Source organism: Thalassophryne amazonica, chromosome 11 (genome assembly GCF_902500255.1).
Source record: "Thalassophryne amazonica chromosome 11, fThaAma1.1, whole genome shotgun sequence".
NCBI lineage: Eukaryota > Metazoa > Chordata > Actinopteri > Batrachoidiformes > Batrachoididae > Thalassophryne > Thalassophryne amazonica.
Window position 1 is genome coordinate 98,637,214 of NC_047113.1, and position 72,089 is coordinate 98,709,302.

General features: G+C 40.3%; 1 protein-coding gene across 1 annotated transcript; it reads right to left on the reverse strand.

Annotated features, from left to right (window-relative positions):
• Nucleotides 1–8,709: 8,709 nt before the first annotated feature.
• LOC117519724 (eukaryotic translation initiation factor 4 gamma 1-like) lies at nt 8,710–10,082 on the reverse strand. Its single transcript, XM_034180975.1, has 4 exons — nt 9,888–10,082; nt 9,744–9,840; nt 9,113–9,231; nt 8,710–9,019 (listed from the first exon to the last, which is right to left on the reverse strand). Exons 1-4 carry the CDS (start codon nt 10,080–10,082, stop codon nt 8,903–8,905), a joined length of 528 nt encoding a protein of 175 aa, XP_034036866.1. The 3' UTR covers nt 8,710–8,902.
• Nucleotides 10,083–72,089: the final 62,007 nt, after the last annotated feature.

The following is a 72,089-nucleotide window of genomic DNA, read 5'->3' on the forward strand; positions in this document are numbered from 1 at the left end:
AATTGTAAGAAAATGGAAGACATACAAGACCACTGATAATCTCCCTCGATCTGGAGCTCCACTCAAGATGTCATCCCGTGGGGTCAAAATGATCATGAGAACGGTGAACAAAAATCCCAGAACTACATGGAAGGATGTGATGAATGACTACACACTACGCAGAGAGGGACTCAAATCCTGCAGTGCCAGGCGTGTCCCCCTGCTTAAGCCAGTACGTGTCCAGGCCCGTCTGAAGTTTGCCAGGGAGCATATGGATGATCCAGAAGAGGATTGGGAGAATATCATGTGGTCATATGAAACCATAATAGAAAACTTTGGCAAAAACTCAACTCGCCGTGTTTGAAGGAAGAAGAATACTGAGTTGCATCCCAAGAACACCATATCTACTGTGAAGCATGGGGGTGGAAACATCATGCTTTGGGGCTGTTTGTCCGCAAAGGGGACAGGACAACTGATCTATGTTAAGGGAAGAATGAACGGGGCCATGTATCGTGAGATTTTAAGCCAAAACCTCCTTCCATCAGTGAGAGTATTGAAGATGCAACATGGCTGGGTCTTCCAGCATGACAATGATCCCAAACACACCGCTCGAGCAACGAAGAAGTGGTTCCATAAAAAGCATTTCAAGGTCCTGGAGTGGCCAAGCCAGTCTCAAGACCTCAAACCCATAGAATATTTGTTGAGGGAGTTGAAAGTCCATGTTGTCCAGCGACAGCCCCAAAACATAGCGAACATAGCAAACATGGCTGTAGAGGAGATCTGCATGGAGGAATGGGCCAAAATATCAGCTACAGTGTGTGCAAACCTGGTGAAGACTTACAGGAAACGTTTGACCTCTGTCCTTGCCAACAAAGATTATGTTACAAAGTATTGAGTTGAACTTTTGTTACTGACCAAATACTTATTTTCCACCATAATTTACAAAAAAAAAAAAAAAAAAAAAAACAAATCTTAAAAAATCCTACAATGTGATTTCCTGGATTTTTTTTTTTTTCTCATTTTGTCTCTCACAGTTGAAGTGTACCTATGATGAAAAATTACAGACCTCTCTCATCTTTCTAAGTAGGAGAACTTGCACAATCAGGGACTGACTAAATACTTTTTTACCCCACTGTAGCAGACAAACACAGTGATATTTGAGAAGTGAAATGAAGTTTATAGGATTTACAGAACATGTGCAATAATTCTTTAAACAAAATTAGGCAGGTGCATAAATTTGGGCACCCCAACAGAAAAAAATACATCAGTATTTAGCTGATCCTCCTTTTGCAGAAATAACAGCCTCTAAATGCTTCCTATAGTTTCCAATGAGAGTCTGGATTCTGGGTGAAGGTATTTTGGACCATTCTTCTTTACAAAACATCTAAGGTTTGTTGGTTTCCGAGCATTGACAGCCCACTTAAAATCACACCACAGATTTTCAACAATATTCAGGTCTGGGTTACTGAGATGGCCATTCCAGAACGTTGTACTTGTTCCACTGCATGAATGCCTTAGTAGATTTTGAGCAGTGTTTAGGGTCATTGTCTTGTTGAAAGACCCAGTCCTGGTGTAACTTCAACTTTGTCACTGATTCATGAACATTGTTCTCAAGAATCTGCTGATATTGACTGGAATCCATATGACCTTCTGTTGTGTGGGCCGCTGAAGAGGAGGTACTGCTGGCCCACCACCACAAGATGGCGCCCTGCTTGAAGTGCGGGCTTCAAGCACGAGAGGGCGTCGGAGCAACCAGGAGTGACAGCTGTCACTCATCATCCGTACCAGCTGTCACTCATCCAGTACTCATCACCACCACCATAAAGGCCGGACTGCAACTCCACCTCCCTGCCGAGAAATCTGCTACCATTCAAGTAACTTCTCTGTTGACTTATACTAAGTAATAATCTGAACGTCTTTGCACCCGTTTTCCTGTGGTGTGTCCTTATCTGTGGGATTGGCGTTTGGTGTGATCAGCGACGGCTTCGCTTCACACCCCAACCAGATAAGTGATTAGACAGGAGCTGCACGAGTGTGTGATTGGAGGTGGAGGTTCTCCCTCCTAATTGTATACAGACTGTGGGATTACTGAGTGTGCGAACTCACACTCATCAGGACTGTCTCTGTTCTCTGCCAGCAGTACCGGGTCTGACTGCTGAAGACAGCGGCCACCTGGGGCGCAGGGCTTGGTGGCTCCGGTGTTCTTCAGCTCCGTTGGTGGTGGAAGCTGTGTGGGATCCGGCTCTTCTCTCGCCAGGCGTCTTCTATCGTCGAGCCTGCCCACACGTCACCTGGTGTATGATTGACAGTCACCATATTGTTATTGTCTGTACGTCGTTGTGCGATTCACAACATTAAATTGTTACTTTTGGCTTATCCATTGTCCGTTCATTAACGCCCCCTGTTGTGGGTCCGTGTCACGACACTTTCACAACACCTTCAACAAAATTCCCAGTACCTGCACTGACCACACAGCCACACAGCATGATGGAACCAAGCCCAAATTTTACTCCCCTGTACAGGGGAGCACTTGGTTCATTAATTACATGGGACTTTCTGCTGTTAGCTGGAGCTAAATCATTGTTACTGCCAGCAGTGATGAATAATACTTACTTTCTTGAAAAACCTTTGTATATCCATTCTGCAATGAATGTTCTTGCTCTGTGCGCTGGCTGCAGGAACACACGCTGCAAGCAAGGTTGCAGGGAAAACCAGGACTGGATTTTAAGAGATGTGGATGTTCTCTATATGAATAAGTGGAATGGATTGGATTACTGCGCACTTACGGGGCTCTCTATGAAGTGAAGGGAAACTGACAGATTTATGATCATATTTAAGCTAATAATGAGAGGTTATATGATTGTTTATTTACACTCCTATTCTAGCCACATTATATTGAATCAGTCAGCACTTTTTGTAAAAAAACAACAAAAAAAACAATAATAATGAAAAACACAATTATTTAGGGGGGCTTAAAAATATTTTAGGGGTGCTTCAGCCCCCCTAAAATAGGCCTAATGACGCCACTGTTTTAGTGTGTGAAAATCTCTGCAAACAAGATAGGACTCACAAAAAAGGTACATTTTTTAACAGTAAGCACTGAGCATTGCATCATTTTAATTCGCAAAATGGCGCGTATTGTGCAATTTGAGGTCATGACCACCCGATTGCACAATATTGTGTGTGTTGATGCACATAGGTGAGGTTTGGATTTCCAACACAATTTATCAAAGTTAAAAGGAAATTTTGCATGTTCTGATTGCATCTGTACACACATCTGAAAATCAACTTTAGTTACTTTAGAATATGTGTGCCAAATTTCATGTTTTTAATCACAAAAATTCACAACTATTTTGCCTATCTATTGCAATACAGTGCCTCAGTCGCAAAAGGAAGCCACTTCATCTGCATTCTCTGTCTACCCAGATGAAAATGGGCAGTGGTGGGCACTGTTCTGCTAAACTGCTAACCGCTAATTATCGAAGCTAATGTTTTCATTCATTATTGGATTGGCTTGTCAAATAACTTTGAAAACCATCAGCGGAATAATTATCTTTCGATAAATTTTGGTCCAATAAATTTTAGACTGCTTACATATTTTTGCAAGTGTGGTGAACAAAGCTTAACAGTTATAAACACTGATGAAGTCTAAACTAAGTTGAGTACCTACCTGTTAAATGTTTTGTAGGAGATGTGTAGATCTGTTCTCTACAAACACATGAGAGATGGTTCCAGAAAAACCCACTCTATCCTCTTCAGGTAAAAGAAAACTGATCACAGAAAAGAGAAAAGCTTATTTCTTTTGACCCCATTCTGATAGGCTGGCAATATCACCCAAGTCATCTAGAGGCATACAGTTTTAACTTATGGTCAAAATTTTAACCAAACTAATTTTGGACAAGTTATTTCAATTAACATCACGTCTGAAGTTTTATAAAGTGAAAATATCAGATATATGTTTTAGTTTTATAAAGTGAAAATATCAGATATATGTTTTAGTTTTAAAGTAATGCACTAGTTTTAAATGTTTTAGTGTGGACATGCTGTGTCCAGGTGCATTATGGGTAATCTCAGTACATTCACGACAGAAGAAATACATTTGAGACGCTCTGATCAGGCTCCACACGGACAACAGCATTAAACTCTTTGTATATTGTGCCTAAAACTCTCGTGAATATTTTTTCTAGGTTTATAAAGGTTGATATTGCATGTTTTATGTGCAAATGCCAGAAGCCCATTTTGCTTCTCCATTATTTTCAGTTGGAATCATTGCAATCGATTCCTGTTTGCTCTGCTTATCCTGCTTATGTCAAACACTGTCTGTCATCTTTGTTACAGAGATATATATATGTCTGAAATTCACTTTGCGTTTATTAAATTCCACGTGTCTTAAAAGTAGCAGACACGGATTATCTGGAATTTTGTTTGGCAAGTTTTCACGGTCTCTACTGCCATCTACTGGCCAGTCATGTTCATGGCAGTATCAGCGTTTAGATGCCAGTAGATGGCAGTGTTCTATTTATTTTGACCCTGGTTATATCAGACGGTTGTCGAACTTGACTTTTTGCAAATGGCTTTATTTTATTTTTTAACAAATAAAAAAAAGGCATATTTTACAAACGCACATTTATATGTAAACAGCAACACACACACCTCACATTAACGTGTTGGTTTTTACATAGAATGAATGAGTCAACCAATCAGTTAGCGGAGGCTCATTTACCCATAATCCCTTTGGCACCTGTCTGTTTGTTACAAAACTTCAGAATTAGTGCATTATTTAAAATTAAAAGATAGGTGTTATATTTTAACTTTGTACAAATGACAGAATTGACATTAATGGAGTTATTCTATCCAAAATAATTTGATGATTTTTAAATCAAAACCATAACTCAAAACTGCTTTATTTTCCAAGGCCTCTGCATCACTGGCAGAGCTGTATTCAGTTAAGGAATAATGGTTTGTTTTATGTGTGTGTAGAGTTTAGCTCCTCTCAATTGCCACACAGCTGCAAGTTATGTAATAAACAGGAGCTTCCAGCAGTGGGCAGGGTGCACAAAGACAATTGCTGACTCATTGTTTGGGTGCGTGGTTGCTTTTGCTGTTACTGGAAGCAATTGTGGTGTTAAAACTCAAGATCAGCTTGATTGAAGTTACAAATGTATTGGAAGCAATACTGAAAATTATTGGTTAGCTGTAGTTTCTGATAAATTTTTGGGTGGTTTATCGGTATAGTTTTATAAAAGATAACTTTTCAGTTAGCTGGTTCTCTGTTATCAAAGCTAACTTTTTGGTTAGCTGTGCCCACCACTGGAAATGGGTTCTGTGCCAGATCTGGTGTGGTGACCCTGAAGGGGCCAAAAACTAAACAAACCAAAAAAAATTATACAGGTATTATTGAATTCCCTTATAAACACACAGACTTTCTGTATGACCCTGACAGTTCATAGAAATGTCCTACATGAACTCACATCACCCAAAACCCAGTGGACGTGTGTGGAGACAGAAACAGGTGAAGTCTTACATTTCAACCATTTTAATAATAACAATCAATACATCATTTGCATGCAAATAAAACAGCAACAAAGGTGCAGTTGGGTATTTCCTCTGAAAATGTCATGAGCTGCCTGCAGCGTTCATATTTTGCCACAAGGGGCAGCATCATTAAAATCAGCTTCGATTTCACAGGTCTGGTTCCAGCCGCCTGCTGATCATCCAAGTTCAACTGAAAAACATTTTTAAAAATTAGGAATAAGACTCAACTCAAAAAAAGAACCAACAACAGAAAAGAGCTTCAACAGTTTGTCACATACATCAGTGTGGAGATGACGCATCCTCTACTGCCGTGAACTCCACTTTCTGAAAAAGTCAAAGAACAAAACTGCAATTAATCTTCACCAAACTGAGTTTTGCTTTGAAATTTAAAAACACATTTTCTTTCAAACATTGTCAGGATGATGAGCAATTTGACCGAAAGAGGATTTTTCTGCTCCTACAGACCTGTTCAGTCACAAACGTGGAGATGTTTTGATCTTCAGGCAGGAATTCTCTCCAGTTCAGGTCGGCCTCCTTCCACATCGCTCCAACTTTTTGTGGGGTCTTTAAAAACATGAATAAAAATTTTTAAATTATGTGGTCGTACAAACTTACCAAGAAACATGGGTTATGTGAGGCCATGAGTGTGAGAAGATAAGATTTGTGTTCCACATACCATTCCTGTGCAGAGCAGCTTGAGGATCTCAGCCAGCAGCACACCAGCCTTTTCCATGGGCACAAGAGGCTTAGAGATTGCCCTAAACACACAATTCCACAATGAAGTTATTTCAGTGTGTCCACGTCAGAGTGCATCCGAGTTTTCCGGAATAGCGTCTCAGTACAACTTGCGTAGACCTCGGAGGGAACTCAGCGTAGGACTTGGCATACATTGCATCCGGAAAGTGTCACAGTGCTTCACTTTTTCCACATCTTATGTTACAGCCTTATTCCAAAATGGATGAAATTATTTTTTTCCTCCTCAAAATTCTACACACAACACCCCATAATGACAATGTGATTTTTTTTTTTCATTACGGGGTGTTGTGAGTAGAATTTTGTTGGAAAAATTAATTTACTCTCTTTTGTAACAAGACTGTAACATAAGAAAATGTGGAAAAATGAATCGCTGTACATACTTTCCAGATGCACTGTAGATCAGCACAAGTTGGGAAAGGTCAGTTAAACTTGTACTGGTTTTCGGGAATTCAGTCAAATCCAAATGAACCTGGTTTAACTTGTACTCAGCTCGGGTAGCTCAGAGTCAGCTCGGTGAAACCTGATACTTAATTTTTTACGTGGAATTCACCCAGAAGATATGCCCAGTCTTATCCTGGATTAACTAACTTTCCCAGAAAACTGCATGGAATCCCTTAATGCCTTTAACTAGTTATTTTAGAGGGTAAAAATTAACAAGTTATGTTGTATAAACACATATTTATAATCTTCATTTTATGAACAGTTCATCATTTGACAAGATGAAGGTCCGGCACTTTATCTCACCTGAACAGTTCTCCCATTAGGACACCTCCCTGGCGGAGCACGGGACAATAATTTGTGCCAGGTAGAGCCAGATGTATGGAATGTCTACTGCCATGTCTTCTGCTATTTCCAGGATCTCTTCTAGCCTAAAAACACAATGAATGTGTTTGTCTGTCTATATGTGGCCCTGTGACAGACTGGTGTCCTGTCCAGGGTGTATCCCCCCCCCACCCCGTGACCCTTAATTGGAGTAAGGTGTTGAATATGAGTGAGTGAGTGAGTGAGTAAATTGTGTCTTAAAATTAAATAAATGGTCCACAACTGTGGGGGAAGCATTTCTTTTTCAGGTTCTCACCCTTTGTAGTACTGCTCCTTAGACAGAGTTCCTGCATTGATAAGTTGGCTGAGCAACAGGCCCATCTGCTCCCGGGCAGTGGCTTTACGATCCAGGGTTGACTCCACGCCACTTCGTACAAATATGTGGAGCAGGGAGGCGCTGTTGAGCTCTTCCACACACAGTAATGCCTCCTATAACGGCAGAGGAAGAAAAAGAGAGAAGCAGGTCATCTGAGTGGTGTCATATTCCAACATTTCTAACACCTGTGTTCCATGTGAGTGTGCACGGTGCCACGTTTGTACCTTCATGTCACCCAGATGGAGGTATTCTTCAGTAATGGCAACTGATTTCTTCTCCACCTCCTCTTTTGTCATGGCAGGTTTAGGAGGAGGAGTTGGGATGCTGTCACGTTTTTCTGCAGGAAGAGATAAATCCAAATAAACTCTTTGCTCTTAATCTTGACCTCATTGATGTTGAAGGTTCTCACACCATCAGCCTGTCCTCGGAACATCTCACTCCTCTACTTTAGCCACTATAAATATTCAGTTTAATGGTGTGGATTCTGTACCTGTGAGCTCCCTGTTTGGACCATTGTCCCTGCATCCTCGGTCCATGTGGTCGATTTTCCTGGACTCTGTGAATGCTGGGACAGGTTGTCTTCTTCTAGCTGGCTCCGCTTGTTCTTTCCTGCTTTCTTGCCAGCTGTTCTTGTTACGCCATCCATCCTGGTAGCAAGATCTTCCAAAGCTGTATCTGTCATCATAATGACTTCTGTCTCTGTACTGACCGAACTCACTCCTATTGTTCTGGAAATCATTTCTCCTCCAGCTATCTCCCTGGACACTTCCTGAAGAGTTTAGGTCTTGACACCACATGCTCTTTTCCCATCTGCTTCGCCCATCTTCTTCTTTCTTTGGCAGGAGCTCTGGGCTCTGGAGCTGCTCCTGTTGCTCCGCCATCTCTGCCTCTTTGTGGATTTGACTGAGTTTCATTGGACCCTTTTCTTTTCTGCGCGGCACCCACTTATTCTGTGGAGTCAAGATTGAGAGGGTCATTTAACATTTCTGTTCTAGTTTGTCATGTGATCAGTGCACACAGTGGAGCACCATTCTGATTGTGCGTGCACACGTTCTCAGCATTAGTTTCCACAGTTGACTGCACTTAACACTAATTCATAAAAATTGTGATCCACTTTGTCACACATTCTGCAAAAGTAAAAGGCACTCCTACCTTTCTTAGGTCTACAACATCTTGAAGGAGGCATTGTATCCTTGTGGAGGTCTGCTTCTTCTGGATAATTCCACTAATGTGGCAGAAATATTTATCCATTTGCACCTGTGAGAGAAATAGTTTTTGTTTGTTTTTTGTAGACAGATAAATGTTGAACTCAGTTAAGTTTGAATAAATAAATGATTGCATCAACAATGACTTTGTCCATGTTCATGCTGCAATACCTTGTTTTTCTCATCATCCAGGACCTTCCCAGCTGTGGAGAACAAGCTGCAGAGTCTTTCCAGGGAATCTTCATCTCCCCTACTTAGTAGTGTTCCTAAGCAGCTGTGGACGATGGTCTCAGAGCATCTGCAGCTTGAACAGCTCTCCAATAAATCTGACATTTCCAAGAGACTGACGACGAAACTTCGCCTTGGCCTCCTCCAGCTCCAGAGCAAAGATCTCCCGCTCCTCATCCTGAGGGCCAAAACAAGCATTTATACATCAAGTTTGATGTAATTGAATTACTTTATGAAAGAAAAGTGAAAAATAAAATGAAGCATTTCCTACATTTTTGGCAGTCTTCAGCTGCTCTTGCTTCTTGAGAAGAGCCTCGTCCGTATTCTGGTCCTTTTCAAATTCTGTCTTGCAGAGTGCAAGGAGCTGCTTGCGGAAGTTGACAGAACCACCTGAGGAAATGAAACAAATGACTTGTTTTATTTGAACATCACAATTTAACATTTAACACAGAAATATTCACAAGGAAAATAACTGGTCGAACAAAAATGGTTCCTTCATTTCCTCAGACTGAACAAACATTCAGTGGCTCATGGATGCATCATTCACATCAGTTCTGGGAGCGTGTCACCACATCAACTATCTACGTGGATTTTTCTGCCTTGGTCCTCAATTCTGAGGCACCTGCATATTGACTCATGGCCAGATAAGGATGTAAGATAGTCAAATGTCACAGCTGACACCTCTCCTGGAGATCACCTGCCCACAATGTTTGGTCACATGTTGTGTCCAAGTGTAACAAATATACAGTGGGACAGGAAGCAACACGACCACAAAAGCATGGACCTTCATTTCAACAAGAATAGGCAGAGCCTTCAGCATCTCCTTGGTTTTTGCTATGGATCACCACAGTATATGTGCCTGTTGATCTGGTACAAGTTTTATGCAGAACCCCCTTCCTGACACAAGTCCACACGACATGGACAATGGGCAGGGGTGGCTTTGAACCGGGAACCTTCCTCAGTGGAAACAAATGTACTGAACCACTTGTCCTTCACCACCTGTCATTTCAACAGCAACAAACAACCATAACATAATCATATCTTACCTCCATTAGGCGGTGGCACAAAGTGGCATAACACTCAGAGAAGTGAGGCTCTGAGATGGCCCTCTCGAAGATCAATTTCACGGCAGGCTCTAGCCTCTCCTCTGTGTCAATCTTGAGGTCTTTCACCTGGTTCAACAACCTCTCAAATTTTTCTGGCGTCAGTTTATTCAGGAGGCTGCGCAGGTTCCTCAACATCTGTTGAGTATTCTTCTTTTCAACATTGTCTTCTCTTTGGAGATAAGCAGGCAATCAGACATCCATAGTCTTATTTTGTTGGACGTCATTGTGACGGGATGAGATGTTGATTTGCTGGACGTCAATGCGACGGCATGAGATGATGATTTGTCGGACATCATTGTAACGGGATGGGATTGTTTTTCTTTCCCTCCAGTTCTCCTCCTGGAAGAACAAGATTCAACATTTAAATAAATCATTTAATTTAATAAATAATTCAACATTTTTAAAAGGAAGCCATATAACTGAAGAACTTTTCAGAAGATACTTGCCGTGCGCCATGGTTTGTCCACTGGCCGTCTTGCCACATTTGACACATATGGGCTAGAATCCTGCCCAAAACGCCGCTGAGCCGTGTTGGGAGGCCAGCGTTTAGGATTTTCCTCCTGAGATACAGTAAGAGGCAGAATGACTTCTTTGCACTCACACAAACACCAAAAGAGAAAATGTCCAAGAGCAACTTTTCATATTTAATCCAATAGGATCAAAATAGGTTCCATTCATTGAAGTTGAATCTCATATAATGTGAACAATATTGTCAAGGCAAAAGTTTTGAACACTTAATTTGTATTTCTCATGGGTCAGTTTCCAGCTGTGGATGATTAGCTATGAAATGTCACTGAAGACCCATCATCAACCAATCACAAAGCAGAACACCTCTTACCATGGATACAATCTCCTCAAATCGTCCTTCAGGTGTAATCAAACTATCACTGACAAACTGGAGGCGGAGCAGCGACCTCCTATCATATTTCAGCTTCTTGGTGGTGCACATGGCCATCTGTTGTCTAGACATCATCTGATCCAAACCGGACTTGCAGACTGGTGAATCACAACCTGTCTGGATGCTCGCAGCACTGATTGTTATTGTTGATCTGCAAGACAGATTAAGCACACAAGGAAAGAACAATGATGATCGTAACACTGTACAAACAATGATCTTGGAGTGTCTAGTTTGGTTGTTTTACATCAAGAAAGGTGAAGCAATTTGATCAGAGCCACTGCTCTCCCCCTGTCTGCATATATAGTAATGGTAAATGCCACACTGGCATAACCATTTCTGAACATTAATACCCATAAATGCAATTTTTTCTTGCAAGACAGAAGGTATGTAGTGCGTGAGTGAATGTGGTGTGTGTGTGACCCCCATCCGCCCTTCCCAATCAGCCTACATCATCCTACTCAAAGCCAACCGACAACTTCTATCAGGAAGGGCTGACCACCAAAACAACACAAAGACTGACAAGAACGAAAGACAAGTGATGAAGACAATAACTGACGTGAGACACAGAGGAGACGGGGCCCCAACCATACGACATACCATGACAAACAGCCACACATGAACAAACAGTGACAGAACAGTCTGTTGTCTAAGTAGTGAGCATCCATACCCTAATCTAGAACACCGTAGTGTTAATCCCCTTAAGAGCACCCAAAAACCGAATTGTGATGACGGCCACAAACAAGCAACCATCCACACACACACACTCAGAAATAAAGGTACAGAAAAGTAAAAAAAAAAGGTACAAATGCTCGTCGCTGGGGCAGTACCCCGAAGGAGAACAACCTTGTACCATATTAATGGGTACAAGTACCCCTACAGTTTGTGCCTTTTAGGTACAAATATGTTCCCTTCAAGGTACAAATCGCTCGTCGCTGGGATGGTACAGCAATGGTACCCTTAGGGTACAGCAATGGTACCCTTACCATAGGTACAGAGTTGTACCCTTTTATGAAACAATTTTGTACCTTAGCAATACATTTGTACCTTAATCTGCTGGTACAAAAAGGTACCCCATTAGATGGTACAAATTTGTGCTTGTTAGGGGTACCACCCCAGCGACGATGCCATTGTACCTATAAAGTGGCAAAAATGTCCTTGTTAAATAGAAATGAATGAGAGCAAACGAAAGCAATGTTTTGTTTTCCCACAATCAAATATTTAAAAGAAGTACAAATTTAAATACTGGGAAGTAATTAACTTCCAAACACCATAATTTTCATTTACAATAAACTTTTATTAATGAATAAAGGTTTTTTTGCATTTAAATCCCAAGGGAAAATTTAAAATGCTTAGTCTTATGATCTGTTAAGTAGAAAGAGACAACATCAAAAGATTAGCCAATACACAAGTGCTAAAATATTTGTACAATCTGAATGTCATTTTTAACTTCTTACACACAGTATTTCATTGCCACAAAGACATCACCATCAACTGCATATATATCAAGAGCATTAAAATCTAGCTCTGCCCCAGGCTGTATCACAGTCCATTCTTGTTCAAATCTGACTGAATAAGCATAAAAGTGCTGGCTAAAATACTTTGGAAATATCAGTTTTCCACAAAGAATCCATGTAGTGTCCACATTAAAAATGTATTTCCCTTGGAAAAAAAGAGGAATTCTCTCACCATGCAACACATCCACTACAAAAACATCTTGTGTGGCATACTTGACATTGTTAACAGTTACTTCTGAAACACGTTGAATAACACTAAAAGAAACATCAGTAAAATACTGCTCTAGAACACACTGGAGTGTAAATGGTAAGGAACAAAATGGAGTGCTAGTATTGCTTCTTGGTACCTTCTCAAAATCATCTATGAAATTATTTGAAGAAAACTCCCAACATTGTTTTAACTGGTGCCGGTTGCTCAGAGTGGAAGCTATATTAATAAAATTACGACAATTACTTGCAACATTCTTAAAATACTGGTGTTTGGCTTCAAACCTCATGCACCATAGAGAACGAAGAGGGCCAAACATTGACATCAATCTAGAATAATGAATTAAATAATGGCACTTCGGTGTAATAACATCTCCAAATACAGCGTTCAACTCAGTCAAAAATTCCTGCACAAGTACATCTAAAAGAGGAAGGTTCTCTCTTCTCACCATGGGAGCTAGAACGATATCTACAATTTCTCGACACAACAGGTATACACGCCAATACTGACACTCGAGGAATACGATGTGCGATCAAAAAAGGAATAAGTCGAAAAAGGCACCATTTCTGAGATGCCGAGCCCACAATGCCTCCTTTTTGTAATAGTCTTTCAGACAACTGTACTGGCTTATTTGCTCTATCATTTTGACCTATTGTCATTCTCTGTAGTTCTTCGTTTACTTCTTGTATGCTAATATGTTTCTGTTTATGAGCTTGGCACAGGACATGCTTCAAAACTAAAGGTATGACACCCTCTAACAGATCATGCATTACATCTGGAGGTAAGGACTTAGTAACATCGAAATAGGGAAGCACATTAAACGGACAACTACACTGTACCCCATATGTTGCTCTACTGTCAGGATTTTTCTGGATACATTCCAGGTGATACTGGTGAACATCAGATGTTCTTAAGACATAACTATCTTCCTGAAATGTATCTTTTATATCTGTATATGTTCCCATACAGTGTCTACAAACCCTTCCTGAGTTAAATGACATATCGAATCCACCAATCATGTGAGCTGAAATGTTATCCCCTGAAAAGGTAACTAGGGCTGCACGAACGTTCTGCTCAACCCCTCCAACAGTGAGGGTGAATCCATCTGTTGAGAGCATTTTAAGATCATCTAGCAGTGTTTTAGGATAACTTCTAAGCCACACTCCTTTAAATGGAAATAGCGCACCAGTAGTGCTAAATGAATATGGTTCACTTGAGACCTGTACCTTCCATGTACATTACCTACTGTATAGTAGAAGGCGCACAGTTTGTGTTTTGTTTTCTTTGAACCCAAAGGGTTCACTACCTCAAATTCATCCTCATAGAAATGTAGTCGTAAGGCATTTGGATATTCTTTAAAGAAAGGATGCTCCTTATAGTACAATCCATCACAAAAGTCAGTCAAGACCTGTTCATCTTCAGTATTTACAGAGACTATGTCATCCCACACATCCTCATGGGAACAATATTTTTTCAAAACATCAGAAATGGGAACATAGGAGAAGCTACCTATTTTATGTCCTGTAGACCCTCTTAAAGTGTATTGAACTGGTTCGGTCAAATCTAACCTCGACTTGCAATATTCTTTCAGTTTGAACTGAGAAGAGAACTCTTTTGATGCTTCCTCAAAAAAATCATTAGACTGTAAAACCTGCTGAAGTTCAAGACATCCTTCAACATCAAAACCATTTTCTTTAAGATGATAAGATATAAATTCATCGTAATTCTGTTTAAAAAAGAAAATAGAAAGTTTACATCACTAAGTATTTCTTGCTGAACAGATTGTGGTAAATTGTTTTTTTCCCTGCATTTTAGGATGAAGCTACAAAGATTATTTTTAAAGTTATATAAAAGTGTATCCATACAAGGAGGGGGTTGGACATCTGCATCATCACACATAACCCGCTCATGTTTGTCTTCAGAAGCAGGATTTTCACTAGCAAGCTCCTCACTAGCAGGATCATCAGTAGATAAAATGCAAGATCTATGTTTTCTATAAACGTGACATCTGAAAGATGGGTATTTGGAAAAAGTGGATTGGCAGTCATTGAGTCCACATGTGATTGAGAAGCCTGCCTCATGGGCATGAGTAAGTCCCACATGTTGAACCAACTTCATGACAGTAAAAGTTTTTCTTTGGCACTTGGGGCATTGGTGTACACGAGGCATTTAGAAGAAGAAAAAAAATTAGTAGATGAGGTTTATCACTCTGGTTACAGTCGTTGGCAGAGGCCGGTCTCCCTTCACATTAATTTTTGCAATACATCGCTGGAGGAAGGTCAGAGTGTTCTTATTTTTGGGTTGGTATTCAAGATTGAAAACAAAATATGAATAAAATGATGAGATCACTGCTTCCTCTACCTTCATGCCTTCACACACCTTGACCTGGTCTACCTTCAGGGAACAGAAGCTTTGTCCCTCAAACGTGGACTTCCAGTCTTCTTGGGTCACCTGGACAGTTGGGTATGGTGTTTTGGGTTCACCCTAAAGAATACAACAAAACAGACAGGGATGCAAGTTTGGATTGGTCAAAAAAAAAAAGGACTCAATCCTCCCACGCCACCCCCCCAAAATACACAAAGAAATAAATAATCAAAACACCTAAGGCCTATCTACAGTACCACTCGTTGCCTTGTGACATTAACAACAACAAAATACAACTATGAATGAAAATGAAAACTGTTTATTTCGAACATTTGATACAACAACAATTACAAGATAGATCAGTAAAGACAACAACAAAAAAGTTCCTACTGTGTACCCAACATGTCCGAAAAAGGGTAGGGTGAAGCATCAGCTTATTTATCCCTACCCCTTCTTCCCCACAACCAGTAATACCCTTTGCCACATATACACATAAATTCCTACACACCTAAACCGATATCAATATATATATATATATATACATATATATACACACACATACATATACACATCAACATACACATATATACACATATACATATATACACAAACATAAATATACACCTACACATACCTACTTACATACAAAATACTATATATTTACAAGCCGAAGCAAACAACAAAAACACCCTAACCCTCATTACCCTTCCTCCTCCCTATACCCAGAAAAAACCATATTTTTGTACCGCTGTTTGAACTGGTTCATGCTTGGACATTGCTTGAGCCCCACTCCCAATCTGTTCCACATCCTCACCCCACAGACAGAAATACAGAAACCTTTTAATGTTGTTCGTGCCCACTGATGCTTTAAATTAAATTTCCCCCTCAGACTGTAATCCCCTGATCTGTTAAAAAACATATTTTTAATATTTGCTGGAAGTAATTGTTTATTGCTTTATACACAATTTGTACTGTTTGAAAATGAACCAAGTCTGTGAATTTTAAGAATTTGGATTGTAAAATAGTGGATTTGTATGATCTCTATAGCCAGTATTATGAATAATTCTTATAGCTCTTTTCTGCATTACTGACAGTGATTGTGTTGTACCTTTATAAGTATTACCCCATACCTCTGCACAGTACTGTAAATATGGTAAAACCAGTGAGCAGTAAAGAATGCGGAGTGAGTTGTGGTCCAGAATATGTTTCGCTTTGTTTAGAACTGAAATGCTTCTTGACAGTTTACTTTGAATATGTTTTATATGAGTCTTCCAGTTTATCTTATCATCTATTATCACCCCCAGAAACTTATTTTCATGTACCCTTTCAATATCTACCCCCTCGACTTGTAACTGAACCTGTATATCTGTATTACAATAGCCAAATACATGTTATTTTGTTTTACTTAAGTTTAATGATAATTTATTTCTGTCAAACCATATTTTCAATTTTCCCATTTCTATACTGATCCTCCTCAGTAACTCCTGCAAATCCCCCCCTGAACAAAAAATGCTTGTGTCATCTGCAAATAATACTAATTTTAATATTTTGGAAACATTGACAATATCATTTATATAAATTAGAAACAGTTTTGGACCCAATACTGACCCCTGTGGGACGCCACAAGCATTGTCCAAGCATGATGATGTATATTCCCCAACTTCACAAACTGTTTTCTGTTACTTAAGTAGCTTCTCACCCAGTGCAACACCAACCCCCTAATCCCATACTGTTCAAGTTTATTGATTAATATGTCATGATTAATTGTATCAAAAGCCTTTTTAAGATCTATAAATATTCCAACTGAATGTAATTTGTGGTCTATGGCGTTTGTAATCTCAACTGATTCTATTAATGCAAGTGATGTTGAACTATGTGCTCTGAATCCATATTGACTATCAGTAAGTAATTTATGTTTATTTATGAATTTGTCTAATCTATTATTGAATAACTTTTCTAATAATTTGGAAAATTGTGGAAGCAAAGAAACAGGTCTATAATTTGTGAAGTGGTGTCTATCCCCAGTCTTATACAGCGGCACAACCTTAGCTATTTTCATTTGATTGGGAAATTTACCGGTTTGAAATGATAAGTTACAGATGTATGTTAATGGTTCTACAATCCATTCAATGACCTGTTTTACCACCACCATATCAATTTCATTTAAATCGGTAGATGTTTTATATTTACAATTATTCACAATGTCTATAATTTCATTTCCATCCACTGCTGTGAGGAACATTGAACAGGGATTTCTTTCTATGAGATTATTATCCCAATCCTCAGGTTGGGAATCGGGAATTTTTTCTGCCAAGCTTGGTCCAATATTTACAAAAAAATTATTAAAACCGTTGACTACCTCATCCTTATTTTCCTTCTTGACATTATCAATGAAATACTGAGGGTAACTCTGTTTTTTATTACCATTTTTGATAATGCTATTTAATATATCCCATATTCCTTTAATATTGTTTTGTTATTATATAATATGTTACTATAATATTCCTTCCTACATACCCGTATAATATTAGTTAATCTATTTTGTATTTCTTATATCTATTTTCTGCCTCTTTAGTCTTTAGTTTTATGAATTCTCTATACAGTGTATTTTTCTTATTACATGCATTTCGTAACCCTTTCGTCATCCATGGTCGAGCTTGGATTTTTTGTTTTCTGTAGTCTTGTTTAATTGGACAATTTTTATCATATAATGATGTAAATATTTGTAAAAAAGTTTCATATGCACTATCAACATCACTTTCACTGTATACCTTTTCCCAGTTTTGCTCCTGTAAATCCTTCTTTAGTGTGTTCATGTTTTCCTCTGTCCGCACTCGCCTGTATTTTATTTTCTCCTCTGGCTGATTCCGCCGATGGTTTCTATTATAAACGATGAAAACTGGTAGATGATCACTAATGTCATTGATTAATAATCCACTCACAGTGTTATTCTCAATATCATTGCTGAATATATTATCAATTAAGGTAGCACTATGGGATGTAATTCTGCTTGGCCTGGTGATTTTTGGATATAAACTCATACTGTACATTATACTGATAAATTCATCTGTTATTTTATGCTTATTTGGATTGAGCAGATCAATATTTAAGTCACCACAAATGAACACAGTTTTTTGATTAGTTTTTGAGAACATTTTTCCCATACAGTCAGTGAATGTTTCAATACTAGATCCTGGTGCTCTATATATACAGCTGACTAATACATTTTTGCTTTTTTCTTCACATATTTCAATAGTTATACATTCTAATAAGTTATCAATCACAGTTGTCATATTGTCTACTATTTTATAATCCATGTTCTTATCCACATACACAGCCACTCCTCCTCCACTCTTATTCTTTCTGTTTACACAATTAAATTCATATCCATCCAGTTCAAAATCCATTCCTTTATCTTCATTGATCCATGTTTCTGATATAGCAATTATGTTAAATATTTTTTTAAACTGACTTAAATATTCTTTAATGTTGTTAAAGTTTGCATATAGACTTCTGCTGTTGAAATGGATTATTGATAATTTGTTATCCGTTTTAATGATCCGATTAAACTGTTCATCTGTATAATAGCAACAACTGTCATTGATATTTGAGAAGAAATTATTGTCCGGGTCTATATCGTGCTCCAAGTCCAGTACATTGTGGTCTGTGTATTTAAATGTTCTCAGTTCTACTTTTCCATGATCAGCAATCCTTTGAGTTATATCCTTCTTGTCTCCAGATGTAGATGAATAGGTAGTAGATGAATAGGTTCCTCTGGTCTGTGTCATGGTGTTGTGATGTGTTTGTGTCCTCATACCTTATTGGTCATATTTGTCCAGCTCCTCGATGTTCCTATTGTTCATATTTGTCCAGCTCCTCGATGTTCCTTATTGCCATGACTTTTGCTTGTTCTGGTGATCCGTTCAGTTTGATGAATATTTTACAGTTTGAAGTCCATGTGTGCTGGATTTTTCCCTGTTTCTTCAAGAAGCGTGCTTTCCTGGCGATGTCGGCATTCCGTTTGGTGAGATGTTCATTGATGAATACGTTTGTCCCTTTCAGTTTTCTTCCTTGTTTTAACAGTGCTGTTTTGTGTTTCCTGTTGATGAATCTCATGATGACGGTTCGTTTATCACCGTCATTTCTCCGGGGCAGAGGGTGGCACGCTTCAATGTTATTTAAATCCATTTCTATACCTTTAGATAGGAGGAAATCAGCAACCTGTTTTTCCACAGAGCTGACCTCCTGTTCACTGGGCTCCCCTCCGCTCTCATCTGTTACCGCCCGTGCGTAGGACCGTGGTTTGATATGAAGACCTGTGATGATGACGTCGTTGATTCTGGTGTACTGCTCCAATTCAGCCACTCTATTTTCCAGCTGCACCAGATGCCGGTCTTTCTCGGCATTCTGGAGCCGTAATGCCTTCACCTCCTCCACCAGATCCATGATTGATTTCTGTTGCTGCTTCACAACAGAAATCTCCTCTGATAAAAAGTCCAGAGATTTTTTAATATCGTCACCTTCCTCCGCTGTCAGAACCTTCTTAGGCCCCATGGTCGGTTTATGAGCAGCTTGTCGATCGCCGATGTTAACAGCCTGTGTTGTTTATCACCGGGATGGATCTGCACTGCGCTGGTGCCGCGCGGCCTCGGTGTTTCCGCGCTGATGGATCCGCGGTGGCTGCACGAGGCCTCGGGGAAGCGGCACTCGTGACGCGCGGCTCTAATGACGCAGCGCGCGGCCTCAGTGAATTCACCACGTTGAGCGGGCCTCGGACGTTGTTGCTGTCCAGTCGCGGGGCTAAGTTGCCGGTTGAGGTGGTATTCCCACTGTCCGGGTTGGCAAACACCGGCGTGGCAGATGGCAACTACAAACACCACCTCTGAAAACTCAGGTACAAACTTTTTGCAGCTCACTCTGACGACACGCAGCTCTGACTGACTGTGACTGACGCAGCTCTCCCCCTATACCACTAATTAGGGTAGAATGCGGCCAGTAGTACAGGTCCGCAGCCAGGTGCTAGAAATGCATACCTCTCCCATCATGATGTGATGATTCACACTCTCTTTAAAGATTAATGGCAGGAGGATGAGCGCTGCTCTGAAGTCCATTCCTAGAAGCGAATCAAGACAGAGAAATAGACAGCTACTTAATTAATTCTATACACACACAGTCAAAATCTGATTAGCATCTCAGAATGCACTTTGAATTGTCTACAGATTTTTCCATGCACACACTTATCAAAGTTTGAGTACACTCTTATAAGCTTTTTGCAAGTACGTGGTAGATCCTCGGCGAGGGCTTCTTCTCTGGCCTCCAAGTACTGTTTGGCTAGTGGAGACTTTCCTTGTGCCAGGGCAAGTATTTTGGGAACAATTTGGTTAAAGGTGTCAGTGTAGCTATTGCTCGCTATTGAGTGGATACAACCCACCTCCTCCAACAGCTGCAGAAAGACAATAATGCCATTGACCATAAGTGGAAGGAGATTACAGAATATTTTAACACACAATGGGTAGGTGTTGCACAATGCGAAGCTGAGTATAGTTATAGACTATACTAGCGCTGTTTAAAAAAAAAAGTTTACCAAATCTTCCAAACTCTGCAGCAGTACCAAGGTTCAGGAGGTGAGTCTACGGAAACTACAAACAGTTGAAGGGGGCGGGGCTGGACTCACTTACTGAACCTATTGGTAATGCTGCCAAGATTAAGAAGCAAAGATTTTGTAAACATGATTTGTTTAAATGGTGTTAGTATAGTCTAGAAAGAAAGACTTATTTCCATGCGTTGTTCAGCCCAATGTTGTTCTAGGGCACATCTATCTTTTTAATTTTTAACTCTTACCCCTGAGGGTGTCTTTAAGAAGGGATATTTCTTCACAGTATCCTCAACACTCATTCCTTCAGCAATCTCCTTTTGCCTCCATGCAAAGGTTCGCTGCATTAGGTAGCGTACAATCGCAGTGTCTGGCTGTGCCTTGCTGTATTGTGTTTGTAGAATCTTGACGTGACCAGCAATTGATGATGCATCTTCTCCAAGAACATCAAGTTCCTATTGACAAAAATAGTAACATGCATGTTGAGGTGAGACAAAATTTAGGTAAGGGTTACGACCCTACAGTTCGAGCCTGAGTGTGCGCATGTGACTAATCAACGCCTCCCACCCCTTAAAATTGAGATTTGACAATCGAACAATATAAATTGTTTAAGCCCAACTCACTGATCGTGGCTTGGTTCTCAGACAGGTATTTGGACTCTCAGCGTCAGGTTTCTTGGGCTTCTTTCCATGGGCAAACTTCTCTTTGATCAGTTTCACTTCATCATTTTGGACAAGCGGAGCACGTTCAGTATTGAATTTGCGCTTCAATGACATGTGCCAGGTATGCTAATTTCAGCAAAAATAATTGGAACAAAAAATATACACCATTAGTCATCAAAAAAAAAAAAAAAAACAACTCTTTGGATGAATAAGCCTAGTCCCATGCTTCGTATTAGGTCTCAGGAGTGACAATGGAAGCGCCCTTATGCCAATCGACTGATTCCGTTGCAATATGACCGCTCACATGCAGTAGGTCACAGAAAGAAAGCAAAAATGAGTGTCTATATACAGTAGATGGTTAAGACCAAAAGTGCTTACTAGTGCAGCCAGCCGGTTTTCGCAACTTGTAGACATGGTCACCCTAACCTCCATTTTAGTGAGAATAAAACAAAGTCGCTTAAACTTAACAGAGTAATAACTGTAGCAGTACATGACAATTTTCGTAAAAACGGCTCTCTGAATGCTGTAAAAATAGTTTATTTGTGCTGTGTATTGAGAAAATCCAGCAGCCCTGTTGGACCCGGAAAGAGATTTATTATCCCATTATTGCATCATCACTTAACTGAATAGGCTATATTCACCACCTCCACTGCTTCCTGAAAGTAAAACTGCATCTACCATTTCCTGTCGATTACTATTGGATTAAGTGACCAGCACAGATCTTGATTAATCAATGGTACAATTGACTGAATATTAACACATTCCACCCCATCAGTAGCGGTCTGGAGGAAGCTTTGAGGAACACATTTGTGCTTTCATTCAGTGACCTGCCACAGGTGAGTGGTCAGACTGGTGCTATAAACTGTGAAATGGCCGATTGACACAGACGCTCCCATGGTCACTATTGAAACTTAATACACACCTAACAAAGCACTGGATCATGGAGTAGATTACGCAAAGCTACTTACATAGCCATTTCCTGTAACATCCTTCAGGAATGGGTATTTCCGGATTAATGCCTGGGCTACCTTCACATATTCTGCGTGAGTGGGATACCTAACACAGAACAGTAAAAAGTTCAAGTAAATGCAGAATCGACACTGAACTTGTCACCAAAATGGAATGAGCAACACGAGCAAGAGACAAAAGACAAGACACACAACACACACAAGGGACAAAGAATTCAGACACTAGTACTTACATAGTATACATGGCAACAGTCTCACGCAATACTCGTATTATTTTGTGCCTGTATTGTGGAACTCTCTGCACCTCCTCTTTGGCATCCAGCTTTGCTTGAAGCTCTTTTGGAAAAGTTGGGAGGACAAAAACATCAGGGAGTCTCCCAACAGCCTGAGAACTAGTTCCACAAGATAAAAGAATTTACACATCTGTCACTTTGTTCTAATAAGTAGGATAATATGGTGGTCAAGAGGGGTCAAAACACATGCAAACACCACAACACCTGCATATTCAGAAACTCGTCCAAATACAGAAAACATCATCGTTAACACAATTCACACGTGACCCCTCTTGGCCACCTTACTTGGATTTCTTTAAACAGGTAAGTACACTCAACAAAAATATAAACGCAACACTTTTGGTTTTGCTCCCATTTTGTATGAGATGAACTCAAAGATCTCAAACTTTTTCCACATACACAATATCACCATTTCCCTCAAATATTGTTCACAAACCAGTCTAAATCTGTGATAGTGAGCACTTCTCCTTTGCTGAGATAATCCATCCCACCTAACAGGTGTGCCATATCAAGATGCTGATTAGACACCATGATTAGTGCACAGGTGTGCCTTAGACTGTCCACAATAAAAGGCCACTCTGAAAGGTGCAGTTTTATCACACAGCACAATGCCACAGATGTTGCAAGATTTGAGGGAGCGTGCAATTGGCATGCTGACAGCAGGAATGTCAACCAGAGCTGTTGCTCGTGTATTGAATGTTCATTTCTCTACCATAAGCCGTCTCCAAAGGCGTTTCAGAGAATTTGGCAGTACATCCAACCAGCCTCACAACCGCAGACCACGTGTAACCACACCAGCCCAGGACCTCCACATCCAGCATGTTCACCTCCAAAATCGTCTGAGACCAGCCACTTGGACAGTTGCTGAAACAATCGGTTTGCATAACCAAAGAATTTCTGCACAAACTGTCAGAAACCGTCTCAGAGAAGCTCATCTGCATGCTCGTCGTCCTCGTCATACAAAATGGGAGCAAAACCAAAAGTGTTGCATTTATATTTTTGTTGAGTGTATGAGAACTTAATAAATAGAAGTTGTTGTTGCAGTATTACAGTGGATTGAAACTCAAAACTTACCTTGTAGCAGCATCAACATCTAGCACTTGAAATGTAATTGTGTGCATCTCCTGTGTATCCATCTCATCTGCAAGAATAAATAATGATATTGCATTCAAAAATCACCTTTCCATCAATAATAATGAAGTGCTGGGGGGGGGGCACACTAAAGGTCAAAAGATACCATCTAGTGACATGGTGACAGAGAGGGTAAAAAGGTAGAAGGAAGTAGAGCCCGACCAATATTGGCCAGCCGATATTATCGGCCAATATAAGCCCTTTTCAAAGTACTCACTATCGGCCGAAATTTTGCCGACAGTAACACAAGTTACTGAAATAATGTTTGTCGGCAATGTAAAATGTCCTTGCACCGTTTGTCCAGTGGATGGAGCTCTGACTCCATTCAACTCAGAGCTGCTTACACCCTGCTTAAATGTATTCATCACTGGCCCCTGTAGTTCGCTGTCACACTGCACTGATCAGCTGACAAACGCATACAAGTAAGTCTATAAGGATGTTTGTAATAACTTTGCGATTACATTCACCCCACATATCTCGTTTCAGTTCAACTCAGTTTGATTAACTCAGTTTATGTAGTAATGTGTCAAATTGCTTCATTGCGTCGGTCATGCTTTTTATTTAGCCCACGTTGTGTAGACCTTATTTCTAGCATGAAAAACTTTCGTTTACTGCTAAGAGGTTGAAACATTCAGATTCACTGGTCATCCGGAAGGGTTGTGGGAATTACTGCCGTTCGCCCTTAAGTCTCTGGGGCTGACGCCGTCATATACGATGGCTGGGACCAAGCTTTACTAAACTGCAAATAACTTTTTAATGATGAGATAGAAACTTACTTTTTTTTTTGCTTAAAAGTTCATTCCGCGGACTTTTGATCCACTGTCAGCCATCTTGATAATCCTCACAGAAGATGTGTGATGATGTGCGCAATGTAAGTGTCTAAAATCAGAATTGGTTCTCTGTCACATGGTTTTCCAAAATCCAATCGCAGGGCAGATTTACCTCACGTGATATGGCAAAGATCATTTTCAGGAGTGATATCTTACTAGTTGGCCCGTTTGAATAGCCCCCTAACTGCTCCAATTGCATTTTTTTTAACTTAAAAATTCTTCTCTGTTATAAAGTTAATCAATATGAGGATAAAGCTTCAGCTTTTAGCTCATACCTTTTTTAAGGGTCCAAAAAAAAGAACATTTTATTATTATTAATAAAAAAGAAGAAGAAGAAAAAAAAAGAATAATATCGGCAGATTTATCGGCTATCGGCAAATCAGCCGATTTATCGATTATCTGCATTTTTTTCATCCAAATATCGTTATCGGCCTCAAAAAATCCCTATCGGTCGGGCTCTAGAAGGAAGGTTGGAGAACCAGGACTACCTGTGCTATGAGTAGCCATTACGGGACAGCCTCTACCCATGTTGGGTTGTGTGTTGTTTTGAGTGGGACAGGCCTCTCCATCCTGCATCTGTCGAATTATTTGAAGGAACTTGACTTGCTTTTTGAATGACCCTTTGAAAAGATGGTCTAGCATTGAGTCAGTTAAGCCCAGGTGTACCGTCTCTCCATCCACTTCATTTTCTATGGAATAAATGGCACATTGAATTTGATCATACGCATGCATTATGGGTATATACACAGTAACTGATTATCTACATTTCAGAAATTCCCCTAGATTAAATTTGTTCCGTAAAGATCAGTGGTGGTTGCAGCTCCTGGGAACAGAGGAAGCTCTGATAAAAATGGTCAATTATTAAATTTATATTATCAAAAGGATCCCTGGCTAGTAAGACACATTGGCCTTATAAGACTGACACTGGTATCAGCTATATCTAACAGTATTTAAAGTGATATGCCACCATTTGGGGAAATATGCTCATTTTTCCACCTCCCCTCGAGTTAAACTGTTGAGTCATATCTTTCTACAGTTTATCCAGCTGTTCTCTGTGTCTGGCGGTAGGACTTGTAGCTCCAGCATAGCATAGACCACTGAATCGGATTAGACCATTGGCATCTCTCCTACAGGACTGTGAAATGAAAACTGTGAAATCCAAGGAAAATTTGCAGGGGGTTGGTATACAGCTCCCCAGGAGCCGGGGTCTAGGGCCCTGTTGGGCCCCAGAATTAAATTTTTATCTAATGATACTTTTCAGCATCTCCTGGAAGAACAAATCTCAAAATTAGTGGATATTTAAATGATCCTCTATTCAAACTTTTTATTTGACCTGTCAATGATGATGTTGAAATAACAGAATATAATGTGGAAGTAGGACCTGGAATGATTTTCCTTTTAATTGTAAACCAAATTATGCATTAACTCAGAACAATTAAACTGCATGAAATTTATGAAGACTGACAAGACTGTTACAGCATTTCAAAAACCACAGCTAAAGCTTGTAGAATATTTGGAAAATCATGGTAAAATATCAATAACATACCTTACAGTAAAAAGTCACTTATATTCTTGTGTAAATTCATGCAGCCTAAATCCATTTAAAGCCAATGTCTTTTTTACAATGAAAGAAAGTCTAGATTAGTGGAAAAAAGTAACATAATTTTGTCTAAAACCCTGTTTGAACAGAAGAATGTTTAATTTTCAGGGAGAGAAAAATTCTTACCGTGTTTTCCTGAGAGGGCACAGTTCACTTTTCCAGTTTCATTCATGTTTCAGGTGTGTTGATGAAGCCAGCGACGATTCCATGGATTCTTGTCCTTATAAGACTTTTTCAAACAGTCTTTCTCGCCATCTTCTCTCTGTGCGAAGTCACTCCGTGACACTGACATGCTGCAAAATTCCACTTTTAAAAACTTGAAAGCTCTAAAAATTTGGGATGTCCACATGCTAAGTTTAGCTGAAGTGTCGCACAGGAGCCACACAGCGTCGCCGCAGCAACCAACCAGTCCTGCTTTACGACAGCTGTCGTAACAGCTACGCTTCGAGTGGCATTTTTTCCTCCACGAAACTCCATGGATCCGAGGAAACTGATCTGCATCTGTAACACACAGATCAGCATCCGCAGACTTATAAAACTTACACAATGTTGTAAAAAAGGAGAACACTTTGAGATAAGTATTTTAAAAACTCAGTGATGTTCACGATTAAAGAGTACAACACTAACACCCCACACCTCCTCCCCATGATGAAATCCGCAGAATCCTGCGGATCTGCAGAGTCTTCACAGTCCTGCTCCTACAATCTTGTTCAAAAGTGAAAACGAATCCTGATAGTACTGCTGACTATTCTGTAGTTGTAAAGTGTACTAAGACCAACAGAAAGTTGTTTTCTAGGCTGATATAGCATGGAACTACTCTCATGGCCTTGCCTTGCAATGTGGAGCGCCTTGGGGCAACTGTTTGTTGTGATTTGGCGCTATACAAGAAAAAAGTTGATTGATTGAGTTGATTGATTCAGCGTATGGAGGGACTATTTTCATGACATATCAGCCCAGAAAATCATCACGCTTCATTTTCTGTTGGTGTTAGCACAAGTTGAAACTATAGAAGAGTCAAGTTTTAATTTGGGAAAATCTCAGAATTCTTAGTCACTTTTACAAGACTATAATAGGAGATATGCTAATGGTCTAATTTGATTTAATGATCTATGCTGAGCTAGAGCTAAAAGTCCTACTGCCATACTCGTAGAACGGCTGGATGAACTGAAGAAAGGTAAAACTCAACTGTTTAACTAGAGGAGAGGTGGAAAATAAGGGTATTTCCCCAAATGGTGGCGTATCACTTGAAAAAACACTCAAAATGCTTTCTATTTTATTATAACTTTTAGAAAATCCCTTCATTTGCAATACTTTTAAGCTGCCATTGTATTCACGCCTCTGCTTTCCGGTAAAAAAAAGTGACATCAAATGGTTGATATTGATTGTGTCTATGTACAGCAACAACCTGATTGCTGCACCTTGATTAGCCTAGATGCAACCAGACGATGACACTTTTACAATAATGGCAGCTTATGAGTGAAAAGATTTTATAAACTTTTATGTAGGTGGCGCTATGGTCAATCTTATGGGCCTTGGCTATTTCACACCTGAACTTGCCGAGGTTCTATAACATTCTATGGCGATAAACTCAACATTCTATCATTGAAAGGCATTGAATTTATCCGTTTTTCTGACTTGAAAAAAAAAAAGGGGTAATAACATTTTAAACATATCTAAATTCACTTTCTTTCAAATAATGCACATAGAAAGCCCACAAATTGGGAAGACCCGAAGAGATACAAACCACCATAGAATGTTATATCCTAGAATCTTGGAATGTTGAGGTGTGGCCAACAAGTATTACTAGTCAGGGATCCCTCTAAAACCTTATTGTGAATGAACTAGCCATGAAGTTGAACACGTCTTAGCATGTTCGGATTGAAATAGCAGGCTAATGTAATACAGCATTATTTGATGCAATTTTTTCATTATATTTTAGAAGAGGCTGAACTTCCCCTGTAGCCTTAAGGGCCTTTCACACCGCAAGCGTCAGCCCAATGCATCAACATCTCCCAATGCATCGTGACGTCAGACGCTTTGCTTTGGAAGTGGCAAGGGGGCGGAGATTGCTATGTCACACTCTGGCTGTTTCCACAACCTGAAAAAGTTCAGCGATTGCCTTCTTGAATTTGTGTCACCTGAACCACAAAAAAAGCTTTAAGAAACAGCAGAACGATTCTCCCATCACCCTGCTGGGAGCAGCTTTTTTTCCAGCTACTTTTCAGAGTGACGCCAACCGAGGGAGGACTGACGAGTCGGTGGGATATCGATCGAACCGTGAAAATGGGCGACCGGCACGGAGAAGCCGGCGTTCAGGCATCATCATCAGCAAACCCACTCAGTCCAAAATCTCCCACTTTTTGGATATATGCGAAGTCTCAGTTTATTATAAATTATAAACCATTATAAATTGAAAGAGATATACAAGAAAAATAAATAAGAAGGCGTCAGCGTGGTTTTTTGTTTTTTTTTAGTCTTTAGAAAATAAGTTCAAAGTTCACAGGGAAAATTTCATAGTTTTGAAAGTTCATAGTCTTTAGAGAAAGTTCAAAGTTTTGAGCGCCTTGTATGGCAGCACCCTGACATCGGGGTGAATGTGAGGTGTGAGGCCTAACTGTAAAGAGCTTTGAACGTCTGATGCAGATGGAAAAATGCTATATAAATGCAGTCCATTTACCATTCATGGGGAAGAGTTTGTAGACTTTAGAAATAGCTCACAGATAAGGTCATGAAGTTTTTGGTTCAAAGATCATTGCTCGACAACTGCAAAAAAATAAGAGAAGAGTTTCATGGTTGCTTCATATGTTCCAAAGATTTCATGTAGAGGTCAAAGTCATTCATGAAGTAGGAAAATGTAGGGGGACGTTTTTGACATTTGCTTTTGTGGATACAAAATTTGGCAAGACATAAAATGACAGAGTTGTTCTTTCTTATTCTTACTCGGAAAACCAAAAGTAATATTATCTCTTGTAAAATTAATTGTTGATGGAAATAATGTTTTGACCCAATTAAGTAATTCTGTGCAAAAGGATTGCACCACAACACAGTAAAAAAAACAAATGGTCCGTAGTTTCAACATTTGTAAGGCAAAATGAAGAGTTATTTTCTGGAATGTTAAAACATAACCTTAGTAATTCTTTAGATGGGTAAATATTGTTCATAATTTTGAAGTGTATTTCTTTCATTTTTGGAGGTATAGGAAAGGACAAATACATTGTTCTAAGTTTGGAAATAGTCTTTTAATCAATTTTTGATAGAATATCATTTATACATTGCAGTCCAGGATTAATTAAGACATTTTCTAATAAAACGATTGTTATTTTTTTATCTAAAATTGACACCACATATCATAGAAGGCAGGTGTGTTTGTATGATTTGATGCTAGAGAACTTTTACATATAAAAATTAATTCATTGGTGAGAGCATTACGTAATCGCATGAAGTCTAATAAAGATGGGTTAAGTTGTATTTTATGCAGAATTGTTCATAATCTAAGAGGTTTGTTTCGCCATGTGAAATTGAAATTCAACTGATTTACTGATTTGGTTAAATTAGAAGAAATGGGATTTGAATAAGAAGGATAAATGCATCTAGACAAGCTTTCCATTTCTGTTAAATATATTCAACCTAAAATCGATAAGTCTCTTTGGAGCCATGTGGTCAGTTGTGTTTTACATTCTCTTATTTTGCACTCTATATTAACTGTTTGGCATATGTTTTTGTCTTTACTAAGTTGAACACCTAGGTATTTGATCTCTGACTTAATAGGTGTATTACATATTTCTTTTAGTGAAGTATTGTGAAGAGGCAAAATTTCACATTTTTTAAGATTTAAATGTAGACCTGAAGCTTTGGAGAATTTTTCAATTTCCTGGATAGCAATTGGGATTTGTTTTTCATCTTTTAAGAATAAGGTTGTATCGTCAGCTAGTTGGCTTATTACAATTTCTGTTCCATGGATATTAAGTCTTTGGATATTGTTACAATTTTTAATATGAATGGATAACAATTCTGCGACTAAGATGAGCAAGTATGGCGAAATTGGGCACCCCTGAGGAATAAAATATAATGAAATGACACGCCACATCCGAGTCTGTATTGGCGTGCAGGATCAAGCAGACGAATAGCACAAAAATGAAGTAAAGATCCGCACAGCCTGTTAGCTCCTAAACAAATCTTTAATAACACCGAGGGTGACATTTCGTTGAATATGTCTGATGAAGGGCTATGCCCGAAATGTCACCCTCAGTGTTATTAAAGATTTGTTTAGGAGCTAACTGGCTCTGCGGATCTTTACTTCATTTCTGCACCCCTGAGGAATACCAACATTTACATTAAAACTTGGAGTGGAACCCTTAGAGAGGAGAATACAGCTATTTATGTTTTTATATAGACCACAAATTAGATTTTTAAATTTAGGACCAAAACCAAAAAGTTCAAGTGCAGCAAGAATAAATGGGTGTTCTACTGAATCAAAGGCTTTAAAAAAGTCCAGAAAGAAAATAAAACCATCCTGAATTAAGTCACGGTATTCAATTAAGTCCATGACCAGTCTTATATTGTTATATATAGACCTACCCTTCAAGAAACCAGATTGTGTGTATATTTGAAAGCCCTGACTGCAGCCGAGTGGCAAAAATGTAAGTTAAAAGTTTGCAGTCAAAGTTTCCAAGAGTGATAAGATCTACGATTCTCTAAAATTCTAGAGATCTTTGTTTGGTTTTGGAATAGAGATAATTACACCATGTCTCATTGTAATTGGGAGTGAACAGGTATCAAATATTTCTAAAAATACATTATAAAGTAATTCCTTAATATTGATCCAAAAATGTTTATAGAAATTTCCTGTAAGACCGTCTGATCCAGGAGCTTTGTTTGGGGACAAACGGCAATCATGGCATCAAGTTCATCTATTGAAAGTGGGCTATCACAAGTTTCTTTATAAATGTCAATTTTTGGAATATATTGACCAATATCTTTTAGAAAAGCCTCACAGTCTGTTTTTGAAAATTTTGAGCAATAATGGCTACTATAAAATTTGTATATTTCATTGGCGATTAGATTTCATCTGTAATTTCTTTATTACTAATTAACAATGATTTCAGGTTATTTTTCTGTCTACTTTTTTCCAACCCACAAAAATAAGATGAATTTTTCTCTCCTATCCACTTTGCATGAGATCTAATGAAAGCCCCTTGGGCTTTATGAGCGTAGATTTCATCTAGATTGGACTCTAACTTTAAAATCATTTGTTTGTCATCTTCATCAAAAGTGGGTTTGTTACAGTGAATGTTTAACTGGTTTATTATGTGTTTCCTTTTTTCAAGATCTTTTTTCAATTTTTTGCTAAAAATAATAGAAGCTTCACGTATTTTAAACTTGAGAAACTCCCATTTTCTGATTGGCGTTACAAGTTCTTCATTACATTTAATGTCATTTATAAGTGCTATTATCATTTTACAATATTCCTCATTTTTGAGCAGACTTAAATTAAATTTCCAATCTTTATTCAAAGGGTTTGTTTTTTGAGCTAATCGGTAAGAAAATTGTGCAATGATCAGTTAAAGGAGCCACCAGCGAGCGTGATCGACACCAGAGAAATCCTTGGCCAAGGTAACTCAGACCCTTTGACGGGACTGGCTCAATCCGTTGGCTGGGATCTGAAAGGTTGACGGGATCACCGAGAGGGAAAGAGACCGACGGAGTGTGAGTATAGAATTTGATTCTGATAAAATTGTTGTTGTGAATGGTGGCAGTAGGCTGCGTAAATAGAAATGTTGAAATAGTGAAATAGTGACAGAAAGTCACGGTTAAACAGGGAAATAAGTGCACAGTGAAAAGGCAGTTAAACCTCGCAGGGATGGTGGAGTCCCCTAATGCAGGACATTAGTTAAATTCCACGGGAGGGCGAGCTCCCCTGACCTAAGAATACGCGTACGGTTATTAAAAGTGTTTCTATGTATTTGTGTAAATAAAATAACTGTGTGTGAGTGTAATAAAAGTGACTGAGTGAGAGTGTGGAGTCACTTCGACTCCCCTCTATGAAAATCTCACAAGAAAGTAAGTAGTAAGTTTTGAGAAGCAGCAAAGGCAAGGTCTTCCCGTGCCCTCCGGGGTGGCGAAAGGGAACGCACTTCTCAGAATAGTTGATTACTACCCTGTGATTGTAACAACACCAGTGGATTAGGACCCTGTAGGGGCAAAACCATCACTGGTCTAAAACGTTCTGAAAACACAAAATGGGAAAATCTAACAGTAAAAATGAGAGACCTAAGTCCCGGGACGATCTAAAAACAAAAGATTGGATATACATGAATAAAATTGATCCAAATTCAACAAAACACTTAGATAAGTGGATAAAAGATCATGGATTGATGGACGCCTGCAGAAAGAGTCATTAACTAAACTAAAGAACAGTATTGAGAAAAAGTGTGGAACAAGTGAGAAAAGAAAGAAAAAGAAGGTCAAGGTGAAATTGTAGCATGGGAAAGAGAAGTTGAGAAACGAAAGAAGGGCCTTAGAGAAGCAAAGGAAAGACAGAAAGAAACAGTAAATGATAAGGAGCAGGGGAACGTGATGTTTCACAGACAAGAAGATAATGAGACAGGGCCTGCGGCTCCAAAAGTAGAAATGGTAGTAAAATTGGATACTACAAACACAGTCAGCCAGAAGCTGAAATAAAGGAGAATAAACTCTATCCAGATTTACCGCAGGGACAACCCCCATCATATGTAGACCCTACACAACACGTCATGAGAACACGATCCAAAACACTAAAAGATGAAGAAAATCAACCTGGACCATCAGCCCCACCGGCTGATCAGGAACCAGGTGGATCAGGAGTCTATCCAATGATTCATGTGGCAAATCCACATACGTCAGGACCAAGAACTATTCTTGTGTACCGAACTTGGACACAAGCAGACGTTAAGGCAGCTGTGGAAGGTGTAACTCCCCCACGAGAAGATGTAGCCCAGTACATTATTGACATAACCGCTTTGGTTAAATCCTACAATCTTAGAGGGGATGAAGTTCAACAAGTCATAATGGCAACTGTGACAAAGGATTGGGCTGATGTAAAAGGAGATTGGGATCCTGCAGAGGCAGACCACACTCCATTAGCCCATGATAGTCAGGAATTGGAAGATCGATTGGCCGCACTACTGCTGAGAATTAAGCAGAAATACCAGCAGAAGTCAAATTACACAGAAATAAATCGCACAAAACAGAAAGATGATGAACCATTCGAAGACTATCGACATCGAATGGAAAAAGTTTTTAAAGTGCACAGTGGTCTTCTACCACTGAAAATGATAGCGTGTATGAACAACAATTGAAAAATGCACTCCATGCCAACTCCAGATCAGATATCCGAGCATGGGTAGACAAACATGATAACGCTCCCAACAGCTGGGTTACAAGAGTATGTAGACCACGTCATACACGCAGAAAGAAATCTGAAAACAAAAAAGGCAGCCCCAAAAAGGAAACAGGTGACTACCTTCTATTCTGATGAGTCTGAATGGCAGGAAGGCCAAGTCTTTTTTCAAGGCAGAAAATTCGGACCACCTCGTGGGCGGGGCCGTTTTAGAGGACCACCCCGAGGACGTTTTCAATCAAACCCACAGAGGCAATGGAAGCAGGACAGGCAAGGAAATTGGCAGGGCCAAGGCCAGTCAGCTCCCCCAAAGCCCTGGGCTGGAAGGTCAAATGAGTGTTGGGTTTGCGGCAAATTAGGACATTTCGCCAAGGAACTACCCACAAAGAACACAGAATCTGCAATGACTAACCGCCCGACAAGCAACATCAACGGGACCTTTAGTCCCTGAGGCAGATCTAAACCTTCAAGATCTGCTGATGAGTGATGTACCTAAACCGGAAGTGACTTTATTGATGAATGGGAAGCATGTTGTTTTCCTATGCGATTCGGGCGCATGTAAAACAACATGTTGCTCATGGCCGGTAGGGTTACAGCCCAGTGATGAAACATTTTGGGTAAGAGCAGCCAATGGGAAGACATGTGCTGTCCCTGTGTCCCAACCCGTGTGGATTCGGGACCCAGAAGGGAAGTCATGTTGCATCTCTGTATTGATGATGCCCCAATGTCCGGTTAATCTTCTCGGACGAGATGGTCTAACTGCACTGGGACTGTCTCTAGTGTCGGACAATGGACTGTTGCGAGTAAAACAACATCAGCTGCAGGTCTTTACTTTAGGCTCAAATTACGCCCTAAACTGCTACTATTATTATTTTCTGAAACTACGAGATGCTAGCCCCACCTCTTTTGGTGCATCTGTTCTGTCGTTTGCTAAAACGTTGTCTCATCCTGAACAAACACATGAACCGGAAGATCTCCATGTCACATTGTGGTTCAAGGGTACTCCAGGACCGGACGGTAACTATGAGAGCCTCTTGGAGGAAGTAACCCCAACATCTGCAGTAGCAGACTGTATTTACCATGATGGGAAAAATAGAGCTGCAATTGCGGTCTCTCATGTTCCTCCAGAAATTCAGAGATTACATAGGACTGGGACTCCCTTCCATGTGTCCCTCTTCAAACCATACCTCGTGACTTGGCAAAGCCTAGGGTTTATGGTCAAAGAGGGCATAAATGCAACCGATTGGGTTGAATCCCATCCAGGGAGTGGAGAATTTTTCAGTCCTTCCACCGGTCTATTCCGTGTACTCCTTCTCCATAGAACGGATTTGGAAGCAGGGAGTAGTGTTGACCATTGCGATAATCCTCAACAGACAGCATGATCATATTTATTGAATCCAGAGGATGAGCAGAGGTTGGTGGAAGTTCCACCTACCCTCTGGTCCCAAGGACCCTCTGATGTAGGGCTAGTAAAAGGAGCCCTACCAGTGCAAATTAGACCAAAAACGGAATATCGCCCATGTGTCCGGCAGTACCCTTTGAGACCCGATGCAACGGAAGGGATCCGACCGGTAATACAAGATCTATTGAAGGCAGGAGTCTTGATCCCCTGCCCCGATTCACCATGTAACACACCTATCTTTCCGGTAAAAAAGGCTCCTCCCTCCGTAGGTTGGAGAATGGTGCAAGACCTACAAGCTGTCAACAATGCTGTTGTTCAAAGAGCTCCTTGTGTCCCGGATCCGTACACGTTGTTAAATTCGTTGCGACCAGATGCTAAAGTATTTACTGTCGTTGATATTAGTAATGCTTTCTTTTCTGTCCCGGTTGATCCAGACAGCCAGTTCTGGTTCGCTTTCACATACGCAGGACAAAGGTATACATACACACGATTGCCACAAGGATATGCTGAAAGCCCAGCCATTTATTCGCAAGTAATGTCAGCTAGTATGGCCAAATTTGTACCACCAGGTGGTAGCCAGATTTTCTTGTACGTAGACGACATTCTGATAGCCTCTCATGACAAAGATACCTGCATCACAGACACTTTGGCCACCTTACATCACCTAGCCAGGGAAGGACATAAGGTCAGCAAGAACAAATTACAGTTGTGGTCCCCGACAGTAAAGTATTTTGGACATGAGTTGAGTGCACAAGGACGCACTATTGTTCAAGACAGGAAGACGGCTATTCTCCAGGCACCCAAGCCATTGACAAAAAAGCAGATGATGTCCTTTTTAGGCATCACTGGCTACTGCCGTAGCTGGATTCCAGATTATGCGCAAATTACGTCTCCTCTCTTGAAATTAATGTATGACGAAAGTATATCCATGTCAACAGCATTGAAGTGGACCCCAGAGGCGGAAGCGGCATTTGTGCAAATCAAACAAAGTCTGGTGTCTAGCTCGGCTCTAGCCCTACCAATTATGACAAACCATTTGTTCAAACTGTCGATTGCAAAGGTCATTTTATGACTTCTGTATTGACGCAGCAATATGGAGAAAGGCTTCACCCAGTTGCCTACTATTCTTCCAAATTAGACAGTGTTGCTTGTGCACTTCCTCCGTGCGTACATGCAGTAATAGCAGCCTCTATGGCTATAGAGAGTTCTGCCGGAGTTGTGCTTTTCCATTCATTAATACTAAAAGTACCCATGCAGTGTCAGCATTGCTGCTACAAACAAATATGACATTTCTGTCTCCAGCACGTCATCTTTCTTGTATGGCTACGCTCCTATCTCAACCCCATTTGACTATTGAACGCTGCACAACATTAAATCCTGCCACACTCTTGCCCATCCCAGTGGATGGAGAACCACATGGACTGTGTGGAGGAAGCCCAACGAGTATCTAAATGTAGACCCGATTAAAAGATACATCTCTTTCAGAGGGCACAGTGGTATTTGTGGACGGCTCCTCAAAGAAAAATCATCTAGGAGAACGATGACTGGGTACGCGGTAGTGACACATGATAGTGTCCTACAAGCTGTCAAGCTACCTGCTAACATGTCGGCACAAGCGGCCGAACTGGTAGCTCTCACCGTAGCCTGCCAAATTTTCAGAGATCAATCTGTCACAATCTATACTGATAGCCAATACGCATTTTCCACGGTGCATGTGTTTCGCTCAACAGTGGAAAAATCGTGGAATGGTCACTTCAACAGGGAAGCATTTGGATTTATAATTTTTCAAAACAATTTTGTAAAGCATGCATGATATGTGCAAAACACAACGTGCAAGGGAATTTGAGACCTCTACGAGGAAAGTGTCCCTGAACCACAATATCCATTTCAGACCATACACATGGATTATATTCAATTGAACAAAAGTGAGGGAAAGAATTTTGTTTGGTCATTATTGATGCATTTTCAAAATGGGTCGAGATCTTCCCCACAAAACATGCAGATGCATTAACAGTGGCAAAAGCACTGTGCAAAGACATAGTACCTAGGTATGGTATACCAGAAAAAATATATAGTGACAATGGACCGCATTTGTAAACCAAGTTGTGAGAAACGATATGTGGTTACCTCAAAGGGAGTAACCTGCTACAATCATGGGAGGCAGATACTATGCGGACTAAATCCTTGTGAAGACCAGGAAACATCCTACCAATGGTGTTATGCCTGTTACACCATGCCCAGGATCTATTATGTTGTACAGATACCCTTTTTGGCCCTCAGACAAGATAGCTGGATTGGTGATCCTGGACAATGGCTGGCTTATGATTTCTACATGACTACGGGTTTTCCCCGTGCCAGTCATTGGTGGGAAATACCTTTCTGACGAATGGCTACCCGTCTGCCTGGCCACAAAATTCCTATGGGTGGACAGACGAAGCGTATAGTTGGAAAAATATCATATCAAACCTAACAGTCAGCGGCCGAACCAAAACAGTGACATTCACAACAAACTTGTTAAAATTCCCGATAAGCAGGCCAATCGAACGGATATGTCACACGTTTGCACTGTGTGCATACAAAGCGGGGTATGATCCTTGCTGGAAGATTGTGCTATGCCCAAAGACACAAATACAATGCCTCAGAGACACCACGAATCAAAACAATACTGGGTGACCTTCTCCCCGGACCGGGGTCTGTAAGAGCCAAGCAGGCCCGCTTGCATAAAGGGCCCTCTGTCAGCAGATGATGGTTTTTGGTAACTACGGGAATTAGCAGACAAAATAACCAATTGGCTCCTGATGGCGGAGCAAGCAGTAAAATCCACAAAACAGGATTGCGTAGTATGTATGGGGCCTCCGACCAATTTTAACAGCGATTCCAGCAGCGATTATCGGACGACTGCTATTGGTGGTAATGAAAAATACAACAATACACCGAAACCACAATTGTTCAGTATGGGACCACATTTACCCCGTTGCGGCTGCGGTAAAAAACAAACCAATATTCTCAGAAAAGGTAGCTTTGGGAAATTTCTCCTGTATCAAACTGCCGGAACAGGGAAACCACTGGGAAATCTGAACGAGACTAAGTGGTGTAGTCGAATATACAGATAAACGGTTCAGTTGTACCAGTCAGCCGTGACGTGTGGTGGTGGTGTGGAGATAATAGAATTTTTGACAGATTGCCTAGGAATGTGTCAGGCTACTGTGCTTTAGTGTCCCTACTCCTCCCAGTAAAAGCCATTCCCATTTTAGCCAAGGACTTGCTGACGCACCTAAAGTCTGTGGTGCCTGAAAATTGGCATAGAGTAAAAAGAGATTGTAAAAGAGTGGGAGATCCAACATATATTGACGCAATAGGAGTCCCCAGAGGAGGCCTGATGAGTACAAACTGGCTGATCAGATAGCAGCTGGATTTGAATCCTCCATCTGTGTGGTGGTGCTCAATTAATAAGAACGTAGACAGAATAACTACATCCACTACAACGTGCAGAAATGGGAAATGGACAGAGGAAGGTTTTAAGCGGTACATTCCCAACTGGCAGCCACCTCACTGATGGCCTTCCAGAACGCATAGCCCTGGACATGCTACTCACTGAGAAAGGAGGAGTCTGTGCAATGTTTGGAGAACAGTGTTGCACATCATACCGAACAACACAGCATCCGATGGAAGCCTGACCCAGGCCATTGAGGGCCTGCGGACACTGAACAAGAAGATGAAGGATCACAGCGGCGTTAATGCCAAATTCTGGGACTCGTGGCTGGACGTGTTTGGGAAGTATCGCCACTTTGGTCTCCTCTGCGCTTATATCTATAGCAGTTTTTGCTGCAATTCTGACCTTGTGTGGATGCTGTTGTATTCCTTGTCTACGTGGTCTAGTCAATAGAATGATAACCACTGCTATCTCACAGCCAGACAGGATTCAGCTCAGGCATACCCCTTCTGGGTACCATCCAGGCGATGACGATGATGAAACTGATGAAGACGACGACTACGACCACTATCTTCCAGATCTGTTCCATGATCCAGGTGATTATGGTGAACCTGACGATGACCTCAACACCAACGATAAGACCTCCCGAGTGTAAATGTATTCTTACCATTGTTTAATGACCCTGCAGCTGAAAATCTGAATAAGAAGTGGTTGCTTAGTAACAATTGTTTACTTTTAGGTGAAGATGTAATACCGTTGGAATGCATGATAAACAGGGGGGAAATGTTATTCTGTAGATACACTGTTTTATTTTATCATGCATGTTTTGTGTTCTCTGCTCTGGTAGAATGTAGTTCTCTCTGCTCTGATAAAGTGTATTGTACTGATGTGATGGGTGAAGGTTACTTAAGATATGTGACATGACGTGTTTCTGCAAGTTGTGGTTACCTCTGTGTGCACGCTAAGCTCTTTTTAGGACATGTGAAGATGACTCATGCAGGACGCAGCCGAAGCTAAGCAGTAAGATAAAGAATAGAGAATGAATGTTCCAACCACCGTGTGATTGTGATACATCAGTCCTTTTGGTCAGAAGACGTGTGATTAATCGTTAGATGTCTTAAACACATCTTAAACCGAGCCCAAGATTAAAAAGGTTTCTGAACATCCTGAATGTATTGTGCATCAGCAGTTCTGCGGCAACAGCTCACGCGCTATCACTCTTCCCCTCAGAAGCTGTACGCCCATGTATGTAGGGAAGTCCTAACTAAAAAGAGCGGGGAGCGCAGGCCAGACTTTAGTGTAGCTTTGTGTACAGCCTGACTGCACTCCTCGCGAGCTTAAATTGAGTTCTATCTCTCACTTGTTTTATTGCCTGGTTGTCTCTTCCTCTTATCAAAGGTACAGTATTCTAAACCCGACACTTCACGTATTTTAAACTTGAGAAACTCCCATTTTCTGATTGGCGTTACAAGTTCTTCATTACATTTAATGTCATTTATAAGTGCTATTATCATTTTACAATATTCCAAAGGGTTTGTTTTTGAGCTAATCGGTAAGAAAAATTGTGGCAATGATCAGTTAAAGGAGCCACAGAAATACTTGAACTATAGCATAATAAATTATTTGATACTAACCAATTGTCGATTCTAGATTTTGAATTATAGCTAGAACTAAACCATGAAAATTTAGTTATTCCAGGATTCAGGTATCTCCAGGCATCAGAGAGATATAAATCATTACTAAAGTTATTAAATATCACATTAGGATGATTTGAAAGGAATTTAGATGGATATTTATCCAGGAAATCATCATTAACCAAATTGAGTTCAATCCAACTTTCGACACTCTGGGCTGTGATGTACCTTCGCGTTGTCCAATAGGAAGGGCGCGTTGGGCCAAAAAAACGAAGACTAGTGGCAGAAACCACTGATCTGTACAAAACAACGTGGTCACAGGACTGCTCATTTATAGCAGTTTTCTGAAGAAAAATCCTTGTAAGTTTTTTTTTGTTGTTGTTACCTCAGAATTTGATTACTTTTAGTTAGAAACACTTGTAATTAAAATAGCTGAATAAAAATCAATAAATGGTTCTGTAGAAATCTTTCATCTGTAAATTAAAACCACCTGTATTTCAGATTAGATAATTTCTTGATTAACATAAGGAACCTTGACATTTATTTTTAGACAACAACATGGAAATTTGTACATTTTTTCAAGTCTGGTAGATATTTAATCTTATTCAACCAGAAAAACAGACACTGTAATAAATACAAATGTGTATTATAAATGCAGTGTGAAGTAGGATTCTGTGACATAAACCACATGATGAATTTTTTTAGTAGTCATTTCAACTTGTAATTTTGCCAAAATATGTAATTGCCTTAATGTTATCAGGACAAAGTCATTTCTAAAATATGAATTTGAGCGCCAATAAGTGGAGAGCTTCTACTTGTGCAAATGTCCTTTGACTTTGATTTGTGGACATTTTTAATGATCCGTTCATTTATTGTTAAAATATAAAATGCTTTTTAAAAAAAATAAAATAGTTGCTGTTGAAAGTGCCTTTTATTTAGAAGCAGGTGATGTTCTGCTGGATTCTCAGGACCAGATGAAGGTCTCTTCTGCAGCTTTGAACTCTGGTGGTGTTGCTAAAGACAGAAGAGCAGAGATGTTTTCTTTCGACTGGACTTCAGGTGTTCAGCTCATCAATGGAAGTTTGGTTGTCTGCACAGCAAATGTTCCTGACTGGGACAAATAAAAATATTCTTTAAATATAAAGAAACACTAAACAGTTTATATATATAAAAAAAAGATGTGAAAAAATAAGTTATTTAAAGTTGAGCTTTTGTGGTGTCTGAAAAAGCTGTAGCTTTATTTGGTAAAAATAAAAAAGATTGAACCATTTACAAATTAAAGCATTCACTCAGATCAAATGTGCTAAAAGGCTAAACTAACGTTAATGGATCATTAAACCTTCACAGCAATTCAGTAATCGGTCACGTTTTATTTTACATTATTCTCACCTCGATAAGCTGCAGAACTAAAATCCATTGAGCAAACTGGGACCTTCGCATATCCAAAAAGTGGGAGATTTTGGACTGAGTGGGTTTGCCTCATCACCCCGGCTTCCCTGCCTCGGTCGCACAGTGATGATGCCTCAAGGTTGGCTTCTCCGTGCGGGTCGGCCGCTTCCGGCTTCGATCGATATCCCACCAAGGCGTCGGTTCCTCCCTCGGTTCGGCGTCACTCCGAAAAGTAGCTGAAAACAGCTTCTCCCCGCAGGGTGATGGGATAATCGTTCTACTGCTTTTTAAAGCTTTTTTGTGGTTCAGGCGACCCCAATTCAAGATGGGCTCGCCTCAAACTTTTTCAGATTGTGGAAACAGCCAGAGTGTGACGTAACAATCTCCGCCCCCGGCTGCTTCCGAAGCGACGCGTCTGACGTCACGCGTCAGATGCGACGGACGCCTCTGACACTTCCAGTGTGAAACGCACATGCGCACAGAGAAACTCGAAACTGGTTTAGCTATCACCTCTGATAGACGGGAATTCCACACAACGACACCATCTTCTAAACGCGTTACACAGGTCCATATGCAAAAATGAAATCCAACGTCATCCAACACCTTCAACTTATAAATATGCAATACCCGTACACCAAACACTTAAATATTTTGTTATCGACATACCTGCAAGACTATTTTGGGCATTAATCTAACTTTAACTCAACTTTTAAATTGAGCATATTGGCTGTACAAAGGGCAAGAGCTAGCTAACTACAGCTATAGCCAATGTAAGCATTTGGCTACAGCAAATGTTAGCTAATGTAAACATTAGCTAACGTTAGCCAGTTAAATTGACTGTGGCAAACGCTAAGGTCAATTAACGTTGTGCTTTCTTCTTTACATATATACAACTACATTTAACGAATATTAGTGATAACTAATAAATAAGCCCCGATATATCGTTAGCTTGATCTCACTGTAGCTAGCTAGCTAACTACAATGTTAACGTTAGATGGCGTCAGTAAGTGACGCGCCAACTTTAATCAGCGAGGCTCAAGTGTCACATTCAAATTTTCGTTAATTAAGGACAGTATTACTCACCTCTGAATTTCTGCTCTTCTTCATTGGTCATAGCTAAACCTCCTTCTGACAATTTTTGAATGAGCTCGACTGATGAAAACTTTATCAAGGCCATGATTCAGCTGTCAAGTGTCCTCTGTCCTGCCAGCTCCAGCTACTGTCAATCCGAGTGAACGAAAGAGGCGTAACTCTCATTGCCCGCAGCTTCTGACTGTACCAAGGCTGCCGGACTACTTTCGAAGTTCCCTGGATGTAAACAAGAAGACGTCCAGCATGGCGCGAAGCCACACATGCATCAGTGAGAGGGTAAATGATCATGATTTAGTTGAAATTTTTGCCATTCATGTGGCTTAAAACATTGTCAAATTAATACATCGGCGACTACTTTAGGTGTAGTGATCGCTTCTTGGTGATGAGGCCAGAGCGCGGATGTGCACAGAATATGAAAAATCTTAATAGTGGTTCAGCCCATCTGAGAGAGATAAGATGAGATGCCCAGGGGTTGGTCCTGGAGGCGGGCGACCGGGGCGGCACGAGCGTGCAGGAAAAAAAAAAACTGTCCAAAAATAAATAAAAAAATAAAACCGGGGGGTTGTCCTGACGGGGGAGTTCGTGGTTACGTTACGGCAGAGCCCCCCCCCATCTCACCTCTCGTGTTAGGTGAGCAACGCTGCACAGTGCAGAGTTTGTGCAGGGGGGGGGGAATCATTCAATGTTTGGACGAGGAGGTGGTCGAAACGGAGTAAGACATAATCATGGATAGGAAACGATCAAAGCCATCAGGTGCCCAATTTCGAAAGAAAAAGAAAGAAGAGAGAGAGAAACGAGCAAAGAAAAAAGGTATGTATTGATTTACGTATTCTCGCAGCTTCACAGTGCTTTAAACAGTGTGGACGCTGAGCGACCACAGAGTTCAAAAGCGACACAAAGCATGCAGCGAAACGAGACGAGTCATTGGATAAATGCTGGGCTTTGTCCCGCCCATCCGACGCTAAGTGTGTCTGGAGTCTATGGGGCAGTGGGCGGGCCTCGGCTGGCCCGGACGCTCAGCTTCTGCATGATGATTGGATGATCTGTCTGAGGCTGAATCCCTTTTTGATTGACAGCGAAATGAGCGAATCAGCGATCTTTTGGTGTAAACATCCGTGGGAGCATTTTTAAATTTTCATTCTGTTCTGAGTTGAACCGGAGACTTTTCCAATCTTCTTAGCGGCATTTTCTTTGTTTAAAAACGACTAGCGACAAATCAAGCTTCTATTTCTGGTGTGTTTTTTTTTTATAGCTGCTTGTGTTTGGAGACTGACTTCTATCACTCTTTCTAACTTCTATTGCAGTTTCTGTCCTACCGAGCAGCGGGTGCTGAGCTCCTGCACCGTCACAAAGCACTCACAGGCGGATACACTTCACACTAGCCTCGCGCCAGTCCCAGCTAGCGAGCTAGCTAGGTAGCAAGCTGCAGATAATGGCAGACAATTTGAATGTTGTGGACCGGATTTTGGCGAAGCCATTTGATAGTCTTCCTTACGAAGAAGCCATGGCTGCTGTCATGGCTTCAGCCTTCAATGGTTTGCAGGCCAAAGTTAAAGCAACAGCCCCCAGTGCAATGTTTGTCACATTGCTCTGCACACAGACTGAATCTGGTTCTGTCTCAGGGGGCTAAATGCTTATCTGAGTGCAGAATATTTTTTGCATCACTCTCTGGGTTTGCCATATTATTTCAAAATCCACAGAGGATGTCTTTTCTTGAGTCTGCAGGCTGCTCAAGGTTGCCCAGAAATGCTCCTACATCACGGATAGTGAGCACTGTGGCAAACAATTATGATCCCTTCCTGCAAACTTTTGTATATAGACTGTTTTCCTCTTGCTTCTTTTGCACTGCTTGTTATTTATGACAAATTATTGCGGTTTGCCATTTTTGCCTTTAAAAGTGTTAACTTCTTCACTGTTGCTTCCTGTTACTTATGATACACAATAGTGTTTATTTTCTTATGTGTACAGTAATAGATATAGAATTTACCTCTGTTGTTAGTTCATTTATTTATGATACATGATTGCACTTATCATTTTTGCCACTTTAATGTATAGGGGTTTTTTTGTACATTTTTTGTCACTTCATGGTATTCTGTAATATACAGATTGTTTATCTTTTTGTATTTATATGGTGTGACTTTAATGGAGGTTTAAGTCTTGTTCATTATGGTGAATGGTACTCTATGATAATGCAAGTGCACTCTGTTGGTAAAACTGAATGACGTGCAATATTTTGACCATCGGGTGGTGCTGTAGTGCAGTTGTGCTTAAATACCTGTACTGTACATAGTTGTAATGTGAAGTCACTGAGTCTTTTGTTTTTTTATGTTCAAAAACTTTATTGAAGTAATTATTGTTTATCTTTGTGTTTGTTATTGCAGTAGTCATTAAAACCGGAAATTTGTTCTTGAAAATAGTGTTGTGAGTTAATTTGTGGGATTGTGGGTGTCTGGACGAAGTTAGTGTTTCATGGGGGTGGGGCGGAGGTGGTGGCCACGTTAGGTGCGCGGGGGGGCACGCAGGGGGGTTTCGCCCGGGGAGTAAATCACTCTAGGACCACCACTGGAGATGCCTTTTATTGTCATTGAATAAAATTCAATAAAATTTAAATTGGAGCTTCACCTTGTCTAGCATAAAACCTCATACAACAATTTAAGACAAAGGACAAAAATACACATTCAACTATAACACAGAGAATACAGTAGGCAAAGAAGGTTGTAGGGGATATCAAAAAGTGCTGTATGCATAGCTCTATAGATAAAAGTGCTGTGTGCATGACAGTTCTATAAACAAAGTGCTATGTACCAGGAGTTGCAGACCCTGTAAATAAATAAATAAAACAGGCCAGATATACTGAATGCATGATTACAGTCCCTAAAAAAGTGTGTGTGTGTGTGTGTGTGTGTGTGTGTGTGTGTGTGTGTGTGTGTGTGTGTGTGTGTGTGTGTGTGTGTGTGTGTGTGTGTGTGTGTGTGTGTTGTGTATGTGTGCATATTTGTCTATGTGTCAATAACTACAGAGTGGTGGGGTGTATATGAAAAACTAAAAGTTAGCGTCCCTTTCCACAATCTAAATCGGCTTGGAATCTGACGGGTGTAAAGGACGCCAAAACAAAATCTGACCACAATTAAATCAACTGTAGGCCCTATTTATGAACACGCTGATATTGCATTCAGACATACTGATATTAACTGACAATATTATGAATGGTGGGCATAAACATGGGTTACACCAGGTCCCTTTCAACAGGTGCATCAATCAAGCTCTGTGCAATCTGCATTCATAATCAGGGTTGTTGGTAGGGCCTACAGCTGATTGAATTGTGGTCAAATTTTGTTTTGATTCGCCTGATTTCATGTTTAATATTCTTTGAAAAGGCATAGATTATCCCAGAGGACTGTACCCTTGAAAAAGGTACTTAAAAGCACCCCAGATTATACCCTGTCACTTGACAGGTACTGCTCAGTACCCAACAGGGAGTGTGCCCTTTGACTTGAAGAAGGTACTTTTTTGTACCCTACATGATGTGTACCCGAAAGGTACTTCTCAGTACCCCTTGGGAAACAATAGGACCTTTACTGGTAGATTTGTGAATGTTGTACCTTAAAGAACTAGATTGTACCTTCACTACTACTTTATTTATGAATGTACCTTTCCAAAGGGTACCTATATGTACTTTTCAGCATGCATAATTCATTGTGTACCCTTTTCTTTGGAAAGGTATTTTTGTACTCATCTAGAGCCATGTTTGTACCTTTGATGGTAAAGTTGTAAATTTGTACCTTGAAGCACTTGATTGTACCCTCACTGTACCTTTATTTCTGAGAGTGCAGAGACCCAGATCACAGCTAAATATCCATCACTACTGTGGCTGGTGTGTTGGGCCAAGACAAGAGTACAGAACCTTACCATATGACATGGACCACTCCAGCATGTCAGAAGCCACGCGGCTGGCCACGAGCACCGACGGACGTGGGTCCAGCATGCAGGGCCCCGGGGGAACCAGGAGAAAAGGGGCAGCGGAAGGGCACAGGGGCCAGGTAAGGCAGCCCCCAGAGCCACTGGGCAGCACAGCAAACCAACAGAGGAGCGGCCCGACGGCGCCAGAACGCACCTGACACCACCCCCCCCACGGAGGCACGGGGAGCAGCCCCATACCCAAGGGAAGAGCACAGGGTGCTGGCATAGGCCCACCAACAGGGGGAACCCCAGAACCACACCACCAGGGCCACGGCCCCTGAGGGCGTGAGCGAGCGGCGGCAAGGACGGGGGCTAAGGAGCCACCACAACCAGATCCATAGCACAAGGTAGGGACCACCGAGCCATACGGGTGGGGCCCGGCCCCCAGACAAGAGGCGAGGCCCAACCCGGGGCCAGGAGGGCACAAGGCCCCCGACAGCCAGGCCCCCAGCGCAGCCAGCAGGCCCCCCAAACCCCCCACCCCGGATCCACCCCAAACACCAAAGCTCATGACCAGGAGACCGCCCGAGCGAGAGCGGGGCCCATCCCGCGGAGACCACAGCCAGCACTTGTGCCCCACTGCCACCACCCACCCCCACAACAGGCCATGGGACCCCGGGGGCCCACAGGCCCAGAGCAGGGGCTTGTCAAATAACTTTGAAAACCATCAGCGGAATAATTATCTTTCGATAAATTTTGGTCCAATAAATTTTAGACTGCTTACATATTTTTGCAAGTGTGGTGAACAAAGCTTAACAGTTATAAACACTGATGAAGTCTAAACTAAGTTGAGTACCTACCTGTTAAATGTTTTGTAGGAGATGTGTAGATCTGTTCTCTACAAACACATGAGAGATGGTTCCAGAAAAACCCACTCTATCCTCTTCAGGTAAAAGAAAACTGATCACAGAAAAGAGAAAAGCTTATTTCTTTTGACCCCATTCTGATAGGCTGGCAATATCACCCAAGTCATCTAGAGGCATACAGTTTTAACTTATGGTCAAAATTTTAACCAAACTAATTTTGGACAAGTTATTTCAATTAACATCACGTCTGAAGTTTTATAAAGTGAAAATCAGATGTATGTTTTAGTTTTATAAAGTGAAAATATCAGATATGTTTTAGTTTTAAAGTAATGCACTAGTTTTAAATGTTTTAGTGTGGACATGCTGTGTCCAGGTGCATTATGGGTAATCTCAGTACATTCACGACAGAAGAAATACATTTGAGACGCTCTGATCAGGCTCCACACGGACAACAGCATTAAACTCTTTGTATATTGTGCCTAAAACTCTCGTGAATATTTTTTCTAGGTTTATAAAGGTTGATATTGCATGTTTATGTGCAAATGCCAGAAGCCCATTTTGCTTCTCCATTATTTTCAGTTGGAATCATTGCAATCGATTCCTGTTTGCTCTGCTTATCCTGCTTATGTCAAACACTGTCTGTCATCTTTGTTACAGAGATATATATGTCTGAAATTCACTTTGCGTTTATTAAATTCCACGTGTCTTAAAAGTAGCAGACACGGATTATCTGGAATTTTGTTTGGCAAGTTTTCACGGTCTCTACTGCCATCTACTGGCCAGTCATGTTCATGGCAGTATCAGCGTTTAGATGCCAGTAGATGGCAGTGTTCTATTTATTTTGACCCTGGTTATATCAGACGGTTGTCGAACTTGACTTTTTGCAAATGGCTTTATTTTATTTTTTAACAAATAAAAAAAAGGCATATTTTACAAACGCACATTTATATGTAAACAGCAACACACACACCTCACATTAACGTGTTGGTTTTTACATAGAATGAATGAGTCAACCAATCAGTTAGCGGAGGCTCATTTACCCATAATCCCTTTGGCACCTGTCTGTTACAAAACTTCAGAATTAGTGCATTATTTAAAATTAAGATAGGTGTTATATTTTAACTTTGTACAAATGACAGAATTGACATTAATGGAGTTATTCTATCCAAAATAATTTGATGATTTTTAAATCAAAACCATAACTCAAAACTGCTTTATTTTCCAAGGCCTCTGCATCACTGGCAGAGCTGTATTCAGTTAAGGAATAATGGTTTGTTTTATGTGTGTGTAGAGTTTAGCTCCTCTCAATTGCCACACAGCTGCAAGTTATGTAATAAACAGGAGCTTCCAGCAGTGGGCAGGGTGCACAAAGACAATTGCTGACTCATTGTTTGGGTGCGTGGTCGCTTTTGCTGTTACTGGAAGCAATTGTGGTGTTAAAACTCAAGATCAGCTTGTTTGAAGTTACAAATGTATTGGAAGCAATACTGAAAATTATTGGTTAGCTGTAGTTTCTGATAAATTTTTGGGTGGTTTATCGGTATAGTTTTATAAAAGATAACTTTTCAGTTAGCTGGTTCTCTGTTATCAAAGCTAACTTTTTGGTTAGCTGTGCCCACCACTGGAAATGGGTTCTGTGCCAGATCTGGTGTGGTGACCCTGAAGGGGCCAAAAACTAAACAAACCAAAAAAATTATACAGGTATTATTGAATTCCCTTATAACACACAGACTTTCTGTATGACCCTGACAGTTCATAGAAATGTCCTACATGAACTCACATCACCCAAAACCCAGTGGACGTGTGTGGAGACAGAAACAGGTGATAAATTTAAGTCTTACATTTCAACCATTTTAATAATAACAATCAATACATCATTTGCATGCAAATAAAACAGCAACAAAGGTGCAGTTGGGTATTTCCTCTGAAAATGTCATGAGCTGCCTGCAGCGTTCATATTTTGCCACAAGGGGCAGCATCATTAAAATCAGCTTCGATTTCACAGGTCTGGTTCCAGCCGCCTGCTGATCATCCAAGTTCAACTGAAAAACATTTTTAAAATTAGGAATAAGACTCAACTCAAAAAAAACCAACAACAGAAAAGAGCTTCAACAGTTTGTCACATACATCAGTGTGGAGATGACGCATCCTCTACTGCCGTGAACTCCACTTTCTGAAAAGTCAAAGAACAAAACTGCAATTAATCTTCACCAAACTGAGTTTTGCTTTGAAATTTAAAAACACATTTTCTTTCAAACATTGTCAGGATGATGAGCAATTTGACCGAAAGAGGATTTTTCTGCTCCTACAGACCTGTTCAGTCACAAACGTGGAGATGTTTTGATCTTCAGGCAGGAATTCTCTCCAGTTCAGGTCGGCCTCCTTCCACATCGCTCCAACTTTTTGTGGGGTCTTTAAAAACATGAATAAAAATTTTTAAATTATGTGGTCGTACAAACTTACCAAGAAACATGGGTTATGTGAGGCCATGAGTGTGAGAAGATAAGATTTGTGTTCCACATACCATTCCTGTGCAGAGCAGCTTGAGGATCTCAGCCAGCAGCACACCAGCCTTTTCCATGGGCACAAGAGGCTTAGAGATTGCCCTAAACACACAATTCCACAATGAAGTTATTTCAGTGTGTCCACGTCAGAGTGCATCCGAGTTTTCCGGAATAGCGTCTCAGTACAACTTGCGTAGACCTCGGAGGGAACTCAGCGTAGGACTTGGCATACATTGCATCCGGAAAGTGTCACAGTGCTTCACTTTTTCCACATCTTATGTTACAGCCTTATTCCAAAATGGATGAAATTATTTTTTTCCTCCTCAAAATTCTACACACAACACCCCATTTAGACAATGTGATTTTTTTTTTCATTATGGGGTGTTGTGAGTAGAATTTTGTTGGAAAAATTAATTTACTCTCTTTTGTAACAAGACTGTAACATAAGAAAATGTGGAAAAATGAATCGCTGTACATACTTTCCAGATGCACTGTAGATCAGCACAAGTTGGGAAAGGTCAGTTAAACTTGTACTGGTTTTCGGGAATTCAGTCAAATCCAAATGAACCTGGTTTAACTTGTACTCAGCTCGGGTAGCTCAGAGTCAGCTCGGTGAAACCTGATACTTAATTTTTTACGTGGAATTCACCCAGAAGATATGCCCAGTCTTATCCTGGATTAACTAACTTTCCCAGAAAACTGCATGGAATCCCTTAATGCCTTTAACTAGTTATTTTAGAGGGTAAAAATTAACAAGTTATGTTGTATAAACACATATTTATAATCTTCATTTTATGAACAGTTCATCATTTGACAAGATGAAGGTCCGGCACTTTATCTCACCTGAACAGTTCTCCCATTAGGACACCTCCCTGGCGGAGCACGGGACAATAATTTGTGCCAGGTAGAGCCAGATGTATGGAATGTCTACTGCCATGTCTTCTGCTATTTCCAGGATCTCTTCTAGCCTAAAAACACAATGAATGTGTTTGTCTGTCTATATGTGGCCCTGTGACAGACTGGTGTCCTGTCCAGGGTGTATCCCCCCCCCACCCCGTGACCTTAATTGGAGTAAGGTGTTGAATATGAGTGAGTGAGTGAGTGAGTAAATTGTGTCTTAAAATTAAATAAATGGTCCACAACTGTGGGGGAAGCATTTCTTTTTCAGGTTCTCACCCTTTGTAGTACTGCTCCTTAGACAGAGTTCCTGCATTGATAAGTTGGCTGAGCAACAGGCCCATCTGCTCCCGGGCAGTGGCTTTACGATCCAGGGTTGACTCCACGCCACTTCGTACAAATATGTGGAGCAGGGAGGCGCTGTTGAGCTCTTCCACACACAGTAATGCCTCCTATAACGGCAGAGGAAGAAAAAGAGAGAAGCAGGTCATCTGAGTGGTGTCATATTCCAACATTTCTAACACCTGTGTTCCATGTGAGTGTGCACGGTGCCACGTTTGTACCTTCATGTCACCCAGATGGAGGTATTCTTCAGTAATGGCAACTGATTTCTTCTCCACCTCCTCTTTTGTCATGGCAGGTTTAGGAGGAGGAGTTGGGATGCTGTCACGTTTTTCTGCAGGAAGAGATAAATCCAAATAAACTCTTTGCTCTTAATCTTGACCTCATTGATGTTGAAGGTTCTCACACCATCAGCCTGTCCTCGGAACTCTCACTCCTCTACTTTAGCCACTATAAATATTCAGTTTAATGGTGTGGATTCTGTACCTGTGAGCTCCCGTTTGGACCATTGTCCCTGCATCCTCGGTCCATGTGGTCGATTTTCCTGGACTCTGTGAATGCTGGGACAGGTTGTCTTCTTCTAGCTGGCTCCGCTTGTTCTTTCCTGCTTTTCTTGCCAGCTGTTCTTGTTACGCCATCCATCCTGGTAGCAGATCTTCCAAAGCTGTATCTTGTCATCATAATGACTTCTGTCTCTGTACTGACCGAACTCACTCCTATTGTTCTGGAAATCATTTCTCCTCCAGCTATCTCCCTGGACACTTCCTGAAGAGTTTAGGTCTTGACACCACATGCTCTTTTCCCATCTGCTTCGCCCATCTTCTTCTTTCTTTGGCAGGAGCTCTGGGCTCTGGAGCTGCTCCTGTTGCTCCGCCATCTCTGCCTCTTGTGGATTTGGCTGAGTTTCATTGGACCCTTTTCTTTTCTGCGCGGCACCCACTTATTCGGTGAGTCAAGATTGAGAGGGTCATTTAACATTCTGTTCTAGTTTGTCATGTGATCAGTGCACACAGTGGAGCACCATTCTGATTGTGCGTGCACACGTTCTCAGCATTAGTTTCCACAGTTGACCTGCACTTAACACTAATTCATAAAAATTGTGATCCACTTTGTCACACATTCTGCAAAAGTAAAAGGCACTCCTACCTTTCTTAGGTCTACAACATCTTGAAGGAGGCATTGTATCCTTGTGGAGGTCTGCTTCTTCTGGATAATTCCACTAATGTGGCAGAAATATTTATCCATTTGCACCTGTGAGAGAAATAGTTTTTGTTTGTTTTTTGTAGACAGATAAATGTTGAACTCAGTTAAGTTGGAATAAATAAATGATTGCATCAACAATGACTTTGTCCATGTTCATGCTGCAATACCTTGTTTTTCTCATCATCCAGGACCTTCCCAGCTGTGGAGAACAAGCTGCAGAGTCTTTCCAGGGAATCTTCATCTCCCCTACTTAGTAGTGTTCCTAAGCAGCTGTGGACGATGGTCTCAGAGCATCTGCAGCTTGAACAGCTCTCCAATAAATCTGACATTTCCAAGAGACTGACGACGAAACTTCGCCTTGGCCTCCTCCAGCTCCAGAGCAAAGATCTCCCGCTCCTCATCCTGAGGGCCAAAACAAGCATTTATACATCAAGTTTGATGTAATTGAATTACTTTATGAAAGAAAAGTGAAAAATAAAATGAAGCATTTCCTACAATTTTTGGCAGTCTTCAGCTGCTCTTGCTTCTTGAGAAGAGCCTCGTCCGTATTCTGGTCCTTTTCAATTCTGTCTTGCAGAGTGCAAGGAGCTGCTTGCGGAAGTTGACAGAACCACCTGAGGAAATGAAACAAATGACTTGGTTTATTTGAACATCACAATTTAACATTTAACACAGAAATATTCACAAGGAAAATAACTGGTCGAACAAAAATGGTTCCTTCATTTCCTCAGACTGAACAAACATTCAGTGGCTCATGGATGCATCATTCACATCAGTTGATGGGAGCGGTGTCACCACATCAACTATCTACGTGGATTTTTCTGCCTTTGGTCCTCAATTCTGAGGCACCTGCATATTGACTCATGGCCAGATAAGGATGTAAGATAGTCAAATGTCACAGCTGACACCTCTCCTGGAGATCACCTGCCCACAATGGTTTGGTCACATGTTGTGTCCAAGTGTAACAAATATACAGTGGGACAGGAAGCAACACGACCACAAAAGCATGGACCTTCATTTCAACAAGAATAGGCAGAGCCTTCAGCATCTCCTTGGTTTTTGCTATGGATCACCACAGTATATGTGCCTGTTGATCTGGTACAAGTTTTATGCAGAACCCCCTTCCTGACACAAGTCCACACGACATGGACAATGGGCAGGGGTGGCTTTGAACCGGGAACTTCCTCAGTGGAAACAAATGTACTGAACCACTGTCTTCACCACCTGTCATTTCAACAGCAACAAACAACCATAACATACTCATATCTTACCTCCATTAGGCGGTGGCACAAAGGGCATAACACTCAGAGAAGTGCGGCTCTGAGATGGCCCTCTCGAAGATCAATTTCACGGCAGGCTCTAGCCTCTCCTCTGTGTCAATCTTGAGGTCTTTCACCTGGTTCAACAACCTCTCACATTTTTTGGCGTCAGTTATTCAGGAGGCTGCGCAGGTTCCTCAACATCTGTTGAGTATTCTTCTTTTCAACATTGTCTTCTCTTTGGAGATAGCAGGCAATCAGACATCCATAGTCTTATTTTGTTGGACGTCATTGTGACGGGATGAGATGTGATTTGTGGACGTCAATGCGACGGCATGAGATGATGATTTGTCGGACATCATTGTAACGGGATGGGATTGTTTTTCTTTCCCTCCAGTTCTCCTCTGGAAGAACAAGATTCAACATTTAATAAATCATTTAATTTAATAAATAATTCAACATTTTTAAAGGAAGCCATATAACTGAAGAACTTTTCAGAAGATACTTGCCGTGCGCCATGGTTTTTGTTCCCACTGGCCCGTCTTGCCACATTGACACATATGGGCTAGAATCCTGCCCAAACGCCGCTTGAGCCGTGTTGGGAGGCCAGCGTTTAGGATTTTCCTCCTGAGATACAGTAAGAGGCAGAATGACTTCTTTGCACTCACACAAACACCAAAAGAGAAAATGTCCAAGAGCAACTTTTCATATTTAATCCAATAGGATCAAAATAGGTTCCATTCATTGAAGTTGAATATCCTATAATGTGAACAATATTGTCAAGGCAAAAGTTTTGAAACACTTAATTTGTATTTCTCATGGGTCAGTTTCCCAGCTGTGGATGATTAGCTATGAAATGTCACTGAAGACCCATCATCAACCAATCACAAAGCAGAACACTCTTACCATGGATACAATCTCCTCAAATCGTCCTTCAGGGTTGTAATCAACTATCACTGACAAACTGGAGGCGGAGCAGCGACCTCCTATCATATTTCAGCTTCTGGTGGTGCACATGGCCCATCTGTTGTCCTAGGACATCATCTGATCCAAACCGGACTTGCAGACTGGTGAATCACAACCTGTCTGGATGCTCGCAGCACTGTTGTTATTGTTGATCTGCAAGGACAGATTAAGCACACAAGGAAGAACAATGATGATCGTAACACTGTACAAACAATGATCTGGAGTGGTCTAGTTTTGGTTGTTTTACATCAAGAAAGGTGAAGCAATTTGATCAGAGCCACTGCTCTCCCCCTGTCTGCATATATAGTAATGGTAAATGCCACACTGGCATAACCATTTCTGAACATTAATACCCATAAATGCAATTTTTTTTCTTGCAAGACAGAAGGTATTGTAGTGCGTGAGTGAATGTGGTGTGTGTGTGACCCCCATCCGCCCTTCCCAATCAGCCTACATCATCCTACTCAAAGCCAACCGACAACTTCTATCAGGAAGGGCTGACCACCAAACAACACAAAGACTGACAAGAACGAAAGACAAGTGATGAAGACAATAACTGACGTGAGACACAGAGGAGACGGGGCCCCAACCATACGACATACCATGACAAACAGCCACACATGAACAAACAGTGACAGAACAGTCTGTTGTCTAAGTAGTGAGCATCCATACCCTAATCTAGAACACCGTAGTGTTAATCCCCTTAAGAGCACCCAAAAACCGAATTGTGATGACGGCCACAAACAAGCAACCATCCACACACACACACTCAGAAATAAAGGTACAGAAAAGTAAAAAAAAAGGTACAAATGCTCGTCGCTGGGGCAGTACCCCGAAGGAGAACAACCTTGTACCATATTAATGGGTACAAGTACCCTACAGTTTTGTGCCTTTTAGGTACAAATATGTTCCCTTCAAGGTACAAATCGCTCGTCGTTGGGATGGTACAGCAATGGTACCCTTAGGGTACAGCAATGGTACCCTTACCATAGGTACAGAGTTGTACCCTTTTATGAAACAATTTGTACCTTAGCAATACATTTGTACCTTAATCTGCTGGTACAAAAAGGTACCCCATTAGATGGTACAAATTTGTGCTTGTTAGGGGTACCACCCCAGCGACGATGCCATTGTACCTATAAAGTGGCAAAATGTCCTTGTTAAATAGAAATGAATGAGAGCAAACGAAAGCAATGTTTTGTTTTCCCACAATCAAATATTTAAAGAAGTACAAATTTAAATACTGGGAAGTAATTAACTTCCAAACACCATAATTTTCATTTACAATAAACTTTTATTAATGAATAAAGGTTTTTTTGCATTTAAATCCAAGGGAAAATTTAAAATGCTTAGTCTTATGATCTGTTAAGTAGAAAGAGACAACATCAAAGATTAGCCAATACACAAGTGCTAAAATATTTGTACAATCTGAATGTCATTTTTAACTTCTTACACACAGTATTTCATTGCCACAAAGACATCACCATCAACTGCATATATATCAAGAGCATTAAAATCTAGCTCTGCCCCAGGCTGTATCACAGTCCATTCTTGTTCAAATCTGACTGAATAAGCATAAAAGTGCTGGCTAAAATACTTTGGAAATATCAGTTTTCCACAAGAATCCATGTAGTGTCCACATTAAAAATGTATTTCCCTTGGAAAAAAAGAGGAATTCTCTCACCATGCAACACATCCACTACAAAAACATCTTGTGTGGCATACTTGACATTGTTAACAGTTACTTCTGAAACACGTTGAATAACACTAAAAGAAACATCAGTAAACTACTGCTCTAGAACACACTGGAGTGTAAATGGTAAGGAACAAAATGGAGTGCTAGTATTGCTTCTTGGTACCTTCTCAAAATCATCTATGAAATTATTTTGAAGAAAACTCCCAACATTGTTTTAACTGGTGCCGGTTGCTCAGAGTGGAAGCTATATTAATAAAATTACGACAATTACTTGCAACATTCTTAAAATACTGGTGTTTTGGCTTCAAACCTCATGCACCATAGAGAACGAAGAGGGCCAAACATTGACATCAATCTAGAATAATGAATTAAATAATGGCACTTCGGTGTAATAACATCTCCAAATACAGCGTTCAACTCAGTCAAAATTCCTGCACAAGTACATCTAAAAGAGGAAGGTTCTCTCTTCTCACCATGGGAGCTAGAACGATATCTACAATTTCTCGACACAACAGGTATACACGCCAATACTGACACTCGAGGAATACGATGTGCGATCAAAAAAGGAATAAGTCGAAAAAGGCACCATTTCTGAGATGCCGAGCCCACAATGCCTCCTTTTTGTAATAGTCTTTCAGACAACTGTACTGGCTTATTTGCTCTATCATTTTGACCTATTGTCATTCTCTGTAGTTCTTCGTTTACTTCTTGTATGCTAATATGTTTCTGTTTATGAGCTTGGCACAGGACATGCTTCAAAACTAAAGGTATGACACCCTCTAACAGATCATGCATTACATCTGGAGGTAAGGAATTAGTACATCGAAATAGGGAAGCACATTAAACGGACAACTACACTGTACCCCATATGTTTGCTCTACTGTCAGGATTTTTCTGGATACATTCCAGGTGATACTGGTGAACATCAGATGTTCTTAAGACATAACTATCTTCCTGAAATGTATCTTTTATATCTGTATATGTTCCCATACAGTGTCTACAAACCCTTCCTGAGTTAATGACATATCGAATCCACCCAATCATGTGAGCTGAAATGTTATCCCCTGAAAAGGTAACTAGGGCTGCACGAACGTTCTGCTCAACCCCTCCAACAGTGAGGGTGAATCCATCTGTTGAGAGCATTTTAAGATCATCTAGCAGTGTTTTAGGATAACTTCTAAGCCACACTCCTTTAAATGGAAATAGCGCACCAGTAGTGCTAAATGAATATGGTTCACTTGAGACCTGTACCTTCCATGTACATTACCTACTGTATAGTAGAAGGCGCACAGGTTTGTGTTTTGTTTTCTTTGAACCCAAAGGGTTCACTACCCTCAAATTCATCCTCATAGAATGTAGTCGTAAGGCATTTGGATATTCTTTAAAGAAAGGATGCTCCTTATAGTACAATCCATCACAAAAGTCAGTCAAGACCTGTTCATCTTCAGTATTTACAGAGACTATGTCATCCCACACATCCTCATGGGAACAATATTTTTTCAAAACATCAGAAATGGGAACATAGGAGAAGCTACCTATTTTATGTCCTGTAGACCCTCTTAAAGTGTATTGAACTGGTTCGGTCAAATCTACCTCGACTTGCAATATTCTTTCAGTTTGAACTGAGAAGAGAACTCTTTTGATGCTTCCTCAAAAAAATCATTAGACTGTAAAACCTGCTGAAGTTCAAGACATCCTTCAACATCAAAACCATTTTCTTTAAGATGATAAGATATAAATTCATCGTAATTCTGTTTAAAAAGAAAATAGAAAGTTTACATCACTAAGTATTTCTTGCTGAACAGATTGTGGTAAATTGTTTTTTTTCCCTGCATTTTTAGGATGAAGCTACAAAGATTATTTTTAAAGTTATATAAAAGTGTATCATACAAGGAGGGGGTTGGACATCTGCATCATCACACATAACCCGCTCATGTTTGTCTTCAGAAGCAGGATTTCACTAGCAAGCTCCTCACTAGCAGGATCATCAGTAGATAAAATGCAAGATCTATGTTTTCTATAAACGTGACATCTGAAAGATGGGTATTTGGAAAAAGTGGATTGGCAGTCATTGAGTCCACATGTGATTGAGAAGCCTGCCTCATGGGCATGAGTAAGTCCCACATGTTGAACCAACTTCATGACAGTAAAGTTTTTCTTTGGCACTTGGGGCATTGGTGTACACGAGGCATTTAGAAGAAGAAAAAAAATTAGTAGATGAGGTTTATCACTCTGGTTACAGTCGTTGGCAGAGGCCGGTCTCCCTTCACATTAATTTTTGCAATACATCGCTGGAGGAAGGTCAGAGTGTTCTTATTTTTGGGTTGGTATTCAAGATTGAAAACAAAATATGAATAAAATGATGAGATCACTGCTTCCTCTACCTTCATGCCTTCACACACCTTGACCTGGTCTACCTTCAGGGAACAGAAGCTTTGTCCCTCAAACGTGGACTTCCAGTCTTCTTGGGTCACCTGGACAGTTGGGTATGGTGTTTTGGGTTCACCCTAAAGAATACAACAAAACAGACAGGGATGCAAGTTTGGATTGGTCAAAAAAAAAAGGACTCAATCCTCCCACGCCACCCCCCCAAAATACACAAAGAAATAAATAATCAAAACACCTAAGGCCTATCTACAGTACCACTCGTTGCCTTGTGACATTAACAACAACAAAATACAACTATGAATGAAAATGAAAACTGTTTATTTCGAACATTTGATACAACAACAATTACAAGATAGATCAGTAAAGACAACAACAAAAAAGTTCCTACTGTGTACCCAACATGTCGAAAAAGGGTAGGGTGAAGCATCAGCTTATTTATCCCTACCCCTTCTTCCCCACAACCAGTAATACCCTTTGCCACATATACACATAAATTCCTACACACCTAAACCGATATCAATATATATATATATATATATACATATATATACACACACATACATATACACATCAACATACACATATATACACATATACATATATACACAAACATAAATATACACCTACACATACCTACTTACATACAAAATACTATATATTTACAAGCCGAAGCAAACAACAAAAACACCCTAACCCTCATTACCCTTCCTCCTCCCTATACCCAGAAAAAACATATTTTTGTACCGCTGTTTGAACTGGTTCATGCTTGGACATTGCTTGAGCCCCACTCCCAATCTGTTCCACATCCTCACCCCACAGACAGAAATACAGAAACCTTTTAATGTTGTTCGTGCCCACTGATGCTTTAAATTAAATTTCCCCCTCAGACTGTAATCCCCTGATCTGTTAAAAAACATATTTTTAATATTTGCTGGAAGTAAATTGTTTATTGCTTTATACACAATTTGTACTGTTTGAAAATGAACCAAGTCTGTGAATTTTAAGAATTTGGATTGTAAAAATAGTGGATTTGTATGATCTCTATAGCCAGTATTATGAATAATTCTTATAGCTCTTTTCTGCATTACTGACAGTGATTGTGTTGTACCTTTATAAGTATTACCCCATACCTCTGCACAGTACTGTAAATATGGTAAAACCAGTGAGCAGTAAAGAATGCGGAGTGAGTTGTGGTCCAGAATATGTTTCGCTTTGTTTAGAACTGAAATGCTTCTTGACAGTTTACTTTGAATATGTTTTATATGAGTCTTCCAGTTTATCTTATCATCTATTATCACCCCCAGAAACTTATTTTCATGTACCCTTTCAATATCTACCCCCTCGACTTGTAACTGAACCTGTATATCTGTATTACAATAGCCAAATAACATGTATTTTGTTTTACTTAAGTTTAATGATAATTTATTTCTGTCAAACCATATTTTCAATTTTCCCATTTCTATACTGATCCTCCTCAGTAACTCCTGCAAATCCCCCCCTGAACAAAAAATGCTGTGTCATCTGCAAATAATACTAATTTTAATATTTTGGAAACATTGACAATATCATTTATATAAATTAGAAACAGTTTTGGACCCAATACTGACCCCTGTGGGACGCCACAAGCATTGTCCAAGCATGATGATGTATATTCCCCCAACTTCACAAACTGTTTTCTGTTACTTAAGTAGCTTCTCACCCAGTGCAACACCAACCCCCTAATCCCATACTGTTCAAGTTTATTGATTAATATGTCATGATTAATTGTATCAAAAGCCTTTTTAAGATCTATAAATATTCCAACTGAATGTAATTTGTGGTCTATGGCGTTGTAATCTCAACTGATTCTATTAATGCAAGTGATGTTGAACTATGTGCTCTGAATCCATATTGACTATCAGTAAGTAATTTATGTTTATTTATGAATTTGTCTAATCTATTATTGAATAACTTTTCTAATAATTTGGAAAATTGTGGAAGCAAAGAAACAGGTCTATAATTTGTGAAGTGGTGTCTATCCCCAGTCTTATACAGCGGCACAACCTTAGCTATTTTCATTTGATTGGGAAATTTACCGGTTTGAAATGATAAGTTACAGATGTATGTTAATGGTTCTACAATCCATTCAATGACCTGTTTTACCACCACCATATCAATTTCATTTAAATCGGTAGATGTTTATATTTACAATTATTCACAATGTCTATAATTTCATTTCCATCCACTGCTGTGAGGAACATTGAACAGGGATTTCTTTCTATGAGATTATTATCCCAATCCTCAGGTTGGGAATCGGGAATTTTTTCTGCCAAGCTTGGTCCAATATTTACAAAAAAATTATTAAAACCGTTGACTACCTCATCCTTATTTTCCTTCTTGACATTATCAATGAAATACTGAGGGTAACTCTGTTTTTTATTACCATTTTTGATAATGCTATTTAATATATCCCATATTCCTTTAATATTGTTTTTGTTATTATATAATATGTTACTATAATATTCCTTCCTACATACCCGTATAATATTAGTTAATCTATTTTTGTATTTCTTATATCTATTTTCTGCCTCTTTAGTCTTTAGTTTTATGAATTCTCTATACAGTGTATTTTTCTTATTACATGCATTTCGTAACCCTTTCGTCATCCATGGTCGAGCTTGGATTTTTTGTTTTCTGTAGTCTTGTTTAATTGGACAATTTTTATCATATAATGATGTAAATATTTGTAAAAAAGTTTCATATGCACTATCAACATCACTTTCACTGTATACCTTTTCCCAGTTTTGCTCCTGTAAATCCTTCTTTAGTGTGTTCATGTTTTCCTCTGTCCGCACTCGCCTGTATTTTATTTTCTCCTCTGGCTGATTCCGCCGATGGTTTCTATTATAAACGATGAAAACTGGTAGATGATCACTAATGTCATTGATTAATAATCCACTCACAGTGTTATTCTCAATATCATTGCTGAATATATTATCAATTAAGGTAGCACTATGGGATGTAATTCTGCTTGGCCTGGTGATTTTTGGATATAAACTCATACTGTACATTATACTGATAAATTCATCTGTTATTTTATGCTTATTTGGATTGAGCAGATCAATATTTAAGTCACCACAAATGAACACAGTTTTTTGATTAGTTTTTGAGAACATTTTTCCCATACAGTCAGTGAATGTTTCAATACTAGATCCTGGTGCTCTATATATACAGCTGACTAATACATTTTTGCTTTTTTCTTCACATATTTCAATAGTTATACATTCTAATAAGTTATCAATCACAGTTGTCATATTGTCTACTATTTTATAATCCATGTTCTTATCCACATACACAGCCACTCCTCCTCCACTTTATTCTTTCTGTTTACACAATTAAATTCATATCCATCCAGTTCAAAATCCATTCCTTTATCTTCATTGATCCATGTTTCTGATATAGCAATTATGTTAAATATTTTTTTTAAACTGACTTAAATATCTTTAATGTTGTTAAAGTTTGCATATAGACTTCTGCTGTTGAAATGGATTATTGATAATTTGTTATCCGTTGTTAATGATCCGATATTAAACTGTTCATCTGTATAATAGCAACAACTGTCATTGATATTTGAGAAGAAATTATTGTCCGGGTCTATATCGTGCTCCAAGTCCAGTACATTGTGGTCTGTGTATTTAAATGTTCTCAGTTCTACTTTTCCATGATCAGCAATCCTTTGAGTTATATCCTTCTTGTCTCCAGATGTAGATGAATAGGTAGTAGATGAATAGGTTCCTCTGGTCTGTGTCATGGTGTTGTGATGTGTTTGTGTCCTCATACCTTATTGGTCATATTTGTCCAGCTCCTCGATGTTCCTATTGTTCATATTTGTCCAGCTCCTCGATGTTCCTTATTGCCATGACTTTTGCTTGTTCTGGTGATCCGTTCAGTTTGATGAATATTTTACAGTTTGAAGTCCATGTGTGCTGGATTTTTCCCTGTTTCTTCAAGAAGCGTGCTTTCCTGGCGATGTCGGCATTCCGTTTGGTGAGATGTTCCATTGATGAATACGTTTGTCCCTTTCAGTTTTTCTTCCTTGTTTTAACAGTGCTGTTTTGTGTTTCCTGTTGATGAATCTCATGATGACGGTTCGTTTATCACCGTCATTTCTCCGGGGCAGAGGGTGGCACGCTTCAATGTTATTTAAATCCATTTCTATACCTTTAGATAGGAGGAAATCAGCAACCTGTTTTTCCACAGGCTGACCTCCTGTTCACTGGGCTCCCCTCCGCTCTCATCTGTTACCGCCCGTGCGTAGGACCGTGGTTTTGATATGAAGACCTGTGATGATGACGTCGTTGATTCTGGTGTACTGCTCCAATTCAGCCACTCTATTTTCCAGCTGCACCAGATGCCGGTCTTTCTTCGGCATTCTGGAGCCGTAATGCCTTCCCCTCCTCCACCAGATCCATGATTGATTTTCTGTTGCTGCTTCACAACAGAAATCTCCTCTGATAAAAAGTCCAGAGATTTTTTAATATCGTCACCTTCCTCCGCTGGTCAGAACGTTCTTAGGCCCCATGGTCGGTTTATGAGCAGCTTGTCGCTATCGCCGATGTTAACAGCCTGTGTTGTTTATATCACCGGGATGGATCTGCACTAGCGCTGGTGCCAGCGCGGCCTCGGTGTTTCCGCGCTGATGGATCCGCGGTGGCTGCACGAGGCCTCGGGGAAGCGGCACTCGTGACGCCGGCTCTAAATGACGCAGCGCGCGGCCTCAGTGAATTCACCACGTTGAGCGGGCCTCGGACGTTGTTGCTGTCCAGATCGCGGGCCTAAGTTGCCGGTTGAGGTGGTATTCCCACGTCCGGGTTGGCAAACACCGGCGTGGCAGATGGCAACTAACAAACACAGCACCTCTGAAAACTCAGGTACAAACTTTTTGCAGCTCACTCTGACGACACGCAGCTCTGACTGACTGTGACTGACGCAGCTCTCCCCCTATACCACTAATTAGGGTAGAATGCGGCCAGTAGTACAGGTCCGCAGCCAGGTGCTAGAAATGCATACCTCTCCCATCATGATGTGATGATTCACACTCTCTTTAAAGATTAATGGCAGGAGGATGAGCGCTGCTCTGAAGTCCATTCCTAGAAGCGAATCAAGACAGAGAAATAGACAGCTACTAATTAATTCTATACACACACAGTCAAAATCTGATTAGCATCTCAGAATGCACTTTGAATTGTCTACAGATTTTTCCATGCACACACTTATCAAAGTTGAGTACACTCTTATAAGCTTTTTGCAAGTACGTGGTAGATCCCTCGGCGAGGGCTTCTTCTCTGGCCTCCAAGTACTGTTTGGCTAGTGGAGACTTTCCTTGTGCCAGGGCAAGTATTTTGGGAACAATTTGGTTAAGGTGTCAGTGTAGCTATTGCTCGCTATTGAGTGGATACAACCCACCTCCTCCAACAGCTGCAGAAAGACAATAATGCCATTGACCATAAGTGGAAGGAGATTACAGAATATTTTAACACACAATGGGTAGGTGTTTGCACAATGCGAAGCTGAGTATAGTTATAGACTATACTAGCGCTGTTTAAAAAAAAAAGTTTACCAAATCTTCCAAACTCTGCAGCAGTACCAAGGTTCAGGAGGTGAGTCTACGGAAACTACAAACAGTTGAAGGGGGCGGGGCTGGACTCACTTACTGAACCTATTGGTAATGCTGCCAAGATTAAGAAGCAAAGATTTTGTAAACATGATTTGTTTAAATGGTGTTAGTATAGTCTAGAAAGAAAGACTTATTTCCATGCGTTGTTCAGCACAATGTTGTTCTAGGGCACATCTATCTTTTAATTTTTAACTCTTACCCTGAGGGTGTCTTTAAGAAGGGATATTTCTTCACAGTATCCTCAACCACTCATTCCTTCAGCAATCTCCTTTTGCCTCCATGCAAAGGTTCGCTGCATTAGGTAGCGTACAATCGCAGTGTCTGGCTGTGCCTTGCTGTATTGTGTTTGTAGAATCTTGACGTGACCAGCAATTGATGATGATCTTCTCCAAGAACATCAAGTTCCTATTGACAAAATAGTAACATGCATGTGAGGTGAGACAAAAATTTAGGTAAGGGTTACGACCCTACAGTTCGAGCCTGAGTGTGCGCATGTGACTAATCAACGCCTCCCACCCCTTAAAAGTGAGATTTGACAATCGAACAATATAAATTGTTAAGCCCAACTCACTGATCGTGGCTTGGTTCTCAGACAGGTATTTGGACTCTCAGCGTCAGGTTTCTTGGGCTTCTTTCCAGGGCAAACTTCTCTTTGATCAGTTTTCACTTCATCATTTTGGACAAGCGGAGCACGTTCAGTATTGAATTTGCGCTTCAATGACATGTGCCAGGTATGCTAATTTCAGCAAAAATAATTGGAACAAAAAATATACACCATTAGTCATCAAAAAAAAAAAAAAAACAACTCTTTGGATGAATAAGCCTAGTCCCATGCTTCGTATTAGGTCTCGGAGTGACAATGGAAGCGCCCTTATGCCAATCGACTGATTCCGTTGCAATATGACCGCTCACATGCAGTAGGTCACAGAAAGAAAGCAAAAATGAGTGTCTATATACAGTAGATGGTTAAGACCAAAAGTGCTTACTAGTGCAGCCAGCCGGTTTTCGCAACTTGTAGACATGGTCACCCTAACCTCCATTTTAGTGAGAATAAAACAAAGTCGCTTAAACTTAACAGAGTAATAACTGTAGCAGTACATGACCAATTTTCGTAAAAACGGCTCTCTGAATGCTGTAAAAATAGGTTATTTTGCTGTGTATTGAGACAATCCAGCAGCCCTGTTGGACCGGAAAGAGATTTATTATCCCATTATTGCATCATCACTTAACTGAATAGGCTATATTCACCACCTCCACTGCTTCCTGAAAGTAAAACTGCATCTACCATTTCCTGTCGATTACTATTGGATTAAGTGACCAGCACAGATCTTGATTAATCAATGGTTACAATTGACTGAATATTAACACATTCACACCCCATCAGTAGCGGTCTGGAGGAAGCTTTGAGGAACACATTTGTGCTTTCATTCAGTGACCTGCCACAGGTGAGTTGGTCAGACTGGTGCTATAAACTGTGAAATGGCGATTGACACAGACGCTCCATGGTCACTATTGAAACTTAATACACACCTAACAAGCACTGGATCATGGAGTAGATTACGCAAAGCTACTTACATAGCCATTTCCTGTAACATCCTTCAGGAATGGGTATTTCCGGATTAATGCCTGGGCTACCTTCACATATTCTGCTGTGAGTGGGATACCTAACACAGAACAGTAAAAAGTTCAAGTAAATGCAGAATCGACACTGAACTTGTCACCAAAATGGAATGAGCAACACGAGCAAGAGACAAAAGACAAGACACACAACACACACACGGGACAAAGAATTCAGACCACTATACTTACATAGTATACATGGCAACAGTCTCACGCAATACCCGTATTATTTTGTGCCTGTAGTGTGGAACTCTCTGCACCTCCTCTTTGGCATCCAGCTTTGCTTGAAGCTCTTTTGGAAAAGTTGGGAGGACAAAAACATCAGGGAGTCTCCCAACAGCCTGAGAACTAGTTCCACAAGATAAGAGAATTTACACATCTGTCACTTTGTTCTAATAAGTAGGATAATATGGTGGTCAAGAGGGGTCAAAACACATGCAAACACCACAACACCTGCATATTCAGAAAACTCGTCCAAATACAGAAAACCATCATCGTTAACCACAATGCACACGTGACCCCTCTGGGCCACCTTACTTGGATTTCTTTAAACAGGTAAGTACACTCAACAAAAATATAAACGCAACACTTTTGGTTTGTGCTCCCATTTTGTATGAGATGAACTCAAAGATCTCAAACTTTTTCCACATACACAATATCACCATTTCCCTCAAATATTGTTCACAAACCAGTCTAAATCTGTGATAGTGAGCACTTCCTCTTGCTGAGATAATCCATCCCACCTAACAGGTGTGCCATACACAAGATGCTGATTAGACACCATGATTAGTGCACAGGTGTTGCTTAGACTGTCCACAATAACAGGCCCTCTGAAAGGTGCAGTTTTATCACACAGCCAATGCCACAGATGTTGCAAGATTGAGGGAGCGTGCACTTGGCAGCTGACAGCAGGCAATGTCAACCAGAGCTGTTGCTCGTGTATTGAATGTTCATTTTCTACCATAAGCCGTCTCCAAAGGCGTTTCAGAGAATTGGCAGTACATCCAACCGCTCACAACCGCAGACCACGGTAACCCATACCAGCCCAGGACCTCCACATCCAGCATGTTCACCTCCAAAAATCGTCTGAGACCAGCCACTTGGACAGTTGCTGAAACAATCGGTTTGCATAACCAAAGAATTCTGCACAAACTGGTCAGAAAACCGTCTCAGAGAAGCTCATCTGCATGCTCGTCTGTCCTCGTCATACAAAATGGGAGCAAAACCAAAAGTGTTGCATTTATATTTTTGTTGAGTGTATGAGAACCTTAATAAAGAAGTTGTTGTTGCAGTATTACAGTGGATTGAAACTCAAAACTTACCTTGTAGCAGCATCAACATCTAGCACTTGAAATTTAATTGTGTGCATCTCCTGTGTATCCATCTCATCTGCAAGAATAAATATGATATTGCATTCAAAAATCACCTTTCCATCAATAATAATGAAGTGCTGGGGGGTGGGCACACTAAAGGTCAAAAGATACCATCTAGTGACATTGTGACAGAGAGGGTAAAAAGGTAGAAGGGAAGTAGAGCCCGACCAATATTGGCCAGCCGATATTATCGGCCAATATAAGCCCTTTTCAAGTACTCACTATCGGCCGAAATTTTGCCGACAGTAACCACAAGTTGAAATAATGTTTGTCGCAATGTAAAATGTCCTTGCAACCGTTTGTCAGTGGATGGAGCTCTGACTCCATTCAACTCAGAGCTGCTTACACCCGCTTAATGTATTCATCACTGGCCCCTGTAGTTCGCTGTCACACTGCACTGATCAGCTGACAAACGCCATACAAGTAAGTCTATAAGGATGTTGTAATAACTTTGCGTATTACATCACCCCACATATCTCGTTTCAGTTCAACTCAGTTTGATTAACTCAGTTTATGTAGTAATGTGCAAATTGCTTCATTGCGTCGGTCATGCTTTTATTTAGCCCACGGTTGTGTAGGACCTTATTTCTAGCATGAAAAACTTTCGTTTACCTGCTAAGAGGTTGAAACATTCAGATTCACTGGTCATCCGGAAGGGTTGTGGGAATTCTGCCGTTCGCCTTAAGTCTCTGGGGCTGACGCCGTCATATACGATGGCTGGGACCAAGCTTTACTAAACTGCAAATAACTTTTTAATGATGAGATAGAAACTTACTTTTTTTTTTTGCTTAAAGTTCATTCCGCGGACTTTTGATCCACTGTCAGCCATCTTGATAATCCTCACAGAAGATGTGTGATGATGTGCGCAATGTAAAGTGTCTAAAATCAGAATTGGTTTCTCTGTCACATGGTTTTCCAAAATCCAATCGCAGGGCAGATTTACCTCACGTGATATGGCAAAGATCATTTTCAGGAGTGATATCTTACTAGTTGGCCCGTTTGAATAGCCCCCTAACTGCTCCAATTGCATTTTTTTTAACTTAAAAATTCTTCTCTGTTATAAAGTTAATCAATATGAGGATAAAGCTTCAGCTTTTAGCTCATACCTTTTTTAAGGGTCCAAAAAAAAGAACATTTTATTATTATTAAAAAAAAAGAAGAAGAAAAAAAAAGAATAATATCGGCAGATTTATCGGCTATCGGCAAATCAGCCGATTTATCGATTATCTGCATTTTTTTCATCCAAATATCGTTATCGGCCTCAAAAAATCCCTATCGGTCGGGCTCTAGAAGGAAGGTTGGAGAACAAGGACTACCTGTGCTATGAGTAGCCATTACGGGACAGCCTCTACCCATGTTGGGTTGTGTGTTGTTTTGAGTGGGACAGGCCTCTCCATCCTGCATCTGTCGAATTATTTGAAGGAACTTGACTTGCTTTTTGAATGACCCTTTGAAAAGATGGTCTAGCATTGAGTCAGTTAAGCCCAGGTGTACCGTCTCTCCATCCACTTCATTTTCTATGGAATAAATGGCACATTGAATTTGATCATACGCATGCATTATGGGTATATACACAGTAACTGATTATCTACATTTCAGAAATTCCCCTAGATTAAATTTGTTCCGTAAAGATCAGTGGTGGTTGCAGCTCCTGGGAAACAGAGGAAGCTCTGATAAAATGGTCAATTATTAATTTATATTATCAAAAGGATCCCTGGCTAGTAAGACAAATTGGCCTTATAAGACTGACATGGTATCAGCTATATCTAACAGTATTTAAAGGTGATAGCCACCATTTGGGGAAATATGCTCATTTTTCCACCTCCCCTCGAGGTTAAACTGTTGAGTCATATCTTTCTACAGTTATCCAGCTGTTTCTCTGTGTCTGGCGGTAGGACTTGTAGCTCCAGCATAGCATAGACCACTGAATCGGATTAGACCATTGGCATCTCTCCCTACAGGACTGTGAAATGAAACTGTGAAATCCAAGGAAATTTGCAGGGGGTTTGGTATACAGCTCCCAGGAGCCGGGGTCTAGGCCCTGTTGGGCCCCAGAATTAAATTTCTATCTAATGATAACTTTTCAGCATCTCCTGGAGAACAAATCTCAAAATTAGTGGATATTTAAATGATCCTCTATTCAAACTTTTTATTTGACCCTGTCAATGATGATGTTGAAATACACAGAATTAATGTGGAAGTAGGACCTGGAATGAGTTTTCCTTTTAATTGTAAACCAAATTATGCATTAACTCAGAACAATTAAACTGCATGAAATTTATGAAGACTGACAAGACTGTTACAGCATTTCAAAAACCACAGCTAAAGCTTGTAGAATATTTGGAAAATCATGGTAAAATATCAATAACATACCTTACAGTAAAAAGTCACTTATATTCTTGTGTAAATTCATGCAGCCTAAATCCATTTAAAGCCAATGTCTTTTTTACAATGAAAGAAAGTCTAGATTAGTGGAAAAAAGTAACATAATTTTGTCTAAAACCCTGTTGAACAGAAAATGTTTAATTTTCAGGGAGGAGAAAATTCTTACCGTGTTTCCTGAGAGGGCACAGTTCACTTTTTCCAGTTTCATTCATGTTTCAGGTGTGTTGATGAAGCCAGCGACGATTCCATGGATTCTTGTCCTTATAAGACTTTTTCAAACAGTCTTTCTCGCCATCTTCTCTCTGTGCGGAAGTCCTCCGTGACACTGACAGCTGCAAAATTCCACTTTTAAAAACTTGAAAGCTCTAAAATTTGGGATGTCACCATGTCTAAGTTTAGCTGAAGTGTCGCACAGGAGCCACACAGCGTCGCCGCAGCAACCAACCAGTCATGCTTTACGACAAGCTGTCGTAACAGCTACGCTTCGAGTGGCATTTTTCCTCCACGAAACTCCATGGATCCGAGGAAACTGATCTGCATCTGTACACACACAGATGCCGCATCCGCAGGACTTATAAAACTTACACAATGTTGTAAAAAAGGAGAACACTTTGAGATAAGTATTTTAAAAACTCAGTGATGTTCACGATTAAAGAGTACAACACTAACACCCCACACCTCCTCCCCATGATGAAATCCGCAGAATCCTGCGGATCTGCAGAGTCTTCACAGTCCTGCTCCTACAATCTTGTTCAAAAGTGAAAACGAATCCTGATAGTACTGCTGACTATTCTGTAGTTGTAAAGTGTACTAAGACCAACAGAAAGTTGTTTTCTAGGCTGATATAGCATGGAACTACTCTCATGGCCTTGCCTTGCAATGTGGAGCGCCTTGGGGCAACTGTTTGTTGTGATTTGGCGCTATACAAGAAAAAAGTTGATTGATTGAGTTGATTGATTCAGCGTATGGAGGGACTATTTTCATGACATATCAGCCCAGAAAATCATCACGCTTCATTTTCTGTTGGTGTTAGCACAAGTTGAAACTATAGAAGAGTCAAGTTTTAATTTGGGAAAATCTCAGAATTCTTAGTCACTTTTACAAGACTATAATAGGAGATATGCTAATGGTCTAATTTGATTTAATGATCTATGCTGAGCTAGAGCTAAAAGTCCTACTGCCATACTCGTAGAACGGCTGGATGAACTGAAGAAAGGTAAAACTCAACTGTTTAACTAGAGGAGAGGTGGAAAATAAGGGTATTTCCCCAAATGGTGGCGTATCACTTGAAAAAACACTCAAAATGCTTTCTATTTTATTATAACTTTTAGAAAATCCCTTCATTTGCAATACTTTTAAGCTGCCATTGTATTCACGCCTCTGCTTTCCGGTAAAAAAAAGTGACATCAAATGGTTGATATTGATTGTGTCTATGTACAGCAACAACCTGATTGCTGCACCTTGATTAGCCTAGATGCAACCAGACGATGACACTTTTACAATAATGGCAGCTTATGAGTGAAAAGATTTTATAAACTTTATGTAGGTGGCGCTATGGTCAATCTTATGGGCCTTGGCTATTTCACACCTGAACTTGCCGAGGTTCTATAACATTCTATGGCGATAAACTCAACATTCTATCATTGAAGGCATTGAATTTATCCCTTTTTCTGACTTGGAAAAAAAAAAAGGGGTAATAACATTTTAAACATATCTAAATTCACTTTCTTTCAAATAATGCACATAGAAAGCCCACAAATTGGGAAGACCCGAAGAGATACAAACCACCATAGAATGTTATATCCTAGAATCTTGGAATGTTGAGGTGTGGCCAACAAGTATTACTAGTCAGGGATCCCTCTAAAACCTTATTGTGAATGAACTAGCCATGAAGTTGAACACGTCTTAGCATGTTCGGATTGAAATAGCAGGCTAATGTAATACAGCATTATTTGATGCAATTTTTTCATTATATTTTAGAAGAGGCTGAACTTCCCCTGTAGCCTTAAGGGCCTTTCACACCGCAAGCGTCAGCCCAATGCATCAACATCTCCCAATGCATCGTGACGTCAGACGCTTTGCTTTGGAAGTGGCAAGGGGGCGGAGATTGCTATGTCACACTCTGGCTGTTTCCACAACCTGAAAAAGTTCAGCGATTGCCTTCTTGAATTTGTGTCACCTGAACCACAAAAAAAGCTTTAAAAAACAGCAGAACGATTCTCCCATCACCCTGCTGGGAGCAGCTTTTTTTCCAGCTACTTTTCAGAGTGACGCCAACCGAGGGAGGACTGACGAGTCGGTGGGATATCGATCGAACCGTGAAAATGGGCGACCGGCACGGAGAAGCCGGCGTTCAGGCATCATCATCAGCAAACCCACTCAGTCCAAAATCTCCCACTTTTTGGATATATGCGAAGTCTCAGTTTATTATAAATTATAAACCATTATAAATTGAAAGAGATATACAAGAAAAATAAATAAGAAGGCGTCAGCGTGGTTTTTTGTTTTTTTTTAGTCTTTAGAAAATAAGTTCAAAGTTCACAGGGAAAATTTCATAGTTTTGAAAGTTCATAGTCTTTAGAGAAAGTTCAAAGTTTTGAGCGCCTTGTATGGCAGCACCCTGACATCGGGGTGAATGTGAGGTGTGAGGCCTAACTGTAAAGAGCTTTGAACGTCTGATGCAGATGGAAAAATGCTA

Bases quoted from the DNA above. Each gene is read 5' to 3' on its own strand.
- LOC117519724 (XM_034180975.1), bottom strand. From the start codon at position 10,082: ATGTTGAGGAACCTGCGCAGCCTCCTGAATAAACTGACGCCAGAAAAA. The intron at 9,232-9,743 runs GTCAGGAAGGGG...TCATTTCCTCAG, and splicing joins TCCATGTCGTGTGGACTTGT to GTGGTTCTGTCAACTTCCGC. The intron at 9,020-9,112 runs GTAGGAAATGCT...TTTGGCCCTCAG, and splicing joins AGCTGAAGACTGCCAAAAAT to GATGAGGAGCGGGAGATCTT.